We start from the raw sequence: 64,198 nt of genomic DNA, 5'->3' as shown, positions 1-64,198 counted from the left end.
CATGTTTATTAGTTATAGAGATCAAACTTTAACATGTGAAAGATTAACTTCTAAAAACCTGGCTTTTAAGAAAAGAAATGATTTCTTAGAAAATGAGTTAGTTATGTTCCATCAAACTCAGAAAGATAGAGATGATGCTTTTTATGTTAGGGATGAAGTGCCAAAAATGAATGAATCTCTCAAAGCTGAGTTAGAAAAGGAAAAAAGAGGTTATCAGGACTTGGACTAACTCTGGCAGAACAACTCAGAATCTGTTAAGTAGTGAAAACTGGAAAGAGGGCTTAGGTTATGGAGAGGATAAGAATGATAAAGGAACTGTAGATGTTAAGCCTATAGTTGTTAAACAAAAATCTAAGTTAAAACCTGTTAAGTTTGTAGCTGTAAAGTCTGATAATGAGAAATCAGAAGTTAAAAAGGAATTAACTTCTGACAAACTAAAACAGGAAAAGACAACTGAAGTAAACGTAGGCTTAATGACTAAGAAGTAGCTTAATCATAAGCTGAAAGATGTTAAGAATGCAAACAAGGTAAAGTCACCTAGGAAAAATAGGAATGGAAAGAAAGGTGTGAATAAAAGCAATGATTATAAGCCTGTTCCTGATGCTCCTAGGAAAACGTGTCATAACTGTGGAAGTTCTAACCATCTGGCTTCTTTTTGCAGGAAAAATAAAAACATAAACTCCTTACCTTCAAAATTAGGAGTTAAGAGTCAGTTTGTTAGATATAAGCCACAAAATCCTTGTTTTCATTGTGGTGGTTTATGGCATTGCATTTATACTTGTAAGGAATATCATAGTTTGTACTATGATTATTATCAAATAAAACCTTCTTTAAAGAAAGTTTCCATTGTTCCTTCTAGTGTAAGTTCTGATTCAAAGTCTGATAGTGTAAATTCTGATAAGAAAAATGTTAACATAAACTCTGATGCTAAATCCGCTGTAAATGTTAACAAACTTAATAAGGCCAAATGATCCAAGCAAGTCTGGGTCCTTAAAACTATTCATTAGTGGTCTTTGTGATTGCAGGGCAACAGGAAAAACATCCTAGTTCTAGACAGTGGATGTTCAGGACATATGACTGGAAATAAAGCGCTGCTATCAGACTTTGTGGAGAAGGCTGGCCCAAGTGTTTCTTATGGAGATGGCAATATTGGAAAAACCTTGGGATATGGCAATATCAATCTTGGGAATGTCATCATTAAAGAAGTAGCTCTGGTCTCAGGACTTAAACACAATCTGCTGAGTGTCAGTCAAATCTGTGACGGAGGTTATCATGTGGATTTCTTTGAAGAACACTGTGAAGTTGTAAGTAAATCTACATGCAAAGTTGTTCTGAAAGGATACAGGCGTGGTAACATTTATGAAGCCAAGCTTTCAACAAGTACTGATGGTTCTGCAATCTGTCTGATGAGTAGAGCATCAATTGAAGAAAGCTGGAATTGGCACAAGAAACTCTCTCATTTAAATTTCAACAATATAAATGAGTTGGTCAAGAAAGATCTTGTGAGAGAACTGCCAAAGTCAGTATTTGCTCTTGATGGTCTTTGTGATTCTTGTCAGAAGCCCAAACAAAGAAAATCCTCATTCAAGAGCAAAACTGAATCATCAATTCTTGAGCCTTATCACCTATTACACGTTGATCTATTTGGTCCAGTGAATGTCATATCCATTGCAAAGAAGAAATATGCTATGGTCATAGTGGATGAGTTCACCAGATACACATGGGTGTATTTCTTGCATACCAAAACTGAAACTGCATCTATCTTGATTGATCATGTCAGGCAACTGGATAAATTGGTCAAAGATTCTGTGAAAATAATAAGGAGTGATAATGGTAATGAGTTTAAGAATTTGATAATGGAAGAGTTCTGCAAAAAACCATGGAATCAAGCAGGAATTTTCTGCTCCTGGAACTCCACAGCAAAATGGAGTTGTTGAAAGGAAGAATAGAACTCTCATTGAAGCTGCACGTACAATGTTTGCTGAAGCAAAGCTTCCAACCTATTTCTGGGCTGAAGCTGTGCAGACTGCTTGTTTTACTCAGAATGCAACACTCATCAACAAGCAGGGAAAAACACCATATGAGATGGTGAAGAAAAAGAAGCCAAATATGAAGTATTTTCATGTATTTGGATGCAAGTGTTTTGTTCTTAAGACTCATCCTGAACAGCTATCCAAGTTTGATCTAAAAGCTGATGAAGGGATCTTTGTTGGATATCCACTTTCCATAAAATCCTTCAGAGTCTATAACTTGAGAACAAGAGTGGTCATGGAATCTATCAATGTCTCTTTTGATGATAAGAAAATTACTGGACTTGAAGATTTTATTGATCATGATCAGCTGAGATTTGAAAATGAAGATTCAAATTCTGATACTGAAAATTCTGACAATCTAAATCCTGATACTGCAAACTCTGATGAATTAAACTCTGATGTTATTGAAACTGTGGTAACTACGCCAAAAGAAGATGCACCTATGCAAGGGTTACATACTCAAGATATTACCACATCTCAAGAAGCATCAGAACATACATCTGGCTCTTCAAGTTCTGATTCGTCAAGTTCTGATAAGCCAAGTTCTGAAAATTCTGAAAATCTAAATTCTGAAGAATCCAACTCAGAGAGCATAGTTTCAGGGGGAGCATCAGAAAATGAGAATGAAGACAACATGGATCATGGGGGAGCATCCAGTTCTAAAGAAAACCTTCCATCTGCAAGGAAGTGGACTAAATCACATACACCTGATTTGATAATTGGAAATCCTGATGCAGGCGTCAGAACTAGAAAAGCTACTTCAAGTGAATGTCTTTACAATTCTTTTCTTTCTCAGACTGAGCCAAAGAAAGTGGAAGAAGCTCTTCAAGATGCTGATTGGGTGCAAGCAATGCAAGAAGAGTTAAATGAATTTGAAAGAAACAAAGTCTGGACCCTAGTGCCAAAACCAAAGAACAGATCTGTTATTGGTACAAAGTGGGTATTCAGAAACAAAACTGATAGTAATGGCATAATTACAAGGAATAAGGCAAGGCTGGTTGCAAAAGGATATTCTCAACAGGAGGGAATTGATTATGATGAAACATTTGCACCAGTTGCTAGATTGGAAGCCATAAGGATATTTTTGGCTTATGCTGCTCATAAAAAGTTTATTGTCTTTCAAATGGATGTGAAAAGTGCTTTTCTCAATGGAGAATTGGAGGAAGAAGTATATGTTGAACAACCTCCAGGCTTTTTAGATTCCAAATATCCAGATTATGTCTACAGGCTTGATAAAGCACTCTATGGACTTAAGCAAGCTCCAAGAGCATGGTATGAGACTCTAGCTCAGTTTCTTCTGGAAAGTGGATTTAACAGAGGAACTATAGACAAAACACTATTCTACCTCAACCATGGAAAGGACTTACTTCTGGTCCAGATATATGTTGATGATATCATCTTTGGTTCTACAAATGACAGACTTTGCAAGAAGTTTTCCAAATTGATGCAGTCAAGATATCAAATGAGTATGATGGGGGAGCTTAGCTATTTTCTGGGCCTTCAAGTCAAGCAGAATGAAGAGGGCATTTTTATTTGTCAATCTAAGTACACCAAAAATTTGCTGAAGAAATTTGGAATGCAAGATTGTTCAAGTGCATCCACTCTCATGGCCACTGCAATAAAATTGGACAAGGATACTGGTAAATCAGTAGATGTTACTGATTACAGAGGTATGATTGGCTCACTACTCTATCTAACTGCTAGTAGACCTGATATCATGTATGCTACCTGTCTTTGTGCAAGATTTCAAGCAGATCCAAGAGAACCTCAATTAACAGCTGTGAAAAGAATTTTTAAGTATCTTAAGGGAACAGCTGATCTGGGATTGTGGTATCCCAGAGAATCAGATTTTACACTAATAGGTTACTCAGATGCAGATTTTGCAGGTTGCAAAATTGACAGGAAAAACACAAGTGGAAGCTGCCAATTTCTTGGAGGCATATTGGTTTCTTGGTTTAGCAAGAAACAAAAGTCAATTTCCACATCAACTGCAGAAGCAGAGTACATTGCTGCAGGAAGCTACTGTGCACAGATTCTTTGGATGAAGAATCAGTTACTGGATTATGGGTTAACATATTTTAAAATCCCTATTTACTGTGATAATCAAAGTGCTATTACTATGACAGGTAATCCAGTTCAACACTCAATGACAAAGCACATCAGCATCAGGTACCACTTCATAAGGGAACATGTGGATGAAGGTACAGTGGAATTGCACTTTGTTCCAACTGATCAATAACTAGCAGATATCTTCACAAAACCACTGTGTGAAGCTACTTTTACAAGATTAGTAAATGAACTTGGAATGGTTTCAGGTTCTTTCTTTAAATCTGCTTAGTTTTGTTCTGAGGCATCAGACTTTATGATCAGTATTTACAGAAATTACTCTCTTTGTGTATTCTGTGCTTAATTGAAAATTCCATAAGTACTGACTGGTGTCTGATGTGACTTTCTAAACTCTGATAGTGATATGTCTGTTTATGTAACTATTCTATCCTATGAGGATACCTGTGCTAGATGCTGACCTAGTAATCTTCAATATACTAGAGATCCCATGTTAGAAGTAATTATTTATGTGGAAATCCATTGACACAAGCAAATTCTGATATTGAGCTTAGTTGAGTTTACTTTGTCTATCTTATTACTAAGACAAAAACTAGAAGAATGTTTCTCATCTGTTAAGTTCTGATGTTAGTAAATCTGTTGAATGTACTAAGTGCTGATAAACCTCACTTATCAAAAGAAAAAGGAAAAGAAAAAGAAATAAAAATCAGGTACTCCTTTGAGGTCTAGAGTAAAAATATGGAAGGGACGACCCAAGTGCATTGCTGATATTAAGTAACATGCATCAGAAAAGCAAAATATTTTCTTGGTGACTTTTCACACTCTATGATTACTGGAGAAATACTCTGATAATAGCATAAATTCTGATAAGCAGTCGTGACTCACTTACACTGAGAAGCCACTGTAAAATGTAATTTAAAAAGATGCACAAAATTAGCACAAAACAGTTGAGGTGGACTCAAGCCTGAACTCATTCAATAGTAGGCTTCAGAATAATGACAGGTTTTAAGTAAAGTTTTAGTTATGCCTTATTTCTAAGATGTACTGAAGTGAATCAGACTTTACTCTTTGTCTGATATTTAGCTTAATGCACACACTAAACACTCCATATGAATGATGAAAATTACTGTGGTAATCTATGTTATTTTAGATGAACAGTTTATGTGTCTCATTGCATAAATTCTGAGGACAAGTTCTGATGAACGTTCTGATGATTAAGTTCTGAAGAATCTAAATCAGAATTTGTGTGAAGAATTACAAAGATAGGCGTTCATTTTTTGAGTTAAGAAATCATGTTCTGATAACTGTTAAGTTCTGATATAATTCTAAGTTTTGATATTAAATTCTGATCCTTTACTTGACTTATCTGTGGGTAATATCTAAAAATAGTCTCATTTTAAATCAGAATATGTTCAGGCGGAATATTAACAGTCACTATAATTAGGGATAGTGGTCCACGTACATGCACAGTAATTCTTACTTGTTACTTGTGCGCATTAAACCCTGTCTTACACTTCCAATGACTGTTTTTCGTCTTCCAAGTTTAGGGAGACGAGGTAGAATTATTTCTACCTGTCAGCATTAAATTCCTTGCGTCTCCTGGAATTCTCTTGCCTATATAAACAACCACTTCACATCATCCTATACATCAATTCTTCTCTCACAAAACTCACCTTCATTTTCTTCATACACAACATCATGGTTAACTACAATATATTTTTAAACTATGAAACATTCAACATGGAGCTGAGCTGTGAAGCCTGGCAGCAGGAATGGCACATCACTGCCATTTCTGATGAGATTTGGGACTCTGTTCCCCAGGAGGTTCTCACCCACCTCCTGTTCTTTTACATGGACTACCATCTCCATCTGGAGCGATTGGAGGAGGAAAGGCTGGAAGCTCTCCGCCAGCAAGAGCGAATCATCAGACTCGCTATTCTTTTTGTAGAGAGTAGGAAGAAGAAATAATTTATTTTCTTCTTCCTATTTTTCTTCATCGTCAGCTTTGCCCTGCTTCTTGAGCTAGGACAAAGGCTGTTGATGTTAGGTTATAGAAGCTTAGGACAATCTTGTAAAGCTCTGATGTAATTTAAATTTCATGAATGTATTCTCTTAATATATTAATGGAATTTCTATTTTCTTGCAAGCTATTGTCTCTGAGATGTTTTTAACTTAAATACAATGATAAATCCTGATATATCCATGTTCTGATGACCATTTCTATTTTAATTTAAATTAAGTTCTGATCTTCAGTACTTATTTACTTGATTTATTTTGGTCATTCTCATACTTGAATTTATTTTGAACAGTTTCAATTTTGAATTAAAACTGATTTACCTCGATTAATGGAATTACTGGGTAAGTGTAACAGTTTTTTTCCTTGAAAAACTGCAAGTGGGTAAGTAATGATTACTGTTTTCCCGTGCCCATTAACTAGTCCTTCAGGACTAATGATTCCTTAGTCCACTCCTGTCCTGCACTGGTACTTACACAAGTGGGTAAGTAATGATAGTGTTCTTAAATCTGAACTAGTTAAGAAGTTTGTTACCAGAGAAGCACCAAATATAAAACTGATAAGACACTGAAGGGGAAGGATGATGAAAAAGATGACCAAGAAAACTCTAGAATGGGTGGAGGTCATAGTCAAGGTAGAGGTTTCTCATCAAGAAAAGCTGAAATCACAAGTCACAGGACAAGTTCTGATGTTGGAAAAATAATTACTTCTGCTACTGGTAAAAGGATAAGTTCTGATGAACTTTTAGATCTTGATGAAGAAATGTCAAGACAATTATTTCTTCAGGAAAATCCAGGAATGGACTTGGAGAGTCTAATGGAAGAAGAAGCCAGACTTAAATCATAAAAAGTCAAATCTAAATCTGAAGCTTCTGGTAAAAAGAAACTTCCAAAAATCAAAGGCATTGTGATAAAAGAAAGGACAAATCCTGAAGCAACCATGGCTAAATCACAACTGCAGATAGATCCAAGGTCCAAGGGCAAAGAGAAAGTTGGTGAACCTATCAAGGTTTAGGTGCCTCCTGTGAATGAAGAAATTACAAATGAAGATGATGATCTTGCTCTGACTTCAAGAAAAGTTTCTAAGACAATCTCTGACATGGCTCAAGTTGTTCAGAGTCAAGAGATAGTTAATTCTGATATTTCGAAGAAGCAAGTAACCTCTGACATAGCTCAAGTTAACTTGATATCAGAAGATAAATCAAAGGAAACCTCGGACATTGCTCATGTTAAACCTTCAAAGAAACTCCTACCAGGATTCACTAAAGCCAAACAGACTCAACCTTTGAAGACTGCTGTAAGTGGTTTTGAAGCAAGAATGGTTACTTGAAAGGAAGCAAGAGATAAAATTGGATTGGGAAGTGCTGATGAAAGAAGAATACAGAACACTACCAGTGATCCAACTTCCTTAAGTGAACCAGGTATTGGAGCAACTCCTGAGAGATTGAATCAACTAGAATCTGTGCAAATGGTTTACCATACCTACTTGAAAGAACACATCTTATTGTACTTCATGACAGATGGTAGGGTTTATCATATAAGGGAAAATGCCATTCCACTGAAGTATTTTGAAGAACTGGAGCATGTATTGTTTTTACTTCAAGTGAATGACTCAATAACAGAAAGTGCTGCAAACTATTTGAAGAATCAGATTCAGAGACAGAAAAGGCTTTATTCTGTTAAGTCTGACAGCACATATCTTCCAAAGTACAGAGATCACAAGGGTGATATAGTTGAGATGAAGCCCAACACTGCCAAGATTATAACTACCTTTCTGGGTTACAGGGCTGTGGAATTCAATCTTGAGTCTGATAAGGCATATTTAATCAGACTGGATCAGGATATAAGAAAAGCTAGAATTAATGATCTCAGGGCTGCAATCTTTCAAATTAGTGAAGATACCGCAGAACTTAAAGATGCTAAAAGGAGGATGATTGATGAACTCAAATATGCTGAGAGATGCTTGTTGAAGAACTATCTCAGAACAACTCCTAACATCAGAGAGATCAGAAGATAAAGCCAAGTCAAGATCTACAACTACTTAAATTCTGATATGAATACAGACTGAAGTTGTTATCAGAAGTTAAAGATTGGTAAAGCTTTAAGGACTGTAAGTTGTAGTTATCTAGTCAAAATCTCATGCATTTGTACTTAATGTTTTTGACATCATCAAATATCTATTAAACTTGTATATTATGCTAATTTACAAGTTGGGGGAGATTGTTAGATATATTTGATAATGTCATGTCTAATATGGTTTATGTTTAGTTTTCAGATCTTACTTAAACAGGATAAATCAGTACTTACTGGAAATCAGGACTTAAGGATATCAGTACTTATATTATCAGGAGATAATCATCAGAAGATGGATATCAGAACTTAAGTACTGAAGGATGTTCAGATAAGGAAAGTAGCTGATTTACAGGAAGAGAAGATCGAGACAAACATAAGAAGAGATATGCATGAAGAAGGAATTCTATGAAGAATAGAATACTTGGAAGAAAAGATATCTGATTGATATATTTTAGGAAGCAGAATTATATTTCATATCAATTAGCGATTATCTTATAACCGTGTAGTATATAAACACAGACATAGGGTTTACACTATAAGTGTTATCACAATCGAGAAGATTATATAATATAACCCTAGCAGCTCTCGTGATATTTTTGTTCATCACTGAGAGGTAACAGTTCCATACTGTAACAGAGTTTATTGATTCAATAAAGTTTGTTTTATATTACTTGAGTTATTAAAGTTCGATTTGATTGTACTATACACTGTATTCACTCCCTCTACAGTGTGTGTGTGACCTAACATTTGACATGATCAATCAAGATAGATGCAGTTTCACTTTTTGTGTGCAAAAAATACACCCATGTGTATCTGGTGAACTCATCCACTATGACCAATGCATATTTCTTCTTTGTAATAGACATGACATTCACTGGATCAAATAGATCAACATGTAGTAGATGATAAGGCTCAAGAATTGATGATTCAGTCTTGCTCTTGAATGAAGATTTTCTTTGTTTGGCCTTCTGACAAGAATCACAAAGGCCATCAGGAGCAAATACTGACTTTGGCAGTCCTCTCACAAGATCTTTCTTGACCAGCTCATTTATATTGTTGAAATTTAAATGAGAGAGTTTCTTGTGCCAATTCCAGCTTTCTTCAATTGATGGTCTGCTTAATAGACAGATTGCAGAACCATCAGAACTTGTTGAAAGCTTGGCTTCATAAATGTTACCATGTCTGTATCCCTTCAGAACAACTTTGCCTGTAGATTTTCTTACAACTTCACAGTGTTCTTCAAAGAAATTCACATGATAACCTCTGTCACATATTTGACTAACACTCAGCAGATTGTGTTTAAGTCCTGAGACCAGAGCTACTTTTTCAATGATGACATTCCCAAGATTGATATTGCCATATCCCAGATTTTTTCCAATGTTGCCATCTCCATAAGAAACACCTGGGCCAGCTTTCTCCACAAAGTCTGATAGCAGGGCTTTATTTCCAGTCATATATCCTGAACATCCACTATCTAGAACTAGGATGTTTTTCCTGTTGCCCTGCAATCACAAAGACCACTAATGATTAGTTTTAAGGACCCAGACTTGCTTGGATCTTTTGGCCTTATTAAGTTTGTTAACATTTGCAGCGGATTTAACATCAGAGTTTATGTTAACATTTTTCTTATCAGAATTTACAATATCAGACTTTGCATCAGAACTTACACTAGAAGGAATAATGCTAACTTTCTTTAAAAAAGGTTTTATTTGATAATAATCATAGTACAAACTATGATATTCCTTACAAGTATGAATGGAATACCATAAACTACCACAATGAAAACAAGGATTTTGTGGCTTAAATCTAACAGACTGACTCTTAACTCCTGATTTTGAAGGTAAGGAGTTTATATTCTTATTCTTCCTGCAAAAAGAAGCCAGATGGTTAGAATTTCCACAGTTATAACATTTATTTCTAGGAGCATTAGGAATAGGCTTATAATTGTTGCTTTTATTCACACCTTCCTTTCCATTCCTATTTTTCCTAGCTGGCTCTACCTTGTTTACATTCTTAATTTCTTTCAGCTTATGCTTAAGCTGCTTCTTAGTCATTAAGCATATGTTAACTTCAGTTGGCTTATCCTGTTTTGGTTTGTCAAAAGTTAATTTCTCTTTAACTTCTGATTTCTCAATATCAGACTTTGCAGCTACAAACTTAACAGGATTTACCTTAGGCATTTGTTTAACAACTATAGGCTCAGTTTCTACAGTTCCCTTATTATTCTTATCATCTCCATAACCCAAGCCCTCTTTCCAGTTTCCACTACTTAATATATCCCGAGTTGCTCTGCTAGAGTTAGTCCAAGTCCTAATAATTTCTCTTTTCTTTTCTAACTCGGATTTTAGAGATTCATTCATTTTTAGCACTTCATCCCTAACATAAAAGGCATCCTCTCTATCTTTCTGAGCTTGTTGGAACTTGACTAACTCTTTTTTTAAATAATCATTCCTCTTTTTAAAAGCAAGATTTTCAGAAGTTAATCTTTCACATGTTAAAGTTTGATCTCTGTAAGTAATAAACATGGTTTTAAGATATAATCTCAACTCAGTACTATCATCAGTATGAAAGGCATAAGTTGTTTAAGGTACCTTTAACTCAGCAGTATCAGGACTGCTATCAGCATTTGCCATCAACGCATCATTTTCCTCATCTTCAGTCTGACCAGCTTTTCTTCTTTGTGACAAGAGCCTTGCCTTTGTCACTCTTCCCTTTCTTGCAATCAGGAGATATGTGGCCTTTATCACCACAGTTGTAGCATTTGACATTTGAGTAATCTCCTCTGTCAGACTTTCCTCCTTTGCCTTCAGATCTTCTGAAACCTTTCTTATCAAAACTTGCACCTTTCCTGGAAAACTTCTTTCCCCTCCTGAATTTCCTGTATACAATCTTTGTGATACCTTTCACCATAAGAGCACACAGCTTCATCATCTCTTCATCAGGGTCCATCTCAGGTAAACTTTCAGTTTCTGAGTCATCATTACTATCAGAACTTGATGACTCAGTATTAGACTTTGTGATGAGAGCTTTTCCCTTGCCTTTCCTTGATGCAGCCACTTTGGGGATTTCCTCCTCAGCCTTAAGAGCAACTGTCTTTGACTTTTTTTCATGCCTCTTGCTTCTTTGTTCCATCTCAAGTTCATGAGTCTTGAGCATCCCATAAATTTCATCAAGAGTTGTTTCATCAAGAGCATAGTTGTCTCTTATAGTTGTGGCCTTCAAATCCCAACTTTAGGGAAGAGCTAACAGGAATTTAAGATTTGAATCTTCAAGATCATATTCCTTGTCCACTAGTGACAAATCATTCAAGAGTTTGACAAATCTGTCATACAAACCAGTTAATGACTCATCAGGCTTTGAGTCAAAGTGCCCATACTCTTGAGTGAGTATAGTCCTCCTGTTCTTCTTGATTGCATCAGTTCCCTGACACCTTGTTTCCAAAGCTTCTCATATCTCCTTTGCAGTCTTGCATTGTATTACCCTGTTTGACATGACATTATCAATGGCACTATGCAACAAGTGTATTACCTTTGCATCCTTGGCAATCGATGAGATATCTTCAGCTATGTAATCACTTTTCTCCTTTGGTACATACTTTGCTGGCTGACCTGCAACTTCCACAGAGAGTTTGGTTGGCATATATGGTCCTTCATTAATCCTGTCAAGATATTCTGGATCTGTAGCTTCCAGAAACATAACCATCTTCACTTTCCATATGGGATACTCAGAAGGTCTCAGCATGGGAACCCTAATAGTCTCATATCGATTATGGGTTATGGTTTTTGGAGTTTCTTCAGTTTTGGTGGGCTTGGTTGGAGTTTGTTCTTCTTCAGACATGATTGTTTTTGGATCTTTACTGTATGTATGTTAACATATAGCTCTGATACCACTTGTTAGGTCACACACACACTGTAGAAGGGGGTTGAATACAGTGTTTACTACAATCAAATCGAATTCAGAACACAAGTTACATAACACAGATTTATTCAATATAAAAAACTCTGTTACAAAGAAACTGTTCTCTCTCAGTGATGAACAAATATCACGAGAGCTGCTAGGGTTACAAAGAATAATATTCTCGATAATGATAATACATATAGTGTAAACCCTATGTTGTTTTTATATAGACACATTGTTACAAGATAAGTTCTAATTGATATGGAATATAATTCTGTATCCTAAAATATATCAATCAGTTATCTTTTCTTCCAAGTATTATATTCTTCATAGAATTCTTCTCCATGCATATTTCTTCTTGTTTTAGTCTCGATCTTCTTTCCCTTTAATCAACCGCCTTCCTTATCTGAAAGTCTTCTTAAGTCCTGATATTATCTTCTGATGAATATCTTCTGATAACTTAAGTTCTGATAACTTAAGTTCTGATATCTTAAGTTCTGACTTCAGTATAAGTGCTGATTTCCAGTTAAGTACTGATTTGTCCTGTTAATTAAGATCTGAAAAACTAAACATAAATCATTAGACATGACATCACAAATATATCTAACATCTTAAATATATCAACTAGAGTACAGGAAATGACTTTCATGTTCTTTAAAGATTCTGGGCATGAATGTGCCTTGGTTGTTTTTCTGTTTTCACATAGTTCATTTTGTCTGGTTGTGGAATGTCGGTTAAACTCTGGCCAGACAAGGCAATATACTGAATTACAAAATATGTAGAATAGTGAGTGACTATTGCCACCTGATTTTCTTCACTTCTGATTTTGTTTGACCCTGTTTCTTCACTTCTAGTTCAATTATATTACTCGCATTTTTTGTAATGGTATAATGTTATGGTTCCGAAAGGTTATGTTCTATAATGCAGATAGACCAAGCATTGGAGCATTACGAGAGTATAATAAATGAAAAATTTATGTTCGTGCGTCACTGGAATACACTGCGATTTGCTCCAAAATTTCAATCTTGTTTCAAAAAGCATAACAAATCAGCGAAGGACAGAGATGCTTCTTCACAATTTGTTGACAGTCAAATTCCCAATCTAGAATCCGATGAAATGATGGAACGTCCAATAGGAAGGAAAGCTGCAAAAAAATTAAAAAGAGCAGCAAATGAAGCAACGGACGAGTCTGAAAATAATGCAAAAAGATGCACTGGCCATTGCTTCTTCATGGAGTTAATCAGTTAATAGGAGCTTGCAGTTGCAACAGGAGATGATGCAGTTACAAAAGGAGGAGCAAGAAAGGCAAAAGGAAATTATGCAGTTACAGAAAGAAAAGTTACATCTCTGCTTAGCGAAGGAGGAGAGGGAAAGACAGAAAGAGGAACGAGAAAGACAGGTTTACGAAGCATCTATCAAGGCAGTAGACACTAGTAAGATGCTACCAGATCAAGTAAAATATTATGATGCGCTCAAAACTAGAATCATGAGAAACATATTGTAATATTTATATGTAGTTGACTCTATTTTGCAACTATTATGTACTAAACTTTAATTTGTATTATATGTGAAGTTTATGTGTTAGACTTACTTTTGACTCTATTTTTCAAATGGGAGAGATACATAAAAATTTAAAATAATTTATATAAAACATTTAAAAAGAACTTACATAAAACATTTAAATATAAAACAAATTACATAACAAATAAATAGTTAGTTCATGTCACCGCCATGCATCTGGCAAAGATGTTCCATGAGGTCATTCTGTAACTGAAAATGGACCTGTTTGTCTCGAATTTTTTTATGCACTTGTATGAATTCCCTAGGGGTACTTGCACGACTACGATTTGGAGTAATAATTGGTATTGCAACATCTGTATCAAAGTGTTCTTCCTCCATATGTAATTCCCTTTCATCTTCAATGATCATGTTGTGCAATATGATGCAAGCTGCCATAATATATTTCATTGTGTGCACATCCAAATATCTTGATGGTCCACGTACCATTGAAAATCGAGATTGCAAAACTTCAAATGCTCTCTCAACATCTTTTCTTACAGATTCTTGCGCGGTTGCTAAATATTTTTTTTTGTTACCTAGAGGTTTTGAAATAGTTTTGACAAATATTGCCCAAAAAGGATATATACCATCAGCAAGATAATATCCCATATTATATTCATGACCATTGATGGTATACCTCACTTCTGGTCCATGACCTTCTGCCAAATCTTCAAATAGATGAGATCTATCTAACACATTAATATCATTTAACGATCCCGGTAATCCAAAAAAAAAGAATGCCAAATCCACAAATCTTTTGAAGCTATTGCTTCTAATATAATAGTTGGTTCATGAACATGACTTGTATACATACCTTTCCAAATAGTTGGACAATTTTTCCACTTCTAGTGCATACAATCAGTACTACCAAGCATCCCAGGAAAGCCTCGTCGTTCATTTTCAATTAATAATCGAGACACATATTCAGCATTTGGTCTCCTCAAATATTCAGCTCCAAACACTTCAAGATTGATTTAACTAATCTTTTTAGACTCTCTATTGTTGTACTCTCACCAATTCGAACGTAATCATCGATAACATCAGCTGTCATTCCGTATACAAGCATCCTAAGTGCAGCTGTAACTTTCTGAAGTGATGATAATCCACGAACTCCCACAACATCAGTTTGTTGTATAAAATAGTTATTGTGAGCAACTGCTTCTTCAATTCATATAAATAGTGATATACGCATCCGAAATCATCGACGAAACTGTGTTTTTATGTATGTAGGTGTAGTAGAAAAATAATCACGATATAGTCTATCATGACCTTCTTCTCTATTGCGATCAAGTACATGATGATTCATAGTGGAACCACCATGTTGCGAGACAGAACTCGATCTTTTTCATTGATGATGAAGGTAAGTAGCACTCATTCTCATTCTTGCTTCATGTTCTTCTTCTTCGGCTTGCATAATATCAAGAAACATTCGTGTAGTGTTGTCCATTACAAATGAATAGTTTAGAAGTGAGATTGAATTTGATTTTTGTCTGAAATTTGTGTTTTTCTTAGTTTCAGTTTTGTTATCTATTTATAACATCTAAAATATGACCGTTATAAAATATAGTTGTTGAAATATAGTGGTTGGAATGAGATGAAATATAGCCGTTGGAATATAGCCGTTGAAAATATAGTCGTTGCAAATATAGTCGTTAAAATTTGAAATAATACTAAAATATTATATTTGAATTATAGCTAACCATTATAGCTAACGTCATTGAAGCATAACCCCTTACAGTTTCAGCAAATTTTACCTAATAATTAATATATATTATTTTAGCTAACCATTTTAGCTACTACCCTTGGAGATGCTCTTAGAGGTTTAAATGACTTTTACAAGCCAAATGAGCCGTGAAGCTAGGTTTCCTGTCCAGGATGGGAATAGCTAATGCCCAAAATGTGGCATGTTCATATGCATTGTGTAACTGAGTCTATATTGAGGTCAGCTTTTACTAAATAATAAGCATCTTACTCCGGCAGCAATTTAAAGTTCCTGAAAAAATAAAACATACTCCCATCTAGTTCAATGTACATAAAAACTATCATATCTGTACAAGGTATCATTTTATGCGGAGTGACTAGAATCAATATGTTATATTTGAGTACTTGTATGTGAAGTGAGAAATGATTAAATCTTTAATTTTACATTTTTCTCCATATATAAGCTTGCAATTCCTTTTATTTCACTATTATTCTCTATATTAAAATCATGTCATGTCCCTGGTCATGAATTAAAGTTTCCAGGTGGAGAAGAGATTGCTGTGAAGTGGCTTCCAAGAAACTCCGGACAAGGCTGAATGGAATTCAAGAAAGAGGTGTTGGGTTGTGTAAACTTCTAACACCGGAATCTTGTCAGACTTCTGGGATATCGCATGAAGGGAAATGAAAAGATTTACTTTACAAATACATGCCAAACAAAAGCTTAAATGCTTTCATTTTTTGTTAGCCTTTACTTTGGGTTGGCAAGAATTGTAGGAGGAAGGGTGATATAAAAGGATATTCGGTGCATAACGAGGGTGTAATACGACGCGAGAAGAGCGAATGCATGATCAAGCTCAGTATTGCATGATTACGATGTTGAGGATATATGATGACATGCTCACGCTGTTGAATTGCATGGCCATGTCAAAAGAGAAAAAAAAATGGTAGCTTTTTGGTAGCTAAATGTAAGACATTGCACGCTCATGTTCAAAACTGCATGATCACGCTACTTTTAATTAATATTTTATTTTAATTATGATTTGTTTTTATTTTATTTTAGAATTTTCTATTGCTATATAAATAATCTTATGATATAATCTATAAGAATCTTTTATTGAAATTAAACGTTTTTCTCTTTATCTTTCCTATGTATTTAAGGTTTTAAAGGACTTCTCGTGTAGAAGTCTTTACGAGGATTAGCGCTTGCTTATCCTACGGTTTCGTGCTGCGTCAGTTATATCCTGTCTTTGCGTTACCTGATTCATCATGGAAAAACCAATTACCAAAGAAGATTTTCGAGAGGTTACGACGGCTTTAACCGCGGCTCTAAATATTTTCACAGATCAAGTAGACACGTTGACATTCAAAGTGAATAACAATATCCAACAAAGTAGTGGAAAAAAAGATCGGTGGAAAATATCATGTTGGTGAGAATTATGTCTTCACGTTGAATATAGGTAATCGGATGAATGATATTGTAAAGGATGATATACCATTATTTTATGGGTCTTTTGGAGTTGATGAGTTTCTGAATTAGTATATTGATGTTGATAAATACTTTGATGTATGGGTGTTTCTGAGGGTAAGCAGGTGAAGATGGTGTTATCAGGTTAAAGAGCGTTACTTCTATATGGTGGGATAAACTTGTTATACAAAGAGAGAAACAAATGAAGAAACCTATTATAACATGAAGGATGATGAAAAATTTGATGATGGAGAGGATTTTACCAAAGGGATGTAAGTTTGAGATTTATATTGATCACAAATAAGAGAATAATTCGGCTCAATGTCATGAACCTGATCATGTTGACTATGTGTTTGATAAAAGTCCTCAATCAAAGCCGGGAAGCTTGTTGAATGTTGGAGATAAAGAACTAAGTGATTTTGATAATGCAAAAAAATTGAAAGATGTGGAGATAGTTGGAGAAGTGTGTGAGACACTGGTTCCTGAAAGTTTTATGCAAACTTATTTTAATGAAATTGATGTGATTAAAGAATATGAAAAGGATGAAGATGTAGAAGAAAATAACAAAGAGAGTTTTGATATGTATGGAGATGAAGATGATGATTACCTACATGTTGAAGACGTGCATAATTTATCCTTGGACACTTATAAATTGATGTATGATCTGCGACATTAAACTTTATTCAGTCATTATACAAAGTGAGTCCCTAAAATTTTGAGATTGTGGTAGATTTTCAATATCACGATAAATTATATTTGACGGATATGGTCAATGAAATCAAGTTGCCTTCACAAATTATGTCGCACCATATAATGTTGTTTGGAGTAATCTATTGGTTGTCACTACCCTGAGTGGAAATTATGTGGCTGACATTGCTGGTTTGAAGTACAAAAAATGTCGTAATTTTTGATAATTTTCATGTGGATTTATATGAGTTAGGAATGGGTAGGCATATCAGTTTGATTTGAATTGGTGTCACAAAATTTGGGGTATGAAAATTGACTTAAAAATGTTAACATGGAGTATGTCTTGTATCCATTGGAGGATAAGCATGACTTGAATCTAGATTTCAAATATGTGGTATTTTGTACTACAATATATAGGTTTAAAGAAATTGAAATTGGTTCAAGCTCTAAATCAGCAACGGTTAACAAAGATTTGGTTGGATAGTTCAAGTCTTATTTTCACAATATATTAATCTGGGATAGGATTTTAGGTACAAAGTTCCAATCAGATCGTTGCCTTTAAATTAAGTATCACCATGGCGAGATAAACAGCAAGTCGACGTATTCTTATTATATATGAGAACTCGAGTTCGAGTTCTTTTGAAGTGGAGGAGTCTGCTGTAGAAGGATTTTCGGTCCATAACGAGGGTGTAATACGAGGTGAGAAGAGCGAAGACATAATCAAACTCAGTATTGCATGATCACGCTATTGAGGATATATGATGGCATGCTCACGCTGCTGGATTGCATGACCAAGCCAAAAGAGGAAAAAATAACAGTAGTTTTTTGGTGGCGAGATGGAAGACATTGCATGTTCATACTCAAAACGGTATAATCACGCAACTTTTAATTATTATTTCATTTTAATTATGATTTGTTTTTATTTTATTTTAGGATTTTCTATTGCTATATAAATAATCTTACGATGTACCCTATAAAAATCTTTTATTTTATTGAAATTAAACACTAAGATTTTCTATCTTTATCTTCCTTGTGGATCAAGAAAACTCTTGTACATAGAGATTTGCTTTATGCATTCAAGGTTTTAAAGGAATTCTCATGTAAGAGTTTTTACGAGGATTAGCGTTTACTTATCCTACGCTTCCATGTTGCGTCAAAGGAAACTGATCTAACACCAACAGTCATAGGAACCTAAGAACATCATCACCTCTTTACTGTTGCCAATACACAGTATTCATGCTTTGAATTGGCTCTGGGAATGCAACACAATGTGTATTTTCAATTATATAACCGAAACCCATCTACAACTTTGATCGAGTTTCTTCATTTTGCAATAATATTAAGAGCGGCAGCAGCCAGCCATCAGTATATCGATGTTATACACCTTCCATACTCTTTAATATTATTAGAATCATGCCTAAATATAATTGAATACCATTAAAACCAAACTATAGTAGCAGCGGATGAAATTAGACACATGGTTTGATGGCAAAGAAGGTTCATATAGTGCTAATGCTGCTGCAAAATACTCAATAATTCAGGATATAATACTTCAAAGATACGAACACATTGTTTCTGCACTGGGTTGTGTAAATTTTATATTTTTTGCTGGTGTACAGAGATAACATGTACAAGCTTGTATGGAGTCGAACATCATAATTACTCTCTAACTGATACAGAATCTGTTAGTTTTAGATAGTTGGCAATCAACTTAAGCAATGGAACATCATACATAGTACGATATAACAAAACAAACACGTAATTTAGCAAAGAAGAGAGAAGAGGAACAAACACATGTGAAGCTCAATGATAAGATGTCAATGATGTCACGAACATTGTCGCACAGCCTGATTCTTGGCCACACGAGGTCAAGGACAAGGTAAGGAAAAGTAAGCAGGCCCCTTGAGTATTAAATTGGTCTTTTCTTATTTATTTTAGGAAAACACAAGCAAGCCTAGGATAATAATTGAGTGATAGTTGAGCCCCGGAGAAATTTGAGAGTTGACCCATCTTTCGTGTGTTTACTAAGACTGGTGATTCTAAAACTTTAATAATTAACTTCACTTCTTCCGTGCATTCACTACAAGTTGATGATGATTCTTTTCGTATCTTAACTCTAATCACTTCACTTGTTGGCAGAGACAAAACTAAATCCAAAATGCCAAATGTCATCTGCTTCTTGTGCACATTTTTGTTATCTGTTTTTCATTTCCAATATTTTTGTGTAGGAATAAGAGATACCTTGAAACTTGGTGATTGGATTCACGACGGGGGCGATGAAAAAATCGTGTCTGCTGGCAGCATATTCCAGCTTGGTTTTTTTACACCTTCTGGAAACACTGACGGTGGTAGATACTTTGGAATATGGTACTTCAACAGTCCAGAAGTCGTTGTATGGGTTGCCAACCGAACAAACCCAATACCGTTTAGGGTTTTTGGAACTTTTGGCATAAATATGACAAGTGGTAACCTGGAGGTGTCCAACAGCGGTTCTACTTTCACATATTTCTCTACAAATCTTACACATTCTCCTAAGTCACGGCCTTACTTAAGTACAGCAAAACTGTATGATTCAGGTAACTTAGTACTGACTGATGATCGAACAAGTGCAACATTGTGGGAAAGCTTCGACCATCCCACCGATACCTTTCTGCTGGGAATGAAAATGGATAAGAATCTAAATTTGACGTCATGGAAAAGTGACAAAGATCCTGCACCCGGGGACTTCTCGTTTCGATCAGATGGAGTATATAGGAAAAATAAGTTACCCTACTGGAAAATTGAGGGAGAGTCTGCCAACAGTTTCATTCCGAATGAGGGTAATAAAATATCAGCTGCAGTGTTGTCCTTAATATCGTGTACCAACAACACAAGTCCCAAAGCTGAAAGTAAAGGATGGCTGTATGGCAATGATACATCTTGTTCCAAAGTTTTCGATTCAAACTCAAGGTTGAGGATGGGATATAATGGGGAGATAAAATTTTTAAAATGGGATATAAATTATACGAGATGGCGAGTTTTGTGGGTAGAACCACAAGGATGTAGTGTTTACAATGCATGCGGGTCTTTTAGTGAATGTAAACCTGGGTCTGGTAACTACACGTGCAATTGTTTGCCTGGGTATGAACCTGCTAATGACAACGATGGGAAGTCGGGTGACTTTTCTGGGGGTTGCAAAGAGATAGTATCCAGTAAGTGTACGCGTGATAATACAACATCATTTGATGTAATTCTGGTGACAAAGGTGCGGTCAAACACACCACATTTTGAAAAGGGTAGTAGCGACGATGATTGCAAAAGGGTATGCCAAGAAAATTGTAGTTGCCAAGCCTACTCTTATAGGAGTCAAAATACGGATTATTACGGCAAGACCCATTCAAGTGGGTGCTGGTACTGGTATGGTGATCTCATCGATATTCAGGAGGGATCAACCGATGGCGCCCATAACATCCAGTTCCGTCACGATCCCCCTTCTAAAATTGGTACTTTTATTCACCCTTTTTTTTTCTCAAGAGTAGTACCTACCACCTCCCCAAATCCGTTTTCAAAATATTTTTTTAGTACAGTTTTTAATTTGTTTATTCATATATATATACTAGTTGCATGGTTTATTTTTAATATTACATAATTTTTTTAAATTTAATTTGAAATAAAAATTTTAAATTATGAAATTTATTTATTTGAAATTTTAATAATATGATTTGATAATATTTATTAATATTAATATACAAATATGTGCATAAGTCAGTGTACTACGATTCTAAAAAATAATGTAATAATTAAAATTTATATTTTTATTGATATCTATAGGTGTGTTAACGAAAAATTATTATATTTAATTAAAAGGTAAATTTTAGCTGAGATTAATAGTATACGAATTGTCACTAGTCTGTTAACCGACCAAATTCAACTAAGTATATTCAAATTTATGTTAGTTTAATATGTTTAATCCCGAATCTATGGTAAAATTTTATGTGTCAATGGCAAAAAATTATGTTAGCTCGAGCACTGTTGTATCAACCAAATCCAACTAATTATACTTTCTATTTTGTTTAATTTTATTTTAGCACAGGGTGATTTTTATTTTATATTAGATCTAATGGATAGTATGTATTATTTTGTTTTAGATTGATGACAATATATCGACTACACAAATTTGCTTTTAAATTTTTATTTTGTTATAGTCCAGTCCAATAATATAATATTTTTAGCGGGATCAATAATATTTTTAGTGGGGTCAATAATATTTATTATTTTATTTTAGCCCGATTCTTCAAATCCAACTAATTATATGTAATTTTTTTTAATTTTTTATTTAAAATTGGATCAATAATATAATTTTATTTAGTTCGACCTGGTGAATTTTATATATTATTTTGTTTTAACGAAAATCATTAAACATATTATAATTATGTTATGAATATTTATATGAGAGTATTTTATTTTAAATATTAATATAATTACGATGACCAGAACAAATACCAACCAAATTTTTATTGTTTAGTTTTTAAAATAACTAGCTTGAAACTCGTGCGATTCACGGATCGCACAATTTTTTTTTAATATTTATATTTTTTTAAAAAATAGTTTGAATTTATTTCTTAATTTTACTCATTTAAAACTTTAAATGATATGATTTCATGATAATTATATTAGTAAATGTATATGTTCAAAAGATTATAGAACATTTAAACTTATTTAAAGTGATAGCATTGGTAGGGAGAATATTATTATAAAGAAATTATTATTTTATTGAGAGTAAAAATATAATATCTCCACATTGTTGAGATCTTTAAAAATATTATTTTAGCATGGTGATTACTTAATCGATTAACTATAACTCTATAATAAATATTTGAAAAAGATAATATTACAGATTGAACAATATAGTTTTATTGATAATTTGATGTGTATATTTTTAAAAAATAATATTTACGTTTTAATTAAAATTTGATTTTCTAGTTCACATCAATACGATACGAATTTTACCTAGTCTAATATAAATTTGATTTATCTCGAATCAGTGATTTACATTATTTTATTTTAGCCCGATGCCCAATACACCGATCAAATCAAATTAATTATTTTTAGTTTAATTTTAATTTTTTTTAAGTCTGGATCAATAAGATAATTTTGTTTTAGACTGAATAATTAGTATATATGATTTTATTTTTGTTGGTCGAATTGTATTTTTATTTTAGTTTTGTATAAGTGTAAATCAATTGTATGATGTATTTTTTTATCCTAGATAAATAAAATATAATATTTTATTTATCCAAGTTCATTAGTCTGAATCAATATGTTTGTACATTTCTTATTAGTATAATTTTACTTATTAGTATAATAGATTTGTTATTTTATCTTAACACGAGTTATAATAAGAAATGTACAAACATATTGAAACAAATCTATACTGTTCACTTATTATTCATAGGATCCCTTTGATATAATGAGCCAGCTTGGTAACATGGTTCAAGCATGAAAAAATCAATGACCTTTAAATTTTTGGTAAATAAATACCAATTTTTTCGAGACTTGGTAACCACCTTCTCTAAAATAATTTTGATTTAACGATTTGAAGCTCTACTTGGTTATTTGTCTTTGGATGATATGTTATGCTAACCTCGTGAGTAACATCATATTTTTTTAGAAGAGTTTCAATTTGTCGATGGTGAAAATGAGAATCACCATCACTTGGAACTCCAAAGCGCAGGAAGATAATTTTTTTAGAGAGGTTCATCACAATTTTAGAATCATTGGTTGTTCATCCAATAGCTTCAACCCACTTTGGCACGTAATCAACCGCAACCAAAATATATTTCATTTCACAAGAAGTTGGGAAAAATCTTATAAAATCAATACCTCATACATCAAAAATTTCAACTTCTAGAATACCAGTTTGTGGCATCTCATGACGTTTAGAAATATTGCTCGTTCTTTGGCATGCATCACAAGTAAAACAGAAAACACGAGCATCCTTGAAGAGAGAGGGACAAAAGAAACCATATTGGTGTACCTTTGCAACAATTTTAGAAGACCATGGCCACAAGCAAGAGGGTGACAATGTCTGAGAATGTCATTTTCTGGGATACATCTACGTGATCCCATCAACATACTTCCGATACAAGAATGGATCATCCCAAAAATATTGTTTAGCATCATGATATAACTTCTTGCGTTGTTGATAAATCAAATCTGGAGGGTGAAATCCACTAACACAAAAATTTACAAAGTCTGCGTACCAAGGATTTTGAGTAGCAACTGCAAATAAGTGATCATCTAGAAAAGAATCATCAATGGGAGTGTCTGATGCAATATCCAATTTGAAATCCAACCATGAGAGATAATCTGCAACCACAAATACCTGAAATTATCTTTGGGGGAAATACTTGATCGCCCATTAAAACATCCATCCCCTCATCATTCGGTTGATTACTAAAGTTACACCACAAATATTCCGTCTTGGACCGACTAACACGCAATCCATTAGACTCCAATATATCACTCCATCGCTCTAATGTTACATTAACTAAAACCATTGTCTCCTTAATTATGACTATATAATCCGTGAATAATAGACACCAACGTACATTATCTTGAATTCCCCTAGTGAGAACATCCATTATAACTGTGAAAAGAAAAGGAGGAAGTGTCAGAAAATCAATTTGGCTTTATGCCGGGCAGGTCGACCATGGAAGCAATTCACCTTCTTAGACAGTTGATGGAGAAATATCGTGAACATAGTAAAGACCTACACTTGATATTCATAGATGTGGAGAAATCATATGATAGTGTTCCGCGTGAGGTGATTTGAAAAAGTTTGGTGGCTAAAGAGGTGCTATGGATATATTTGAGGGCGATACAAGAGATGTATTTTTAGGTAAGGACGTGTGTTCGAACACCGGTTGGGGTTACTCATTATTTTCCTGTAGGAATAGGACTTCATCAAGGATCCTCGCTAAGTCCACTATACTAAAATATAGTACAGCTGATGTCATCTTGCTGATGTGTCAAACTTTCATTAAGTGACATCATTTAATCTTATGTGTCAAACTCGTATTAATTTGATGATGTCATCTTCCATTCACACTTTCTCCTAATTAATTATAATTTCAATCTCTCTCTTTCATTTATAATAACCTCCATTCATTCTCTCTCTTCCTCATTTTCCATTGCTCCCTCTTCATTTTTAAAGTCTCCACTAATTCTCTCTTCTACTAATTTAAATATTCATCAATTTTTTAACTTTTATAATTAATAAAAAATATTATAATTTATGTCATACTCTTTTTAAGTATTTATACTTATAATTTTATTCTATTTCTCAGCATCATAAACATGTTATAAATATAATACATACTGAAATTAAATTAATTCAAAAAATATTTTAATAAAAGAATTTTAATATAACTCGATATCCGTCTGGGAACTTATCTAGTAATAAATAACTAACATAATAGTCTTGCGAGTAAGGGGCTGTTTTCTAACAATATCAAATTTTGTCTATAAAGTTTTAAAATTTTGTGAGGATGGTGAGCATTCTGAAATTTTTTAATATTGAAAAATTTAAAATTTTGGAAGAATGAGAAGTTGAAGTTTGAATAATTTCGACCACATTTGAAGCAAAAATTATCGTGTTCCCACGAATTGAATTCTTGTAATTCAGATAGATAGTGATTGTCATGTTTTTTATGTGACTTTTTCGTTTTTTTAGAAAAATAGTCAAATTTTGATTTTTTTTTAAATCGTTGTAGATTATAATATTTCGTTCGAAATAAATCTAAATATGTTGGTCTAAATCAAAATTTGAATAAATTTATGAATTATGTGTACATGTAACACTATTCCATTTATCCCATAATTATTGGCTTATTTCATTTTTTCCTATCAATTTGGTCAAATAACTAAAATATAGCATTTTATTTTGTTAAAATTATATTATGTATACGTTCTAACAATATAATTTTTATTGAACAAGTTTGTTTATTTTTCGTATTAGCGTAAACTTGATTATTTGACATTGTTAATTAATTTTTATATATAATATCGTAGATTTTAACAAGATGATTACTTGTGAACATATTACATTATTTACTAAATACATGTTATGTCTTAATTTATTTATATTTTTTGTATAATGATTATTATATGTTAGATATTGATCAAAATTATTATCTAAATTGTAATTTTAATTATTTAGAAATATATAACTAATATATGAACAGAATACACATGACTAAAACAATTATTCATGAATTGCAATAGAAATCTCAAATTTTATTCTTTGCTCGATTAAAAACATAAAAAAACATAATGACCTATGTTGACGGAGGAATCTGGTAACAACAAAGTTTGAGGTTTCTCGCCGGAATCAAGATCTATGACGGTGGTTCTTCGCCGGAAAATCAAGCGGTGTGTGGTGGTTTGTGGTTGTTTTAGGCTGAGATTGATCAGAGTAAGTGGTGGCTCCCTTATCAGCTCTCAACTTCTTACCCCCCACCCCTTAATGTGCCTACGTACCCTTTATATAAGGATCAAGCTTGACTTAGTTCTTGGGAAACAAGAAATCTAATGAGCTTAGACTTCTTATTCCTAGGCCCGGTAGAAGCCCATCCAGAATCCATCTTCCGCTAGCTTTAGGAATGTCTAACTATGAGGCCCAACCGCGAAGGCCCAAGGCTCATCCGTAATCGTAGGACTTCACGGATAATGCATCTCCCTGCGCAAGGATAACACTCCGCTACAGTTATATCCCTTGATTTATAGACGCAGGTATAGCAACGGTTCACCCCAAATTCCGGACGCGTCCCTGTCTCCCGAATGAGGATAACCCACCAGATAACAGGACAGGTGATCCCAAGCTCTTGGGTGCAAAGTGCAGGATGACTCCAAAGTTCTCCAACGAGGACACCCGTTGAATACTAGAACAGAGTTTCCAAAGCACACACCAAAGTTAACCCCGCATCCCCAACGAGGACATCCGTTGAATACAGGAGGAGGCCTTCAGTCATCAGGCATACCCTCGGAGGCCTTCAAGCTTTTCACGGACATCCCCCTCATTGACCGTCTTAAGGAGGGAATTCTTTAAAGAGTACCTGCAACTAATATGTTGGTGGAAATAACCCTCCATTACTCCTTTCCATGCATGCCTTGTCCTAAGCTCACCCTTGAGAATGCATTTCCCACAAAAAGGACGCGTCCTATGCACTAGGCGCATCCTGACCTTAATGAAGTATGTATATTTCCCAACAATCACCTCCCATTACGTCCTACGGAGACAGGATGCGTCCTGTATTCCTGGGCGCATACTCTAATCTTCTTTGGCAAGGAACCACTTTTCAATACATTCCCACCATGGTGGACGCGTCCTAACGACATGGGCGCGTCATGTTCTCTCCCTTTACAACGCAACGCCGAGTTTGACTCCAATTAATACGCGTTTGACCCGCATTGATCCAATGTCAAATTTTGGATATAACAACTACCCCCCAAATTCCATTTGCAGTTGAAAACAAAACTGGAATTTTTTACTTAAAAACCACAAGGAAAATTTGGATTGCCCCTTCATTAAACATCAGGACGTGTCCTCAACCCTGGACGCGTCAAAGCCTTATATCCCAAAAATCGACCTTTGCGTGACAGTTGGTGTATACGTCAGCCCATCCTTTTCTCTATAAATATCCCAAAACAAGACTCACATCATCATTTTATTCTCTCTCAACAACCTTCGTCGCCGCCATTGAAGCAGGATTTTCAAGTTCAAAAATCCGGCGATTCAACTGGCCATTCTCTGAGTTTTTACAGTCGATCAAACCCCCAAGTTCCAAGGTACACGAATCTTCTTTCATTTCTCCATTTCGTCGAGTAAATCGATCATAATAAGTAAAAGACTGTTCGTATGCTCCTTTTTCTCCATGAACTGTTCTTCACTTCCTTTATATATATATCTGTGTATGTATATAACAACCTCCATATTTTGCTCTTTTGATTCGGTAATTGCATGTTTTTAGGGTTTTAGCTAAATTTCCCAAAATTAGCCATTATCGATTTAGATTCTACTACATTTCCCATATGATGGACGCGTCTATAAAGGAGGGCACGTCATGTTATTGATTGCATGATTTACCCATCGCAGTTTAACTTGCTCCAACAAGAATAGAGCAGACGCACTATCAAACTATGACGCATCATAATGTTTCCTAACCTTTGACTCACTTTTTTGCGATAGATTTATTAGGATGCATCCTCGCACAACATCTCACCTTTTTACTTGCTTTCTCACATATATTTTTCCTTTAACATATTTTCAGTATCTTTTCATTTAGACATGGACGCGTCCTCAAAATTTTCTTCCTTCTTATTTCAGCCGGAGGACGCCTCTTCTTCTTATCCTTTCAATTCATTCAAATCTCTCAACAAGCGTATTGGAATCTATTCTCCTCCTCCAATTTCTTTCAGTCCCGAATTTCCTGAACATCATAGGACGGAATCCTTCCTTGAAGCGGAATCCCGTGCTTTTGAACCCTTGAAGTCAAAAACCTCAATTATGGCAAATTCAAGCTCCGAATCAATGGATAACGTCCCCCTTAGTGCAAGACTTGGAAAGAAATGTAAAAGGACTTCCCGAACCGCCTGTAGTCAAGCAATCGGAGATTGGACTGATGACGAGGTCATCCCTTCATCTAACAAGTCTAAAAAACATAAAGTCATCTCAGACGAGGGCGCGTCCACACCTGCTCAGGAGGCATCTCCAGCTCAAGACGCGTCTCCTATTCAGGACGCGCCCTCTCCCCATAATGTGGGTGAATTTGGGGAAAGAGCCCCTGAGCCTGAAAAATACCCCATTTATCCTCAATAGTTCGTTTCTCCACTGGAGCATTGGGAGCCAAGCAACGTAGAGCTTGATTTTGACTGGAAAGAACTCGAAGATCTTCCTGAGGCAGAAAAGAACGTCTGGAGGAAGAAAGAACATAAATTAGCCTGTGTTGGGATGAAATCCACTGCAACAGACCTAGATATTGGGTGGACCATGAAGTATTACGACATTGAGGGAATCTGGGCGCATCCTCTCAGGATGATGAGGCCCCATATCTTTAACGTGGAAGATCTGAGGATCCCCAGAATGGTCCTAACTCCACAACTTATTTCTCTGGGTGTGGGCGCGCCCTTGCATCCATACATCAAGAAGATCTTAAAATGGTATGACGTTGCTCCGGTTCAATTATCTCCAAACTCATACAAGCTAGCATGGGCTTTGTATATCATGTACCACAACCTTGGATTGGGCGCGCCCTCCATAAAGGAGTTTAGCTTCTTCTTCAGCATCAGGAAGTCCATCCCTAGCTACCACTTTTTTGTCGTCAACAAGTGGTTAAACAACAGAGGCTTTAATAAAGGCAAGGTGAGCCATGAGAGGGATTGGAAAGAACCTTTCTTCTACATCTGTGATGCCAAGAGAGCCCGGGTTCGCTTTAACTTAAAACCAAGTAAGTGATTTTCCCTATAGCGCGTCATATTAACTAAGACGCGTCCTCCCCTTCACCAAAACTTTTTTTACCTTTTTCTTCCCTTGATAAATCCTCATATTTCTTCCTTAGATAAAAGAACTCAAAAAGAATTAACAGGATAAAGAAAGAAGAGAGCAGAGAAGGTGCTCAAGTATGTTGAGGAACATTTCAACCTCAAAGACATGATCATAGAGGCCAACCTTAAGAAGATTGGGGCCCTATCTGCAAGGGTTGGTTCCATATGCAAATACCGTGACTTTTACAATGGAAAGCCCGTCCTCACATCTTCTGAGAAGGCTAAATGTCTCAATGCCACAGAGTTGGTCCAAGTCGACATTAGCAAATAAGTGGATTTAGAAGAAGGCTAAACGTCCCTACTCCAGAAATGGTTTGAACGTTGAGTTGTTGGGGTTGCTCCACAACTTGTTGTTGTTCCCCTAGGTTACCCCCGGGGTGTACCGGTGGATCTCGCCGCCCCTCGCCCTGCGGCTGCGGCTGTGGTATGTTGTCATCTTGATTTTGAACATTCCCTTGCGCACGAGGTTCCTCCTGACCGCGTCTCGAAATCTCATCATTATTTTGTAACCTTTCTTGAATTCGCACACTGTCCCGGTCATGAGGACGCGTCCTGGATCCATTTCCTGTAGCACTGTGGGAAGCTACAGGAACAATGACGGGGGCTTCTTCAGTGGAGGGCGCGCCATCTCTTCTTCCATTGTATGGCGCCCTTCCATGCTGGTATCCCATCCTTCCTTGTCCATTCTTTTAATAGCCTCAGCCATAATTTCTGAACCTTCCACGTGGAGGGGCACGCTCGTGTTCGCGGTGTCACACCCTCTCATCTCTTGGATATGTAGGGGGCATACGCGTTGTATCACGGGGCCTCACTTCTCCACCATTTCCCTCCTTTTTCCATTCTAGCAACATCCTCAAATCATCATCTTCCAACCTTATGCCAAGTCTCCTCTTTAGGGTTGAAAAATCTCTTCTTTCCTCATCTTGACTCTGAATATTTTCCGCACGACGACGCTCATCCATCGTACGCCCAAGCCTATGCGGATGCGGGATAACCTGATTGTTGGTGCGAGGCCTCTTTCTTCCGTCAGTGTCCTCATCAATAAGTTCCACAATAGGCTTTACATCATCAGAATATGCCAAGCGTCGCGGGGTGATTCGCGGGTTCCCTCCGCTGGCTTGAACACGAGCATATGGGGCATCTCCCTCAACCACGGGTGTTTTCCCCACCGCGTGGCCACGACGGGGTAAACGACGACCCCTCCTCATTCTGCGACGCTCCACCGTACTCAGACTTGAGTGAAAGTTGTTCAGAGTATCCCCCATGCAATACAATTGCTCCAAGATATCAACGTTGTTGATGAGAACTGGGGGCGTTCCTCCCACATCTGGAGCTCTCGGAGGATCTGCCATGTTTCTGGGCACGTAGGGTAAATGGAGAGTGTAGCCTCCCTCGCCCTCTCTTTCAGATCTGCTATCGCTTCCATCATAAGAACTTCCATCATGATTGTAAGACATCTTTTCCTCCCAAGATTATGATCCTAATCAGCCCCCTCCTTCTAGCGCCAATTTGTTGACGGAGGAATCTGGTAACAACAAAGTTTTAGGTTTCTCGCCGGAATCAAGATCTATGACGGTGGTTCTTCGCCGGAAAATCAAGCGGTGTGTGGTGGTTTGTGGTAGTTTTAGGCTGAGATTGATCAGAGTAAGTGGTGGCTCCCTTATCAGCTCTCAACTTCTTACCCCCCCCTCTCAATGTGCCTACATACCCTTTATGTAGGGATCAAGCCTGACGTAGTTCTTGGGGAACAAGAAATCTAATGGGCTTAGACTTCTTATTCCTAGGCCCGGTAGAAGCCCATCCGGAATCCATCTTCCGCTAGCTTTAGAAATGTCCAACTATGAGGCCCAACCGCGAAGGCCCAAGACTTGTCTGCAATCGTAGGACTTCACGGATAATGCATCTCCCTGCGCAAGGATAATACTCCGCTACAACTATATCCCTTGATTTACAGACGCAGGTATAGCCACGGTTCACCCCAAATGCCGGACGCGTCCCTGTCCCCCGAGTGAGGATAACCCACCAGATAACAGGACGGGTGATCCCAAGCTCTTGGGTGCAAAGTGCAAGATGACTCAAAAGTTCTCCAACGAGGACACCCGTTGAATACAAGAATAGAGCTTCCAAAGCACACACCAAAGTTAACCCCGCATCCCCAACGAGGACACCCGTTGAATACAGGAGGAGGCCTTCAGTCATCAGGCATACCCCTGGAGGCCTTCAAGCTTTTCACGGACATCCCCCTCCTTGACCGTCTCAAGAAGGGAATTTTTCAAAGAGTACCTGCAACAAATATGTTAGTGGAAATAACCCTCCATTGCTCATTTCCATGCATGTCTTGTCCTAAGCTCACCCTTGAGAATGCATTTCCCACAAAGAGGACGCGTCCTAGGCACTAGGCGCGTCCTGACCTTCATAAAGTTTGTATCTTTCCCCGCAATCACCTCCCATTACGTCCTACGGTGACAGGACGTGTCCTGTATACCTGGGCACATACTTTAATTTTCTTTGCCAAGGAACCACTTTTCAATACATTCCCACCATGGTGGACGCGTCCTAACGACATGGGCGCGTCTTGTTCTCTCCTTTTACAACGCAACGCCGAGTTTGACTCCAATTAATCCGCGTTTGACCCGCATTAATCCAATGCCAAATTTTGGATATAAGAACCTAAGGGTATTGTTGTATTAAAATGACGTACGGGTATTGTTGTATTAAAATGACGTACGGGTATTGTTGTATTAAAACTAATGTATAATCCCTCCAACAATATTTTTTTAAGAGTCTCACAAATTTAATAATCATATTGAACTATTATATATAGAACAGATATTTGTTCCTGCCTAGGGAGAGACTCGGTTCAACTTCAAGCCAACTTCCGGCGCAAACTCAATTTACAAAAAACAGTATTTTGAAAGTATATATGAACTCTATCTTGAGTACCGAACTATGTTCAATAAATTTTGCACTGTCCAAGTTTGGAACAAACAAACAGCTTGCTATCTTATATCCTTACAAGCTTTGAGTTTTCTTACAATGTCATCATCAAAACTCGGAGGTTTTCTGTTAAGTACTTTTACTAGAGTTGAATGTGTGAAAATGGGGTAGAGAAATGATTTAACAAATGACTGAACTTCAAGTTTAGTACTAGATTCTACCTATCGGACTATTACAGGAGAACTATGACAAGCTCCAATGTACCTTATATATTACTATAATTCAGTGATCATATAAAATGTTGTTTCCTCTGTTTCAGGCCAAGATTTGAAACACAATCCGAATCCGAATCCGAATCCGACAGGGAATCAAAAAAGAAAAATGAAATCTTCAACTTTAAGGACTGTTATTATAGCAACCTCCGTCATATTTGCAGTTGCACTACTTTGCAGCATAACCTGCATTTCTTATAGAAGGGTGGTTGCCAAAGGAAAAGGTATTTGATAATATCAAATCTGTTAAATTTATTTCGATCTTGTATAGTATCAAGATTCCAATTTATAAGCTGTATAGATGTGTTTTGCGTTCCAGATCAAAAGATCATAAAAAATCAAGCCCCTCGGTTATATGATACGGAATATTTGATGGCTCAAGATGATCAGTTTAGAGAAGATGACAAGAAAGACATTGATGTACCTTTCTTTGAATTGGAGAGCATTGTAGCTGCAACGGACAACTTTTCACAGGCACATAAACTTGGGCAGGGGGGATTCGGCCCTGTTTACAAGGTTGCTTATTATCAACAAAATCCAATTACCAGTAATGTGGAACATTAAGTAATTCACCATAATTTATCACTTGTTAAGATTATGCTTTCAGGGTAAGTTTCCAGATGGAGCCGAGATTGCTGTAAAGCGGCTGTCAAGCAACTCGGGGCAAGGCCTAATGGAGTTTAAGAATGAGGTGGTGTTAATTGCTAAACTTCAACACTGGAATCTTGTCAGACTTTTGGGGTACTGCATCAAGGGGAATGAAAAAATTTTACTCTATGAATGCATGCCTAATAAGAGTTTAGATGCTTTCTTATTTGGTTAGACTTCAATATCCTAAACTTGGCATTCATAAGAAGTTTGTTTGTCACTGAAATTAATACTTGGTGTTTGGATTTGTGAAAACTTTGCTAGACGAAAAGCTAAGGATGCTATTGAACTGGGCGACACGATTTGACATCATTGTAGGAGTAGCTCGAGGGCTTCTCTATCTTCATCAAGATTCTAGGTTGAGGATCATTCACAGAGATATGAAAGCAAGCAACATTTTACTGGACGAAGAGATGAATCCTAAAATTTCTGACTTTGGCTTGGCAAGAATTGTTGGGCGAAGAGAAACCGAGTCTAATACTACCAGAGTTATTGGAACATAGTAAGAACATCAATAATACTATATAGTGTTAGTTGAAGTACTATGATTTGGCGGAACAATTTTTTTTGATTGTTTAGCACAATGCAGCGGTTATATGGCTCCAGAATATGCATTAGAAGGCCAGTTCTCAGTTAAGTCTGATGCCTTCAGCTTTGGAATAGTTGTGCTGGAGATAATCAGTGGGAAAAAGATTAGCGGATTCTTTGACTCCCAACTTGGCCTGGGTCTTCTAGGTTATGTAAGTAAAATTATAGATTTAATTCAAATATATTCTATAAGTTTATCCACTCCATTTCATGTTTGCTGATCCGGAAGTATGCCTCAGGCGTGGAACTTGTGGAAAGAAGAGAAGCCAATGACTTTACTGGATGAGACACTAGTGGGATCATGCAACAATAGTGAAGTACTAAAGTGCATCACCATAGGGCTTCTCTGCGTACAGGAAGACCCCAATGATCGTCCTGACATGTCCAAGGTAGTTTTTATGCTGAGCGGTGAAACTGAGACCCTTCCAAATCCAAAGCAACCAGCTTTTGTTACAAGAAAACATTTTTCTGGCACAACTTCTTCCTCGTCCACTAAACCAGAAATGCTGACCGAGAATGAAATAACATTTACTGAAGCGGATGGCAGGTAAGAGGTTCAAATGAATATTTACAAGCCACAGGAGCCGTGAAGTCTGGTTCCAAGTCGGATGGGAATAGCTAATGCCCAAAATGTAAATGTGCATGTGCTTGCGCATTGTGTAACTGAGTCTATATTTAGGTTGCCTTTTACTAGTAAAAAGCATCTCACTAGGACAGCAATTTATAGTTGCTGAAAAAAAATAAAACATGCTCCCATTTAGTTCAAGTTTGTACATGCTTACAATGTTAAAATCTTCCCACAAGAAAGATAAGATGATTGCTACTATTTGAAACACTAATCACATAATGACTTGTGTTATATGTGATGTACTTGTGCCTTTGTTAGATCGTTAAATGTATGTGTTTTAGACCTCAACCAGAATGCACAAAAAGATGGTTGAGAACAATGACACTGGCTACAGGAGCACCATAACGATGAGAACTAACACACTAGATAAATTTGAACCATATCCTTTTATTTGTATTTTTAAAATTTACAACAAAATTATGTAATTTTACGAAATTTTGTTTTGTTGACAGGTTCCGAACCAAACCTGGTTTAAAGCTCAAAGTTTGCATATTATTAGTACATACTGTATAGATTTCTGGAGATCAAGAACCGGAAGTACACATGGTAAATGAAAACATAAGACCTTGCGTTCGTTATCAATACACTTTATGAATAAGGAAAAACTGTTATGCTCGGATTCGATTCTCTACACTACATAATTATAGAATATTTATTTAGTTAGTTTTACTTCTTTGGTTTCACCTGGTTTGATTCTCCACTCACTTTTATGCTGAGTAATTTAAGAAAAAGAATGTTATCGGCTAGTATTAAAGGATATCAAAGGAAGACTCTGCTTGGCAGGTCAAGAAAGCCTCGATACAATCTCCAGATCAATTTTCCGGACTCCGCAAATGTGAGGGAATTGACAATCAGAGGCCCATCTGTCGTCCAGTTGCACTAAAATTTGAATGAAATTGTCTGATCGTCGGTGTGAAAGATAAACTGTTTGTGTGGTGATAATGGACTGAGTCTGAGTTGATTTTTCAGATTAATTAATGTCCTTGAAAATCTTGATACACCACGATATGAATGAAAAACGAATTTATTGTATGGAAATTATTGCTTAATTCGGCAAGACCTCGAGGAAGAAGGCAAAAACAATAATGATAAATAGGCAAAACATGTTATCTATCCATTATGCCCAACGACTTCATTTCCTTCAAGAGCCAAAAGGAAATCAAGATGGTGTATACCAATACTAGTGTATGCTTCTTGTGCACATTTTTGTTATGTGTTTGTCGTCTTCATCATTTTTGTTCAGGAAGAGATACCATAAGTACAGGCGATAAGATTCATGATGGAGGCAACGAAAATATTGTATCAGCCAGTGACATTTTTCGGCTGGATTTTTTTACGCCTCATGGAAGCACTAGGAAGGATCATAGATACGTTGGAATATGGTACTATAGCAATCCAGAAGTAATTGTATGGGTGGCCAACCGAGGAATGCCAGTACTTATAAATGGATCCGGAACATTTGGCATAGATATTAATAGCGGTAATCTGAAGGTGTCTGACCACAGCAATACCAGCACATATTTCTCCACGAATCTTGACAATTCCCTCAAGTCACAGCAAGGTAGAAGGACAGCTAAACTGCATGATACTGGTAACTTGGTGCTGACTGATGATGAAACAGGTGAAATTTTGTGGGAAAGCTTCAACCATCCCACTGATACATTTCTTCCGGGCATGAAAATGGATGACAATCTGAATTTGACATCATGGATAAATGACGAAGATCCTGCACCAGGGAACTTCTCATTTCGATTAGATGAAGAGGTTGGTGGAGGATATGTCATTATAAAATTGGGGGCGAAACCTTACTGGAAGAGTGGAAGAGAGTCAGTTGATAGCTTCATCCAAAACCAAATAAGTATTCCAGCTGCACGGTTGTTGTCTGGTGATACCAAAAATATAAATGAGCCGGTTAATAACACAAGATTATTGTTGCAGTCTAATGGGGAGATACAGTACTTGGGCTGGAATTCTGTCCAGGCGAGATGGTTAATCCTCTGGTCAGAACCAAAAGGACCGTGTAGTGTATATGATGCTTGCGGCTCTTTTGGTTCTTGTAAACCCGACACTCATAATTTGTGCACATGTTTGCCGGGTTTCAAACCTAGTAATGAGGATGATTGGAAGTCAGGTGATTTTTCTGGGGGTTGCAAAAAGATACCTAGTGAATGTACACGGGATAATAAAACATCGTTCGTCAAACTAAACGTGACAATGGTGCTGTCAAACACGCCACAATTTGTAGAAGGTAGAGAAAATGAATGCCTCTCCCAATGCCAAAACAATTGTACATGCCAAGCCTACTCTTATAATAGTAATGAGACAGATTACAGGAATCTGAGTTCTCGTGGCTGCTGGTTTTGGTTTGGTAATCTAGATAATATTCAAGAGGGATCTACTGCTGGTGACCATGTCCTCTTCTACCGTGTTGACTTCCCTTCTCGTCTTGGTACTTATCATCTTTAACTTTCAATGCCCTTTTTACATTCCCCGGGGCTACACTCTTTTCTTTTTCTCTGTGTTGCCATCTATTCATCTTGCCTAAGGAATAAGGATTATACTGTCATTTATTTATATGTTTGTTTATATTATTACACTTAATCATCATGAATAAGTAGACGCCAGCAAAGTATCCACATTATTTTTAGATATATTTAAACAAAAATCTGTTGGATCATCTAAGATGTATTTATGGTTGAGCCTAATTTGTGACTGGTTTAGCAATAGGAAAGTTATACATTTGATTGAACTTTCACCAGCATGTAATATAGGAGTATCAAATTATCAACTTCATTAAACGGTGTCATTATCATATAGCAGTATCAAATTATATCAGTAATTTGATACGGTGTCATTTGATTGAACTTCCTTTGTTTCAGTAGGGAGTCCACAAAGAAACAGGAAATCTTCACCTTTAAAAGGAGTTATTATATCAGCTTCTGTGATTATTGCAGTTGCACTGCTTTGTATAATTTCCTGTATTTCTTTTCGAAGGTTTGTGGCCAAAAGAAAAGGTAATGGTAATATTAGATTGTTAACTTTCTTCAGAATCTCCAGTAGTATTAAGATTCCAACTATATTGTGTTTTGGGTTTCCAGATGGAAATATCGAAGAAAATCCTGTCCTTCAATTTTCTGGTAACGAATTTTTGATGGATCAAAATAATCAATTTAGAGAAGATGACAAGAAAGACCTTGATGTACCTTTCTTTGAACTGGAGAGCATTGTAGCTGCAACAGACAACTTTTCACAGGCATATAAACTAGGGCAAGGGGGGTTTGGCCCTGTTTACAAGGTGGCTTCTCATCTAAATACAAAATTAGAATTAGTCTGGAATTTTTACCATAATATAACAAGCATTTGGATATGTTATCAGGGTATGTTTCCAGGTGGAGAAGAGATTGCTGTAAAGCGCCTGTCAAGCAACTCAGGGCAAGGCTTAACGGAGTTCAAGAATGAGGTGCTGCTGATTGCTAAACTTCAACACCGTAATCTTGTCAGACTTTTGGGATATTGCATGAAGGGAAATGAAAAGATTTTACTTTACGAATACATGCCAAACAAAAGCTTAGATGCTTTCATTTTTGGTTAGCCTCAGTTAAATCCCAAACTTGATTTCAGTAAGAAATTTCTTTTTTGATTGAACTTAACATACAAAGATTCGGATTGGTGAAAAACTTTCTAGATAAAAAACTGAGCATGCTATTGAATTGGACGACAAGATTTGACATCATCGTAGGAGTAGCTCGAGGGCTTCTCTATCTTCATCAAGATTCTAGATTGAGGATCATTCATAGAGATATGAAAGCAAGCAACATTTTGTTAGACAAGGAGATGAACCCTAAGATTTCTGACTTTGGGTTGGCAAGAATTGTCGGAGGAAGGGAAACAGAGTCCAACACCAACAGAGTCATAGGAACCTAGTAAGAACATCAAGAATGTTATTACAGTATAAGCTGAAGTACAGTGGATAATTGGTACAATCACTCTACATAATTAATTTTGTTTGTTTGGAATTGTAGTGGTTATATGGCTCCAGAATATGCGTTAGAAGGACAGTTCTCAGTTAAGTCTGATGCGTTTAGCTTTGGAGTTGTTATCCTGGAGATTATCAGTGGGAAAAAGAACTCTGCATTTTTTGACGACCAACTTGCCCTGAGTGTTCTAGGTTATGTAAGTAAAATTCTGAAGTTAATTAGACATTTAGTTAATGTAATCACTTCAATTGCATGTTTCCTGATTTGAAAGTTGTAAATGCATCAGGCTTGGAGCTTGTGGAAAGAAGAGAAGGCAATGACACTATTGGATGAGACATTAGTGGGATCATGCGATGAAAGTGAAGTATTGAAGTGCATCATCATAGGGCTTCTGTGTGTACAGGAAGATCCAAATGATCGTCCCAACATGTCGAAGGTAGTATTTATGTTGAGCAGTGAAACCCAAACCCTTCCAAATCCAAACCGACCAGCTTTCGTCACAAGAAATCGTTTTTCTGGTACAACTTCCTCCTCCTCCACTAAACCAGAATCACGGTCCGAGAATGAAATAACATTATCTGAAGTGGACTGCCGATAAGCCATTTAGTTGATTTGCTCGACTCAAATCAAACCGTAAACTACGGTTCTCAACTTGTGAGTGAGTGAGCTAAAGCCCCAAGTGCATCAGTGCTATGTGCATGCGCATTCTATAATTAGTTCTCCTTAAAGTAAATTTTGAGTAGAATTTGTGTTGCTAAGAGCCTAAGATGGCTTCTGAGTTCTGATACTAGTTGTATGGTCCGTTGAACTGGGTTTCTAGTTAATTTATAAATTTATACGATTCTATTCACGAAAGTATTTCACCTTAAGACTAGAAAGGCTTGTAATAATATTCACTCCACGTTACTATATTATATGAATTATGAATTTAGTGAACGAAATCTATATACTTTATTAATAAGTGAAATCATGTATAATTTGGTGCTAAAGGTATCAAATTACCAAATTTTGTTATTAACCTCGTAAACTTTGTTTTTAACACAAATCGACTTCCATTCTATGTAATTTTTTTTTTTTTCAAACTACCAAGTAAATTACTAATAAGAATTGACTTATATTTTCTGTAAACTTTATTTATTTATAAATTATATTAAAAATTTATTAAGTTACGTTAAATTAAGTAAAATAACATATATTTACTTTTATTTTGAAAAACTACTAACTCTAAAGTAAACTATTAACACGAATTGATTTCTATTATCTGTAAACTTTATTTTCAATTAGTTAGTGTCAATCTTAGTGTCAGTTTACTTTTAAATTGGATAATATTATTTTAAAAATAATTAAGTAATAGCAAATGACTTTAGTAACATTTATAAGCTTTTAAACCGAAAATTATTGATTATTGACTTTAGTAACATTTATAGCAAACGTATTTGTTACTCCATCACAACGTTTATTTACTTAAAATTAAAAATATATTTTAACAATAACAAATTTATGGGCTGTATTTAGATTATATTAAGTAATATTAAATTAAGTTTAATAAAATCTATTTACTTTTAATTTTTAAATTATTTTTTATCAATGATTAGGTAATATTAAATAAACTATATTAAAAAGGCTAATTATAAGATAATGATCAAATAATATTAATTAATATTAAATTATCTAAAGAACAGATATTTGGTTCGTAAGATAAAGATACAATTCGTTTCACAAAAATAAAACTAATATGTTAGATTTCTATATCAAGTAAAACAATGCAAAACTAGAATTTATAGTGAAAAATTTCATAACTGATTCGATTGTTTTTAACCACATAACTATTTTTTGCAAGTACCAATTTAATATTTGATATTAATATATTAATTTTAATTCGTATTTCGCACGGATTATAAATAATTATCTACAAATATTAATTCGATATTTTTAGTTTCGGGCTCGTGTTTGGCACGGATTATCAACTAGTGTCAACTATCTGTACTAATAAGCGAAACCATGTTTAGGTCCCAAATTTTTGTACTCAATAAAAATTTATACAACTATTTTTAAAATTTTATGTAATAAAATCTCAACTGACAAAAATTAAATTTTACTCTCTGTAAATTTTATTTTACTTCAATTTTTATTTGTCGCTGAACATCCAAGCGTCAATTTACTTTAAAATAATTGTACAAGTAAGTTAACATGTGATTTGTATGAGTAAATAATTAGATGCATGTATAACTAAAACTATACGGTGAAATTTTAGAGTTACACTTAACTTTATAACATATTTATCTATTATATTTATATTTGTATTTTGCACGAATTATGAATTTTAATTTTATGTAAATAATATATATTATTATTTTTAATTTTGGGTCCGTGCTGCATTGCTTCATTCAATAGTTAGGAATTCTCTTAATATTCAGAAGTGCAAGTTTGACCATGCATATTAGAATATTCGGAGATTTACTGTTTGTTTATAAGTCTTCGGCTACCTTTTAATCTTGTGTGTCTTTTGACCTTACTTAAATGTAGTTAAAAGTCAAGTGCTTTAACTAAAACTTCTACTTCGTCAAATTCTTTGGAAGGAAGAACTGCAGAAACTTCTGATCTATAAATTTAATTATACTAGTTGACAACTTAGCGAAGCATGTGACGAAACTAAAAATAATATTAAATTATTATTTATTCAAAATTGAATTTTACAATAATTTGTACAAAATATAGATTAAAATAAATAAATATTATTAAATTATGTAGTTAAAAAAAATTAAAGTGACATGTAATTATAAAATTTCACCTTATCATACTTTTTTTACTAATATTGCTTATAAATTTAGTTATAATTCTATTTATGCACCTAATTAATTTACTTGTTATATTAATATAACATGTTAGTTTTTTCTTATATGATTATTTAAAAGTAAGTTGACGCTTCAATGAACACTAACAAATAGAAATTAATGTGAAAATCAAGAGAGTATAAGTCAATTCGTGTTAGTTGATATTTAATTATATAAAATTTCAAAAATAGTTATATGATTTTTCTAGTAATTACTAGGATTTGGTACTTTTGTGTTCTAATAGAATATAGTTTTGCTTATTAGTATCGATGCGAAGCAGATTACAAGATCGAAATAGTATTTGTAGTGCGAAACATGGATCGAAATTAACTTATTAATATGAAATATTAAATTAGTACTTACAAAGAATAATTATCTAGTTAAAAGGAATTGAATCAGATATTGAATTTTACATAATAATTCTAGTTTTGTTGTTTTAATTCTTATAAAAATCTAACATATTAGTTTTGTTTTTTAAAACGAATTGTAAAATTATCTTTGAATGAAATATTTGTTATTTTAGATAATTTAATATAATTAATATTATTTAATAATTATCTTATAATTAACTTTTTTAATATAGTTTATTTAATATTACCAAATTATTCATTAAAAAATATTTTTCAAATTAAAAGTAGACGCTTGGACGAACACTAACTGTTGTGGAAAAAAACCAGGGTGCGTTAGTAATTAATGCTAGGATTTGTGAGTTTCGAACTTTAATGGTTGCTATCACAGTAGAGACTGTCTGCCCTCGCAAGATGCCTACATATCTTTGTGTTGTAGAAAATCAAGCCAAAAACTTAGTTCTAGATTGAGGAGTAGAGCCCTTTATATAGAGATGAGTCTAGAGTTAGACTTGTGTTGGAAGACTTGGTGGACAAGTCTCCAACTCAAATGGTAATTAGGACTCCTATAAGGGAAGGAATCCAGATCATTCCTTGTAGGAATTTGTGTTTATTTCGGACACAAGTTTATGCTCTTTTAGCCGTATTGGACCTAGTCCGTGAACAGCTCGTGTTCGTGGACCTTGACGATCTATGTCAGTGGGCTTGACCGTTTGGGCCGTCTTTAGTCTGTTACGAGCCTAGACCAGCCTGGTCTATATTGGGTTTTGGACAAGAATTTCAAGTGTAATTAATGCGACATTTAATGTGTCTTTAGGATGTATTTTCTATCCATATCATTTGCCCCTCAACTTCCAGGAAGACTACTCGAGTTTTCATGGAAGTTATAATGGTCTATTCGTGACTCGAGGTACTTTCGGCCCTTCTTGGGTATCGGCCCTTCATGGGTATCGGCCCTTCTTGGGTATCGTGTTTTTATTGTAGAGGCCAAATGAATGGTGTTCGACATTAAACGGTCCTAATTGGGACCAGAAAACGAGCGTTTATCACCCCTTAACCTTCGCCAAGATTAATTATAGGGTGCAAGCTGTTAATAAGGCTTAAAATAGGCTAACTTTACGCTAATCAGCCTTAATTGAGGCTAATATGTCCTAATTGGGGCTAATTCGTCTTAAATATGACTAATTAGTATGTGCAAGACACTAGTTATCCTTAATTCACGCTAATTATGTGCATAAAGAAGTTAAAGGGCCCTAATCGGGGCTAATTTTACCACACGGACCACTAATTATCCTTGATTTAGGTTAATTACGTGTAATATACAATAATCAGCCCTAATCGGGGTTTAATCGGCCCTAATCGGGGCTAAGTTTAAAGTCCTCAATTTTTTTTTAAAAAAAAATCGAATTTTTTTCAAATTTTGCAAAAAAATTCAAAAAAATTCGCATGAGGGTCAACGGAAAACCTACAGGACCCCTGGACCATCCTCTGAGGAGAGCCTGGTCGGCCTCACCTCCCCATGTAACCTAATCGGCTCCTCCTGGTCGGCTGGAGCTGAGCCTCCTGCTGGCCGGAGGTGAACGTGCTGATTTTTTTTAGAACCTTCTACTCGGCCTCAAGCCCTGCATGTGGCATGCTAGGCTTTTTCTGCTCTTGGTCGGCCATGGAACCACCTCCATGGTGGTCCTAGAGCCCCTTGTGGTTCTTCTATTCTGGTTTTAGTGAACATTCAGTACTTGTTCTAGTGAACGTTCTGTACTCGCTCTTAGTGAACGTTCTGTTCTCGTACTAGTGAACGTTCTATTCTTCACAAAACTTGTTTCCATGGACGTTATAATCCTTTACGGCTCTTGTTCTCATGGACGTTCTAGTCTACACGAAACTTGTTCTTGTTGGGCACTCAATTTTTTAGGAATTTTCTAGAAATTTCCTAGGAGGGCCACCGAAAAACCTTCAGGAGGGCCTGAACCATCCATACAGGAGGTCCTGGTCGGCCCTAAGGCCTTCTTGTGGCCTACTCGGCAAAACTTGCTCTTGGTCAGCCATGGAGCCACCTCCATGATTGTCGTGGTCGGTTGGGAGGCGAACGTTCTTCGAACTTGATGTGGCAAACGCCCTACTTTTCACGAAAGTTATTTTCGTGGATGTTTTTGAAGCGATTCGAAGACACAACGCAACGGAAAAAGCTCCAAATAGCAAAAAATATAATTGAATCCCTGCCGCAGGATTTATGTATAATTAGAGAATGATTATCGAGAACGAAATATGTACCTTAACGAAGCTTTACAAGTGACTACAATGGAGGTTCATGATGAATGAATCACAACAGCCCTTTCACAAAAAGATCTGTCCAAAGATGTCCACATGAACGCCTGGTCATCCAACGATCACCGGAGCCGGTACTAGCCGAAATATTTTCCTCTCTCTATCTCTCTTTTCTAGCCTCTCCTTATGTAGAGCAGCTAGGCTTTTCTGAAAGCTATTTTCAACCTCTTAATCCTAAAATTATACATCATCATGTATATATAGGGGACAGAGATATTTGGGCTTAACCCTAATTCGTTTTGGGCTTCATGTAAAACCAAAACTGATTGGGTTATTAGATCAAAATTCAAATTATGATTTAATTAATTAAGTTCAACTCAATTAATTATATAACCAATATTTAATTTATAATTATATAATTTAAATTTAAAATTTAAATTAAAACTCCTTTTAAACATTCTTAGTGCGTGACCTTTTAGGTTTTTATTGGCAATAATTTTAATATCCAATAATAAATTATAAAAAATGAGCGGCATCTAGTAATACATCATTGTTACCCAAGTATTAATAATAATTGATGATCCAATTAAACCTTTCGTGAATAAAGTACAATGTAATATAATCCCTTTAACTTTATATTATAGATCAAACTAGAGGCATGCATTGTGTCATCCTCTGTAACGTTTAATCCGGGGTTCCTTGATCAATGAGTAAACTATTAAACAAATCAGTATTTGAGCACGACTATGCATTTTATAGTCTCACTCAATCAAGAGGCCAAAAAAATATCACTCCTTAATATATGAGGGCTAAATCTCATCTAAATCATTCATATTTCTCATACGATTTATAATATACCCAATGTCTACTTTTATTATTACCTGGTCAAGGATAACTTTTAATAGAATCAAAGTGTATTAATTCTCGTATAGAAATATAATGACTTCAGGTCTAAGGACCAACATATCATTATCACTATGAGATTAACTTATGACACTATAAACATGTAGTCTCTCACAACGAGCCAATCCAGCACCATGTATCTAATACATGTGCCTGTGTTTTGACTTTAGTATCATCATAGCTATGATCAATGAGATGTGATCATCAGTCAAAAAACACACTAGTCTCAATGTATTATTATCGTCCCTTAATAATAATAATAATACTTGACTAGGGAACTTAGAAATATCAATACTATTCTCATAATCTCATTTCTAAGTCACATACTTAAAGATATAGATTTACATATCATATTTCAAGGACATTTATTAATCTAACATTTTATCGTAGAATATAAAGATATAACAAATTTCTAAAGAATAATCCATAGAATCATAATTAATTATCCAAATATCTCATAACATAAATATAATAGTGTTGTCTCTAAGGCACAAACACTAACAGTTTTAGTCTACACGGACCGTGTTCTCGTGGATGGTCTGGTCTTCATGGACCTTGTTCTCATTGACATTCTAGTCTTCACGAAAATTGTTTCCATTGAGAGCCAAATCTTTCCGAAATGTTCAAGAAATTTCGTAGGAGGGCCACTGGAATACCTTCATAAGGGCCTAGACCATCCTTAGAGGAGGTCCTGGTCAGCCCTAAGGACTTCTTGTGGCCTACTCGGTCAATCTTGCTCTTGGTCGGCCAAGGAGCCACCTCCATGGTGGTCCTGGCCTGGTGGTCCTGGCCGGCCAGGAGGCGAACGTTCCCTGAACCTTTTGTTCTTGTTCCCATGAACGTTATGAACTTGTTGTGGTGAACATTCTACTCTTTTCTGGTGATCATTCTACTCTTTTTCTAGTGAACGTTTTGCTCCTGTTCTCGTGGATACTCTACTATCCACGAAACCTGTTTCTCGGAACATCCCCGTAATCAAGCCGTGGCTATAAATGGCCATTCATGTTAGATTAAGAACTTGATCTTACTCTAATCTTCAAGGTTTTCACTAACCTTGGCGATTAGTATAATTAATCACCGAGTTAAGACTAACAACTTGTACTTAGCCTCTGTCAGGCTTTTCTTGGAGGACTGATACGATAAGCGACGCTTTGCATCGCTTTATTCATTTATTTTGTCATTTCCTCTGATTACTTGATCATTTTTCCTACCATTCTTCGGTATATTTTCGAGGGATACCTGCTAACGCGAAGTAGACAGAGTTACAGGTATCCTTTCTCCTATAAAAGAAGATGAGAAGTGCTCATTTTCATTCACACTTTCATTTCTCAACTTCTCAAATTCGAGAGGACCTGTAATCTGAGCACCAATTAGTTGTATATGCATAAAGCATCCCTGAAATCCGGGCTAAGGTTTCCATTACATCCTTTCATCCCGAGATTTCTTGTCGAGTTGAAGGTTCACCCATCCCAGCTCTATCCCAACGGGTGGGCTTTCATTATCATTTTCATAGTGAGGTGTAACGATATGGGTATTCCATTGAGCGTCCCAATGTTTTGGAGTATTTTCATGTTGAAGACATCTCCTTTGAATAGGCCTGGTTGGGTTCTTCTACAACACATGCCTCGAGTTCCTCATATCATGAACACACATTCTCTTCATGACTCTATCCACGATTGGAACAAGAAGTTTGTAGTCTTGGAATGGAATGAGGGCAACTGGGGGGTATACTTCAGGCGCGATTTCATCTGCCCTATGGATAGTGCCCACTACATCCTTTATCTTACAAATGTTGAGCTTTACAACAATGATCGCCTCATCAAGCTCGTCGAGGCTGGCATTAGCAACCTCTATAGAGATGGCATTCATTTTTATTCTATCTCAACTTTGTTCAAGTTTGTTCTTATATCCACCTTTCTTTCATTTTGTTTCAGCTGCTGAGGCCCTGGACGCGATGACTGACAAGAGCGACAAGATCACGGGAAGGATGACTAGAGAAGTAGCTAAGCAGACTAACCGCATTCCCAAGGTTCCGGCTTTCCTTGAGGCCACTGGCTCCGGCAGGAAGAGGCTCAAAGATTTTGAAGGAAGTGTGAAAATCCCCTTCGAACCCTCATTGGGCATCTCCACCAATGACTCGATGTTTGGGAGTTTGGCCCTAGCTTTTGAGTGGTCGAAGAACTTCATTACTCATCCAGACCTCATTCACGTCTCCTCGGGTGAGAAGTTGCTCGAATCCGAGATGTTGGGGGCTCATGCCTTGTACCAGGTACATTTTGACTTGCATATATTTTCATTCAAGTATACTTCTTTCAGAATTTTCAAGAAATTTTCACTAGAAGGTCAAAGAAAATCCTTCAGGAGGGCCTGTACTAACCTTTCAGGAGGTCCTGGTCAGCCTTTAGCCCTCCATGTGGCCTATACGACCCTTCTTAGTCTTGGTCGGCCAGGATCATTCTTTCGAGAAGGTCCTGGTCGGTCAAGACTCTATGTGTTGGGGACTCGGCCCTTTTGAGTCTTAGTATCTTAATCCTTATCTTTCGTAGAGTTAGCCTTTTATGACTTCTCTCTTTTTAATTTCTTTTTAGGACAATGCCTACTTCGCAGCCTCCTCTACACAGGGTATCAAGATGAGGAGTGACTACACGGTATTACAGACCTCCATGAACAAGGTGCAGGTATCCTCAAATGAATGAGAGTCCAAGGCACACTAGGAAGAGGGCAAGGTGCTGCCTTAGAGAAAAAAAATGTAAGGTGATGAATAGGAGAAAGATAGAGTGAAGGAAGCTTATGGATATGTATCACATATCCCACGAGTTTACCCATATGATGGATGATCATGACGACCAAATGCGCCCCATGAACATGGCCATAGGATGGCAAAGGGGCGCCAAAGATGTTCAAGCTTGAATGCAGACGTGGTCGATCCAAGCCTTTTCACTTGCCCTTGGGAGGTTCTTGTTATGGACCCATTCGGGCAGGCCTCCGGGTCTGTGCCCGAGACTTCCCGCCAGCGGTCTCAATCTAGTTTAGCCGCGAAGGTTACGGTTTTAAGGGTAAGGCTCTTTCAGGAAGCCCCAACTCTAAAGCGACCCTCTATGAGAAGATCAGGGAGCCGGTTCAGGCGAAGATGGCGAGGAAGAGGAAGATGAGGCCACTCGAGGGGAGGGGAATGACGAAGAGGAGGATTCTTCTTAGGAGTGATCATGATATCCTTGCATGGATTTAGATGCCACATGTGGCTTTATTTTCAAAACTTGTTTATTTGAACTATATTGGTTTGTAACCTATTGGTCCTTCGGGACTTAACTTGTGATCCTTCGAAATCTTTATTTATGCATATCATTTGATTTGATTTCATACTTGTCTTTTATTTTTGGCATTTGGTCTTTCGGTACTTGCATTATTTAGATGCTCGTACTTAAATAAATTGGTAGACAAGATAAAGAAAACAAACTTGCATAAATAGATAATATCTCTGAAAAATAGGTCCAACCCTTACATAAGATGGTTTCCTCGACCTTATTCATATATCTACTACTAAGTGCTAGAAACACGTTACAAATATCCTAAACATAATAAACCTTCATGTTTGAAGCGTGCCAAGTGAGAGGTACTTCATCACCATTCAAGGTCTCCAATTGTACGATCCTCGTCCTAATATCTTCCTGACCTTATAAGGCCCTTCCTAGTTTGGGGCTAGCTTTCCTCTCTCCCTGACTTTTAATGCCTCAATCTTTCTTAAGACTAAAACTCCTTGCTGAAAGAACCTTTCATTTTCCCTTCTGTTATAATAGAGGGAGGTTCTTCATTGATGCTCTACATTCCGGGGGTTGGCCTCATCTCTAACCTCATCAATGAGATTGAGAGCTAGCCTCATGCCTTATTCATTAGTTCCTGGTTCATAAGCTTCGACCCTAGGCGATCCATGGGTGATCTCTAGGAGCACCACAACCTCGGCTCCGTAAGCCAGCATGAATGGGGTAGCATCAGTCGTCACTTTGCTAGTGGTACGATATGCCCATAGCATAGGCGACAACTCATCCACCCTAGGATGCGTAAGATACCAAACAGGCATATCACATTTTCCCAGAAGAATTGGGTAATGTGCTTGGTGGTTATCTTGGCTAGTGCCTTAGCCTCAATCGACTTTGTGAAGTAGTCTATGGGTACCACAATGAACTTCCTTTGTCCCGATGCCACAGGAAATGGACCAAGTATATTCATTCCCTACATTGTAAAAGGGATGGGTGTGATGATGGATGTAAGCCTCTCTGGGGGCTGTCGAACTATCGGAGCGTGCCTCTGGCATCTGTCGTATTTCTTTACATAAGCCTTTGCATCAGCTAACATCGTTGGCCAGTAAAACCCCAATCGAGTTATCTTGTAAGCGAGGGCCCTACACCCAGGTGCTGCCCACAAATCTTCTCATGGGCTTCCTTAACTGCCTCCTCTGCTTGATGAGGTCTCAAGAACTTCAAGTACGGAATAATAAAGGACCTTTTGTACAGAAGGCCTTCAATCAACGAATATCTTAGTGCTCTCACCGATAACTTGCGTGCTTCCTGGGCATCATCGGGGAGCCATCCAGTCTCAAGGTGAGTTTTGATTGGATCTATCCAACAACTTGCCACACAAATCGGTACTATCAAATTTATGACATGTATAGTAAGATGTTAGTCCCAAAGTATCGTAGAAGGGGGGTTAAATATGATACCTACAATCTTTTTCGATTCGTTTCAAGTTCTTCGTTATATATACAGAATCAAAATAGACACGAAACAATTCGAGGAATATATTATTTTATTAATATAAACCTTGAGGTTGTTATAATCTAATCAAACAAATGATTAGCTACAATAAATTCGACAACACAACTTTGTGTTTACAAGCTTAATAAATGAAGTCTTTAATGGAGCTTTCGTAAAAATACTTCTGTTGCTAAAGTAGATAACCAAATGAAAATAATTTCATTTGCTACTTTTGTAGTCTTCAATTCCTTTTGGATAGGTGGCATATTTGTATCCACATAAATCCTTTGAATTGTTGCATCTTTAATCAACAAAAATAACCAAGTAGTTTACTGGAGACCAAAAGGAAAATATATAAGTAAGTATTCCTTACTTGCGACCACAAGGTGACAGTATTGCCTTGGAAATATTTTCCATCTTGTTACTGGCGACCACTAATAGAAGGAAATGACTTAGAACATTTTCATTCCTTTAATTAATTACTTACGACCAGAAGCTTCAGGGTTACTTGTGACCTCTTAGCTCTAGGGTTACTTGGGACCTGTTATACTCTAGGGAGAAGATTTCCTTAGACAAATCATGGCACAACTTCTTACTGGAGACTGCATTAGATATGGGGAGGTTATTGCCTTAGTTTATTTGCTAAGTTATGACCCCCTTGTCCCCTTATGAAGTTCCTTGCGATCCAGGAGGCCTAGTAAGGTATCTTGCCTTAGATTATTTTCTAAGCTGCGACCCCCTTGTCCCCTTATGAAGTTACTTGCGAGCTAGGAGGCCTATTAAGGAATCTTGCCTTAGAAAAATTCTTGTCTCCAATAAGTGTATCAACAATGTTTCTTTTGTATAACTGAATTAAACCCTTTCTGATATGATGATGCTTGCTGCACTGATATGGTTCACAAACAACTAATATGAACTAATTTAATTCAATTTCCTTGACAACTCTGAACTGATACATCATGGTTGATTATTCGTTGCTTCAATCACTGAACCCCTGATCTTTAATACTTTAAATCAAATCATTTCACTGACACTGGAAGTCCTTTGACATCTTATTCTTCATGGAGGCTTGGACATATTAATGAACTTCTTCCCATGACTTGGTTATGGACTTAGAGAATTAATTTCATCTTTTGATTTTGTATTTATCCAGTCTTGATCTTCAGGGTTCCTGTGCTTCACAGTTTAATATTATTTATATGTTTGTGTTTAATGTTGAGTTATAATTCCTCGATTACATATTATGTTTTACAATCTCCCCTTATTTGATTGTTAGAGTTCGACAAGCAAATCCCTATGGATAAATCAACCGGCAATAAGAAAAAGTACAACCTCAACACATATAATGATATTAAATGCATTTTGGATTACATATATAATTACAGATTTCTTAAATTACAAATTACAAAGAAGTGTTCCTCTACCTGAACGTATAATCTATGTCTTCTTTGTTTTTGTCTTCTTCGACTTCTTTCCTTGACTACCTTCTCCTTCTTAAGTGGATTGAGTCTGAACAGACTTTCTCTTGGTAGCTTTCTTTCTGGGATCTGTTCATTTTGTTGAATCTGGAAGAGATGACCTTTTGCTTCTATTCAGAAGGTCATTCAGTCTAGCTTGGACCAAATCACGAGCTTCTATTTCAAGTGCATTAATGGGAGATGGATTATTCAGTTCATTAAGCATCAACTGGAGATATCTGATTTTGGAGCACTTAAGAATAAGTTCAAACAACAGAGTAGAATTATTCTGCCATTACAAAAACTGTTATCCTTTTAGGATGTCCTCGTATTCTCTTAGTATCGTTGATCAATTCTTCTTCCACTCCCTCATGAAGTATCGTTATGATAGGAATCAAAGCAACCTTGTCTGCTTTATATGTGGAAAGTTTGACATCTATCAAGGCTTGTTGTATTGCTTCTGATTCGCCTGCTCTAAAATCATTGATCTTAATCTTTGTCTTATTAATCTAAAAAATTAGATCCCCTTCATTATCAGTGCTGATGATAGGTTCACTATCATTTAGAAGATTAATTTATGCCTCTCCATTTATAAAAATCATCTCATGATAAGCTCTGTTAACCTTCTTTATGTCCCTCTGAGTTCCTGATCATCATGTCATTGAGCCTGTAAGCATATAGAACTTCAGCAGCTTTAAAGTTTGCTTCTGATCTCTTGATTCCTGGTGCCTCCAGTTTTGCTCTTTTGCTCCTGATTGACTTTCCAGGAAAGTGAGTTGTAGAAAACAAATGGATCTTATATGTTAATCAAACATGGTGATGTTCTACATCCTGCCATCTGTAAATACCTTGATCACGAATAGAAAAATGAATGCTTGAGGAGACACATCCATCATCACCTTCTGAAGCTTGTCTCTGAAGTATTCATTCTTATTCGATTTCAACCATGGAATCTTTAATGCAGGGACAAACAGTTCACCAATATTTAGCTTCTTTAGGACACTAGTGGAGATTTTCATTTGTAGTCCATCAATGTGATTACCAGTGATTTTCCACCCATTCTTTAGAATATTCACAGTGGTACTAGTGATTATTCTATTGAACTGATCATAGAAATCATGAATATTGGAATAATCTTCTATGTACTTCTCTACAGTGTTTAGAATATTCCTGTTTCCAGGGTCTAACTTATGATATATTTTAGATTTGTCCATTTTCCTTTTTATCTCATCCCATTCACTTCCTCTCCTGTTTCCCCGAAGATATGATTCTCTTGATTCTCTGGCTTCCCTTCTCTGGATAGCTCTTTGAGCTCTTGCTCTTGATCTTTCTATCTCTCCTTGAATTTCTTTATAAGATTGGTTGAATTTCTCCGACAATCCATAGAACAGACAGTCATCCGAGAAGGCATCTCCATCTTCATATTCCTCATCCTCAGAGATAATTTTTCTCTCCTTCGTCACCACTTCTTCAAATATGGGTTCACACCCCTTAGGAACATCGCTCTCATCTATCTCTCCTTCCTCCAGCTCATACTCTGAGAATAGGGGCTTTGGAGCATATATCTCTGATAGAAGATTCCTCTGAGCTTTAATGACTTGGCTGAGATGATCTTGTTTCGATGTTGATTGCTCCCAGAGTTGTAGAACTCTTCTCAGCAGTTCTTGCTCTAAGTAATACCCTTTCATCAATCCTCTCCACTTCTTCTTCTTTTTCTTCTTGTAGCTCATCTCCAAACCATCATATCCAGAGCCAACTACTTTAAAAGCATCTTGAATTAAATCCACAGTAGCATCTACTTTTTCTTGCTCCACCCATTTCTCCCACTCAGTTGTGTTATCATTCAAAACCGGGGTTGATTGAGCAGGCAAGATCAAGGCAGGGATCTCTAGAATAGATGGTTCTGAAATAGACACTTACTTATTGACTGAGGTCTTTTGCTCAGTACTAGCAAGAGCTATTTCAGAGGAGATATGGATTGAAAATTGCGTGCTAACTAAGATATTTGGCTCAATATTGGCAATTGCCTTTCCCTTCCCTGACTGTGAGAGAGATTGCTCCACGAATTCTCGTAAGCTGGCAAATGATGCTTGTTGAAGTTCAAGTTGTTCGGAAAGACGTGCAATCTGGTGATCCCTGATAGACAGTTCATTCTTGAGATATTGATCCTTTAGAGCCAGTTGTTCTTTGAGATAGCTATCTTTGAATGCTAACTGCTCTTCAAGATAAGATTTTGTTACACACTGTGACATGTCTATAGGTGAGTTTAGGAGGTAGGTGTCTCACGGGCTTCTCGCAGCACTTTGTCACTCGGTTTAGGGATTGGTATTTCACTTATCCTCACGGATACACTCCTCTCATAGCTCCGAGATCCAGAAGATGTACCTGCAAGAAACACCGGAACCATCCTTAAGGAGGTCAGTAGTAGTGTAATGGGAGTTCGCGATTCTGGATCCTTGTTCAAGATAAGTTGCATGTCATCATGAGACGACTGGTCCAGAGTTGGAATCTCTGGGAGGATCACTGAGGTCACACTACACCATAAAATGGCTATGGCAACCACAAAAATTTATTGCCTTATGAGCTATTTATGTTGCAGTAGAATTTATAGCAACAAATATGAAAAATTTTGGTATTGCATCCGGTGGTGATGCAATAGAGGTCCTATTGCAACATTTTAAGGCATGTACAGCAACAACAAAATATTATTACAATAAACCAAATATAGAAACAAAATATATTGTACAGCAACGCAGTTAAATTATTGCAATAGCTATTTTTATCATCTAAATAACCACTTAACGCAACAATAATTGATCCAATTGCAATGAAATTTAAGGTCAAATTTGACAAATATTGCAACAATTTTGAATATTTTTGGATTCAATGCAACAGTATTTTAAAAAAAATTGTAGGATCATATTAAAAATAGAGCAATCCATGAATTTTGTATGCCACAAAACCAATTATCAATGTCATTTATAACCATTAATGACTATTCAAACGCTCCTGTCATTCCAACATTATTATACAAACAATTCAAAATATAAGTCAATACAAAATGGCAAATAGCCACACCAAATTAACTAATGAACGAAACTAATAGTAATCTTCTTTTAGCTTCTTCGCTGCAAAATATCATTCTTCTGCCGAACTATTCTATTAACATGCCAAATTCATCCGGAGATATCATGTGCAGAAAGGTATGCAAGTTGCTCTGTCTCCTAGTTAAACTTAGCAGCATCAATTTTATGGCGGGGAACATATCCTACAAATACAAACACACAAAATATCTCATGTCTTAACTGAATAATTTAGTAACAATCTAACAAATATTATACATTACTAAAAGCCTGATACTGTACATTACCAAAAGCCTGAGATAAACTATTGAGTCGATACTACTAGATATAGCAGAGTATGACAATACTTATTGCAATACAAGCAGAAACAAAGACCTAATAATTCAGACTAGTTTAACAACTTATCCGGCTATGAGCAAACCTGAATTTCAATAATTCCATGTAAATTTACGTTTAACGCAGACCCTTTCATGTGTAACGTAGTGGTTAGAAAGTTTTGTTCTTGCCAAGAATGAAGGACAATTGGGAATCGTCTTCATCATCGTCATGTAACAACAACAAACTACACACCACAACAGCAAGTTTTGACATTTATGTATTTACCATCATTCAAAATAAATAAAAAAGAGGGTACCTCAACCTTTTTTTTCTTTTCCGCTTCCTCAAAATCTGCTTCTCATCCTACAAAATCAGCGTACAAAACAAATCATTAAGAACCTATATCACACAGTACATCAGCATAAGATTAGCAGAAACTATCATACATCTTGGTACTTCCCTCATGTTTCTTCAGCCACACTCTTAGCGTAATCTGGAACGTCAAAGATAAAGACATTCGGTTCCAGTTTTACTTGTTAAAGACATTATCAAAGTTAGGGGTGTCCACTCACCATCTTTCTCATAAAAAACACCAACATAAAAAAAAAACCTTATTAGTGACAAGTCAAGAGTTAAAAAAAGCTTTTAGTTTGGCTCAAAGGATTATAATCGAAAGCATCACCAGCCTTCACAAAACGTCCTTTCACACACTTTCTTACACCAGCTCTTGCTTTTCGTGTTGTATACCTTACTCTCTTTTCAAATCTACAATTATAATGTTAAAAAAACTAATAAGAAGAGTTTGTTGAAGTTAAGAAATACAGAAATAGAAGAATTAGATTACGGAGTAACAATTATACAAGTAAAAGAACTTGATGCTTGATCTGATCACTAAAAAGTCTCTTTGATACTCATACCTACTGTTACGTCAGCATCTCATAGGACTGCATGTTAAAAATAGTGCCATACATGAAATTCGTTTTATCTTGCAGAAGTCAGTTAAAACAATGGTTTAGCTCTTCATATTGGAAAAATTACAGTATCTTACTTGCGCGTCTTCTTTTTATCCTTGTAACGCTGGACAGCACTGCTCCTTCTATTTGAAGCCAAGGAACTTTCAGGAGTACACCAAGGTGGTGGCTCTCCCATAACGAGCATTGGAGAGGCTCCACAATCTTGATATTCACCAGTGTTGTTGTCTCCTGTGAGACCTGAAAATGAGAGATTGGAGGTTTGCCTTGCAAAGCAAGCATTTGGTTATGTCTTACAGCTCATCATGGAATCAGTAGACTCAACATTGTTGCCTGTAGGCTTTAGTATATTTTCCAGTCCAATCAATGACCCCTAGAGGAGAAAATGATTAAGAAAATATACGCATATCTTTATTGAAGTGAAACAGAAGTCTAAATACATCTATGACTGACAACGAATGTGCCGGAAGCTTTTAAATCTTTCTTGACTTGAACAGCTAAATACCATTTACTACACCACTTTATACAAAAACCGGAAAATACAGCTTCAAGATTTTGAAAACCTATTACCCAATCTAAATAGGTAAAGCTGGATATGGATCACAAAACAAGAAATTTGACATATGATATAACGACTCGTGTATTTTTGAGTTATTTTAATATGTAATTATTATGGGAATTTTTAAATAAAATATATGTGTTGGTTTTGACCGCTATGTGTTGTTTGATTATTATCCATATGTGATTTATAGTGTACCGGGTTGTCCGCGTGATTAATTATGGGATCGTATTGAATTGTTTTCACTTTCAAAAGTGGATTATTGCAAATTTATTTGCATAAATACTGGAACTATCTTTAAAATTATTTTATGTTTTTATAATGACAATATTTATTTTTGGGATTTTATAAAATTGAAAAATCAATATTTCATCAATTATTTAACCCTGTATGATTTTCTGATTGTATTTATTTGTAAAATCTATATTTAATTGAGGAAATATTTAAAAAAATTATGAAACTTATATTTATTTAAGTTTAGAATACTCCGAGAATTTTAAAATTATTTTGGAAATTTTCGGGATTAATTTTACCCGCGCGTTATTTCGTTTATTTGTTAAAAACAGGTATAAAGTGCATTTTAAAATTATTTTAAAATTTCGAAATTTACGTTTTTATTGACTTGGGGATATTTGTAATATTTTAAAACTATTTTTGTAATTTTTGGAGATTATTTTATTCCCACCTCGGTCAGTTAATTTCGACTTTCGGGGCAAATCGGGCCCTTAAATCATCGTATATATCCCAAATGTAACGTGTCTGGTTTTCAGTTAATATGCTGCCAGGTGTTACAATTTCAGAGAAGAGAGAAAATAAAAAAAAAAATAACAGGGGGCTTCCCCCTTTCTCTTTGATTCACTCGGCTTCTGTTGTCTCTCTCGACAACATCTCTCGTCTCTCTCTCAGTTATCTCTCTTTCTTCCATTTTGTTGTTCCTTTCTTCCTCGGCTTCGCTGCAGTCACCGTCCTTTCTTCCTTCCTGCTTTTCCGGCCACCGTTGTTATCTCCGGTTGGTTCGATTCCTGTTCTTCAGTTTCGTTTTTGTCTATTGCATACATATATCTGGGTATATATGTTAGTGTGTGGAGTGTGTAATATGGTGGGTGTGGTTGTGCTGTATGCGGTTTCTTGTTTCTCCGGGTTGTTTCCCGGCTGTTCCTGCGTTTCCGATTTGTTGTTGTGATGTTTTGCGCGTCACGCGCGTGTTTCCCTGTCCATTTTGGAATTTTAATTATTTTATCTAATTTTCTGCAGGAATTTTTAATGATTGATTTCGTGAAATAAATAATAATTTCGTGCGGGGAAGTATTAAAAATAATCGGTGAAATTCGTTATTGGAAACCCTATTCGGGTACCTCCGAATTTTACCGCCGTCGACGATGAGCCTCGGCGAGTCGACGGTGGACAGTGATGATCCAATTCTGAGTCCTAATATGAATAAAAATAAAAAATGCGAATAAGAGTAATAGTTAAATAATATCGGTGATTGGGATTCGTGCATTTGGATTGTGATTTGGGTTGTCATTGTAATTGTTGTGAATTGATTTGACGTCGATATTGTGTTCGACGGGTAGTCCAATAAACAAAAGAGACGCTGCCCGATTTCCGGAAAATTCACCTACGAAAATACGGAAGCGTATCTGACCATTATCGGGACGTCGAATGGTTATACAGATATATATGTGTTTTATATGGAACTCGATTGCACGATGTGATGAAATAATTTGCTAAAATACATAACCCTGATTTTGTAAAATTACAAGTATACGTAATTTCGTAAAGCGAACACCAAACCGATTTCTCGAGAATATGAACCCTGACTGTTGGGTGTGTTGTTATATTATAATAATCCATATAATTACGAGTCGGGTTTGAATATCGTTGAATAAAAATTAGTATTGAGGATATGTCAAGCATACCTAGACGTCTAACGTAGGGTATTTCGACCCTGTAGGTTATAGTCGGGAACCTGAAATGGATGATGAACTAAAGATAACATAGTGGTCAGTCGACGAGCTCAGTAGAGTTTCAACAGGAAGACCTGGGTGTCGAGGTCGAATCCAGAATGACATAGTGGTTAGACGTAAAAGCCTAAGCGGCAGAGTTGGTCCAGAATTGATCAGTAATAGTTGTAAAGCCTTATAAGGCAAGTATTTCTGAACTTTGCCTTAAGATATATATTACCAATGTTTTCGAACTGTTTCATAACATGTCGCTATTATTCAAAATAACTCCTGTTTTATATTGCAAGTGCTTTAAACTATTAAACCTTGAACCCTGATTTTTCTTGGTCTTGAGCCATAAGCCTTATTCCTTGTAAACCATCCTTTGTTGATCATCAGATATCAAATCACACCAATATGATACTACTCCCCAAAGGTATAACTACCAAACACCAAACATTGAAACAAAATTGTTTGAAAACACAGAAACTTTTATACTACAACCATTCTTTATAACCTCAGAGAACCATATCCTGAAAAATCATTACTGATCAAATACCTGATCATTTTACAAACCGGAAAAATCATTTCTTATACATAACCTGATATACCCTTGTGATATCCATGAGTTCCTTACGTTTTTATACAAATGTTTAATCATTATTGATTATGATCTTATTTTATTGAATCATATTGTTATCATATTGAACTACTTTAGGATTGGATAGTTTTGATATATGTGGACCAGATTCGTGGTCAGATCATACCAATGGTCAAGTTAGGCCAATGTGTGCCTTGGATCCAGTAATTAGAGTAGTGCTGTGTGCTTGCTCGGGGTTAGTGCGTGACTGATCAGCAGCCTAACCTTGGTTTTTAAAACTTAAAACGAATATCCAATTCTAATGATTAGTAAAAAAAAAAAACTTGATTCCTTTGAATCCTTTCATTTGATCATTGTTTAACTTCAGTTATCGTTATCGTGACTTGCTGAGCTAGTTAGCTCACCCTTGCGATTCTTTTATATATTTTACAGTTGAAAAGAATATGGATGATAGTGAAGTCCCTCAGTCCAAAGTGCGGGCTAAGGTTCCAGTTGAGTTGGATCGAGCTAGCAGAAGTTTCATGCGATAAAGAGATAGTCAGATTGTAAGAATCATTTTATTATCAAATATAAATTAAATTAGTTGGGATTTGGTACGATGTAATAACTAAGGTTGTGGCTTGTTTTCAAACTTTAACCTGTTGCGATCCGTGGTTTTGTGAAGCAGGGTCATTATAAATAATATTTCTTATACAAGTTGATATATTGTGTTTGTGTTGTGGACCCCAAACTTCTGACCCGGGTTTGGAGGGCTCCACAGGTTGGTATCAGAGCTACAAGTTATAAGTCACTGAAACAAGCCTAGATTGTCGGGATTGGGTAGAGGGTTAGGATTAAGAATAGGAAGTAGAAAGATAAGACGTTGTGAGATTGAGTGCGATGGTATAGTAGGTCTCCGGCATGGTTCGTGTTATGATTCGGGATTCTCAGCTTGCGACGTGATTTCCAGACAACGGCAATGGCAGATCCTGATTTCCCAATGTCATTCGATCGTTTGGAGCTTTCCGTTCGAGGATCGTCATTTTCTCTCAGATTTGATTTGCACCTTGTTCCTCCACTAGTATTAATGGCATTACCTTCTGTTATAATGGTTGCACTTCTTCAAGCTATTCTATGCTACTTTTCCACCTCTTGATATGAGATTACCTATTCAAGAACCTCCATCTGATTATTCTTGTTTCCCTGGACATTCGACTGTGAGTGTATCTCTTTAGTTTACCCTACATCCTGTTCTATACCCCCAGTTTAAAACTTGTCCTATGAAGCGATTGTACCTACGAGGATGGATTCAAGAGCTACAGTAAATGGTGAGCGTTTGAGTTATAAATAGAGGTGAGACGAAGTTCAGAGAGGAGATTTAAGTGTTTCAGAGGATAGGTGTTGTTAGGTTAAAAGAAGCCCTTAGTGACTAAGCCACCCGTGAATAAGTATGGGATGAACCAGGTGAATTTTGAAAAGAGTTAGAGAGAAAGGTATAAATCTAAAATCCTTGGTGGAATTAAATGATGGTGCTATGATAAATGCGATATGTAAAGTAGTGATGTGATGTGATATGGACAAACTTTGTTCTATGAAATAGACTTGTTGACTATTGGATAGCCTGTTCTACTTAACTATTGTAACAATAATGTACGGGAGCCTTGATGTGAAGCTACGAATAAGATAATCTACGACAACAATTGAAGTTTCGTCGATTAAGGAAGGTAAGTGGACTCGATAAAGGAGAAAAGTTAGATCGAAGTGAACGGACCTTTATGTGATTGCTTCTTTAAATTGGTACCTTGTTATAGGTCGGAAGGACAACAACCAACTCATATAGTAAGGGCAACCAGATTTGTGATTTTCAAAATTTTTAACAAGTTTTCGAAAAAGATTTTTCCTTACAAAATTTCTAAAAGTCTTTTTGAATAAAATAAGTTTTAAACCTTGGTTGTCAAGTTACTAATTGAGTTTCTTGTTTGTTAAAAGACCCGGATTACCTAGAAGGATGTTGTTTCAGACTCAGTATTATTAATTCGGAGAACGAGATAATCTGCGATTATGAAGAAGTTAATTATTTCTAACAGCAAGGTGCAAGTATTATCTGATAAGATTAACAACAGAACCAGCGTACGGAGTAACTATTCATCCAATTACTGGGATTATCAGAGTTTGAAGAATTCATTGATTTAACGGAAGCCTGAGCATGACCGAAGAAGATTTGGAAGATTTCCAGACTTTTCTAAAAGAAGAATATTACTAATAAAAAGATCGCTATGTTGAATGATTCATGGTTATTCCAAATTAAAAAGAGGAAACTCAAGGTTATCTGATGAGAACGCCATTATGATCGAATTGTTAAAGTATTATACGTGTAAGTGCGACGTTACAAACGCAAGACTTAACAAGTAAGAATCTACCATAATGCTTAGTTGCGAAGGCATTTTAGTATACTTCTAAAATTGTTATACGACACAGTTGGGATATGATCGATCAAACTCGAAAGATGAATACAAGTGAAATATGGATGGTGACCAACGGTATTATTCTCGTCCTCAATATTACAGCGTATATTCCTTTTTAATTCCTAAAAATGTATGAACTTCTTTTCTTAATTCTTTATGATGATATCAAAAAGAAAGATATTCCATTCCTTTCAAATTTATTGGCTTCCCTCAAATTTTGCTTTCTGATTGGGACAAATAGTGTTATGGTGAGACACTTTGTCAGAATGACAAAGAGTCGGGTGGGACGCCACCTAATCATGTGCTATATGCCATATGGTATGAAAGACTGACCATCTTAAGTACCAATGTGGTTGTCTCATTTATATTCAAATCCTTATTTCTTCTTTCTTTTCAACTCTAATTTTGTTGGGCTTTGAATTCTTCTAGTCATTTCGTTGTACTGTCGTTCTATGCAAGAGGTTTTCAAACAGAAATCAATGAATTATGGACCAAGCGGGCAAAGTTCCATCTACTTCTCACGCATGGAAAGCAAACAAAGGTATATGACGAAAATTGCAAATCACTAGCCCAGTCAGAGATGCACTAAGAGTCAAGGGAATCTACTCCAATAAGGAATATGTTTTCAAGAACTAGAATACGCGATTTTCCGGTGAAATATGTTGTACAGAATACAGACGTGGTGATATGGATAATCAAGGTGAATACTTTATGCGTTAAAGCATTAAAAGATGTGAGAGAAACTTAATTGTTTATCTCTCAAGGTTTTGTTGATAAGATTAGGATCAAAGGATTAACAAGTTAAGAATATGAAAGTGTTGAATCGGGGAGTACCAATGGTGAAATTGAGATTCCTGGCAATAAGTTGTGAAGAATTGATATCATGGAAGATAAGAGGATTTGATATTATTCTAAGGAATGGATTAACTATTAAAGTCTGATGTCCAGACAGACCGTCGCGATGAAAATATAATTCCGAGGACGCCAAATGAGAAGGTGATGAGGTTCAGAAGATGAAAGAAGGAAAAGAATTTGTTAATAATGATTACGGTGATCAAGATATGAGCATTATGGTGATTATGGAATACATAAAAGTCGGAAGCAAACAAAGTATGAATATTTTATAGTAATTAAGGAGTTTTAAGATATGTTTTGGATGAATAATCAATATTTCCTTCGGATATAAAAATTTGGGTTTGTGACTGACTTAGCACCTGAAATGAAGCCAGTGTCCAAGGCCCCGCACAGAATGGCGCCAGTTAAAATAAAGGACTTAGCAAAGTAAATGCAAGAAATGCTAGAAGAAGAAGCGATTAGACCTAGTGTACCCCATAAGGTGCACCGATATTAAATGTTAATAAAAAAATGGAAGTATGTGATTATGCGTCGACTAGCGAGAGCTCAACAAGTCTACTATCAAAAGAAAGTACCTGTTACCTCGACCCAATGATTTGTTTGATCAAACGAAAGAAGCAAAGTACTTTTATGAGATTGATTTAAGACTTGGTATGTCACCAACTGAAGATTAAACCTATGGACATATCAAAGATAATTTTCAGAACTAAGTACTATTCTCGTATCGTCAATTGGATTAACCAATATACCAGTAATATTTGAACTGGAAGGACAGAACCTTTAAGGAATATTCGGGTAAGCTATAGTTGTGATACTTAAAGTCAACGGAGTATCATGCAAAGCACTTAATGATGACTGGGAAGTTGGAGAAGGAAGAAGTTGTATGAAATATAGTTCTTTGCATAAATAGTCAATTTAGAGAAGATCAAAAGAGATTTAACAGAAGTTAAAATTACTATGAATGAAAAGAGATCAGAAACACCAACAAAAGTAAGAAGTTCTATCATGGGCCGGTTACTATCGGAAATTTGTGCAAGATTTCTTGAAAGTTGCAATATCTTGAACGAAGCTAACCAGGAAAAGCAAGAAGTTTTGTGAAATGGAGAAGGATGAAGGGAAAGTTTTGCGGAGTTAAATGAAAGAATGCTTTTAGCACCTGTTTTATTAATTTAAAAGTATCAAGGAGGTTTGGTAGTTTATAGTGATGTTTCTCATAAGGGAATAGGATGTGTGTTGATGCAGCACAATAACGTTATTGTATATGCACCCAGACAACCGAAACCTTATGAGCAGAAGTATCCTACTCACTATCAGGACTAGCAGTAATCATATTTGCTTTGAATGATTGAGAAACATGATATGTAAGGAGAAAGGTGTAAGATTTATACGGACCATAAGAGTTTAAAGTAAGTATTCCCGCAAAAAAAAACAAATGTAGTGGCAAGTGATAAACAAAAAGGATAAAACGAACATAGAGACTACATCAGAAGGATTAACTATAGAATTCTCGAAATTGGAATTGGAAGCTAAAATTCATAATCCAAAAGGAAGAGAGTTGGATAGTATGACCTTTCAGTTGAAGTTGTGAAGGGAAAGATAAAATGTCAAGAGAAGATAATGGATCACGATGTTAGAGAAAGGAAATTTATGCGCCCAGGAGGACGAACACGATATCTCTAGATTTTCTTCCAGCACTTGGATGCTACAAATAGAAGAATTAAGAAATAAGATTCCACATGGAATTCACAATATTAAGTATTTAATTATTGAAAAGACGACAAGATATATGGAAATTTAAAAAAAATAGTGATAACCAAGTATAAGAAGGAAATTTCAAGATAGATCAGGAGGTGTTGGACATGCCAAAGAATTAAAGCGAAGTATTGGAGGCCTAATGGATAAGGCAGACCCAGGGAATGGTTTTACAAGAAGTGAATCGTGAAAGGTACCGGTGATGTTCATGGAGAAAAAGAATGAAATTATAAGAGTATGTACTGGTTATCGGGAGTTTAATAAAATAATGAATATGGAGAAGTGAGACTTTATAAAGAATTGATTACCTATAAGTGTGTTATATCTCGGGGATTAATTTAAGATCCGACCTGAAAACATATCGGAGATTACGATTGAAGTAAGTTAAGAGCATATCAAGCTTTGATGATATTATGTGAAATGACAAGTGTATCAAGTGGCTATAAGAAATTAAGGAATGTGGTATATAAGGAGTATTTGGGTAAGTAAACTGTATTTATTGATAACATCCTCGGCTACTCAAGGAATAAGAGAGTCTGAATTAATCCATTAACAACTACTTAAGCAAAGCCGTATGATAACAGATACAGAAAGAAGGGATTGGGTGTAGTTAAGACTACCAAGGAATTAATAAACGAATTGGAAAGAGTGAAATCTGAAGTTCAAATACCTGAAGGTGATAATATGTGAATATATGAAATTACTTTTCAGCCTTAACTGATGAAAAAGAGTAAAAGATGTTTAAATGCTTGGAAACCAAGTTGAAAACGAGCACCGCCTATTATCCTTAAGCGGAGAATCCAAGTACGAAAATAATTCAGGAAATGTAAGATATGTTGAGAGGTTGAGTTTTAAGGAGACACTGGAATGATCATTTATCAGCGATGTCAGCTTTAGAATGCTATTTTATTAAGCTTCATGTGAACGCAAGTGTAGGTCCCCATTCTTATTGAGACAAAGTAGGAGGAAGAAAGTTGTCAAATTTTAAG

At 35.9% G+C, this 64,198-nt stretch overlaps 3 protein-coding genes across 4 annotated transcripts; 2 read left to right on the top strand and 1 right to left on the bottom strand.

Moving 5' to 3' along the window:
* Positions 1 to 13,793: 13,793 nt before the first annotated feature.
* LOC141695338 (uncharacterized) lies at positions 13,794 to 14,946 on the bottom strand. Its single transcript, XM_074499594.1, has 3 exons — positions 14,910 to 14,946; positions 14,655 to 14,801; positions 13,794 to 14,329 (listed from the first exon to the last, which is right to left on the bottom strand). Exons 1-3 carry the CDS (start codon positions 14,944 to 14,946, stop codon positions 13,794 to 13,796), a joined length of 720 nt encoding a protein of 239 aa, XP_074355695.1.
* A 4,528-nt stretch (positions 14,947 to 19,474) lies between these two features.
* Positions 19,475 to 34,387, top strand: LOC141697046 (G-type lectin S-receptor-like serine/threonine-protein kinase At4g03230). 2 transcript variants are annotated; one of them, XM_074501235.1, is made up of 7 exons: positions 19,475 to 20,975; positions 32,333 to 32,509; positions 32,605 to 32,801; positions 32,893 to 33,103; positions 33,198 to 33,435; positions 33,523 to 33,673; positions 33,761 to 34,387. In XM_074501235.1, the coding sequence occupies exons 1-7, from the start codon at positions 19,652 to 19,654 to the stop codon at positions 34,070 to 34,072; spliced, it is 2,610 nt and encodes an 869-aa protein (XP_074357336.1). In that variant the 5' UTR covers positions 19,475 to 19,651; the 3' UTR covers positions 34,073 to 34,387. The 2 variants fall into 2 exon arrangements, with proteins under 2 accessions (XP_074357336.1, XP_074357335.1); XM_074501234.1 differs by having other exon boundaries at positions 32,587 to 32,801.
* A 581-nt stretch (positions 34,388 to 34,968) lies between these two features.
* Positions 34,969 to 39,015, top strand: LOC141697047 (G-type lectin S-receptor-like serine/threonine-protein kinase At4g03230). Its single transcript, XM_074501236.1, has 7 exons — positions 34,969 to 36,598; positions 37,029 to 37,163; positions 37,248 to 37,444; positions 37,526 to 37,736; positions 37,835 to 38,072; positions 38,172 to 38,322; positions 38,413 to 39,015. Exons 1-7 carry the CDS (start codon positions 35,269 to 35,271, stop codon positions 38,722 to 38,724), a joined length of 2,574 nt encoding a protein of 857 aa, XP_074357337.1. The 5' UTR covers positions 34,969 to 35,268; the 3' UTR covers positions 38,725 to 39,015.
* The last annotated feature ends 25,183 nt before the right edge of the window (positions 39,016 to 64,198 follow it).

The sequence above is a fragment of the Apium graveolens genome, chromosome 11, assembly GCF_009905375.1.
Source record: "Apium graveolens cultivar Ventura chromosome 11, ASM990537v1, whole genome shotgun sequence".
Taxonomy (NCBI): Eukaryota; Viridiplantae; Streptophyta; class Magnoliopsida; order Apiales; family Apiaceae; genus Apium; species Apium graveolens.
Note: the sequence above shows the minus strand (reverse complement) of the source record. Positions and strands in the feature narration are given on the sequence as shown.

What these genes read in the sequence shown, in the direction of transcription:
- LOC141697046 (XM_074501234.1), top strand. Translation starts at nt 19,652, where the DNA reads ATGCCAAATGTCATCTGCTTCTTGTGCACATTTTTGTTATCTGTTTTT. An exon ending in GATTCGGCCCTGTTTACAAG is followed by an intron (nt 32,802 to 32,892) that starts GTTGCTTATTAT and finishes TTATGCTTTCAG; the next exon opens with GGTAAGTTTCCAGATGGAGC. An exon ending in ACCAGAGTTATTGGAACATA is followed by an intron (nt 33,436 to 33,522) that starts GTAAGAACATCA and finishes AGCACAATGCAG; the next exon opens with CGGTTATATGGCTCCAGAAT.
- LOC141697047 (XM_074501236.1), top strand. Translation starts at nt 35,269, where the DNA reads ATGCCCAACGACTTCATTTCCTTCAAGAGCCAAAAGGAAATCAAGATG. An exon ending in GTTTGTGGCCAAAAGAAAAG is followed by an intron (nt 37,164 to 37,247) that starts GTAATGGTAATA and finishes TTGGGTTTCCAG; the next exon opens with ATGGAAATATCGAAGAAAAT. An exon ending in CTTAGATGCTTTCATTTTTG is followed by an intron (nt 37,737 to 37,834) that starts GTTAGCCTCAGT and finishes AAAACTTTCTAG; the next exon opens with ATAAAAAACTGAGCATGCTA.
- LOC141695338 (XM_074499594.1), bottom strand. Translation starts at nt 14,946, where the DNA reads ATGAATCATCATGTACTTGATCGCAATAGAGAAGAAG. An exon ending in TGATCGCAATAGAGAAGAAG is followed by an intron (nt 14,802 to 14,909) that starts GTCATGATAGAC and finishes TATGAATTGAAG; the next exon opens with AAGCAGTTGCTCACAATAAC. An exon ending in CGATGATTACGTTCGAATTG is followed by an intron (nt 14,330 to 14,654) that starts GTGAGAGTACAA and finishes TTAATGTGTTAG; the next exon opens with ATAGATCTCATCTATTTGAA.